The sequence below is a fragment of the Enoplosus armatus genome, chromosome 6 (genome assembly GCF_043641665.1).
Source record: "Enoplosus armatus isolate fEnoArm2 chromosome 6, fEnoArm2.hap1, whole genome shotgun sequence".
NCBI lineage: Eukaryota > Metazoa > Chordata > Actinopteri > Centrarchiformes > Enoplosidae > Enoplosus > Enoplosus armatus.
Genome location: NC_092185.1, coordinates 22,043,523 through 22,104,470, shown reverse-complemented (window position 1 = coordinate 22,104,470; position 60,948 = coordinate 22,043,523). Strand labels below are relative to the sequence as shown.

Below are 60,948 nucleotides of genomic sequence, written 5' to 3'. Positions count from 1 at the left end.
TTATAGCCGCTTTAAGGAAAAGTTTAAATGATGTAGCATGGCCATGTGTTCACGACTGTTACAATGTTAAATTATTGAATTATTATTAGTGCTGCATTAACATAAGCAGCATAACTTTAACTACTTTTAACTGCTGTTTAATCTATAAAAATGCATTCTATAAACGGATCTTATGTTTTGTGTGTGAAATATGAATCTGCCATGTAGCTAGTAACCTGTCTTAAAGCTATACTCTATACTATACTATCCTGAAAGAGTTATCATTCCTCCTGTCCATGCTGGCTGCATAGAGGTCCTCACTTCAAGTGATTTCAATTTAAGTCATAAGGGTTTAAATCCACAGTCCCTGGCCTGTGCAAAAAATGAATTCTCAAGTTTAACTGAAGCTGATATGATGCTTCGGCAGACAGAGATAGACACGTTACAGCCTTTTTAATACAGCATTCCCTTTTCGTATTGCCATTCCTCCACCACAGCCTAACAAAGGCACACGGTCTGGGGGAACACAAAGAAAGGGAATATTACATTTAGCAGAATAACTTTGGCGGATGATCTGACTAACTCAGACTGCTGAAGTCTGAAGTCCTCTGAATGGAAACGCTCAAGTTAAGCCCAAGTACTTGTTCTAAAGTGCGGTAGCCTACTTGCGTGAATGTTTCCATCGCTGAATAATAATAATAATAATAATAATAATGTGGAGAAGGCAATGGACTTTAATTGTATGACTGAGCACATTCCTTAAAATGTCAGTGGGCCTATAAAAAGATGGAAAGTGTTGTTGAGGTTTTGACTGATTTAAAACTGTCCTGTGGCAAACTACACCAGAGAGCTGTTACCTTTGCAAACAGACTATTTCTTTTTTTTCTTTCATTAAACATCTCACTGCATGTATTTCGAACAATGCCTGATAGAGTTTATTCACTCGCTTATTTTAGTTTAGGTGAAAAAAAGTAGGAGAAAAAAAAAAGACTAAACACTTTGTTGAACTTGTTCATCAGTTTTTCCTCAAATATTCACCAACATGTCTGGAAGATTTTGGGCCATTGCAGGATTTGTTTCATCAGAGAAACACAAAAGCTACCACCCGCCCCCCCCCCCCCTTTCAGTTCTCACATAAGGATCCCATAAAGTTTCTTCGGTCCAGGCCCTACGCATGCGCAGTGGCAGCCCCGAGTAGCGTGTGTTGTAGTATTATTATTGTGAATGGGGGGGTGATGGAGGTGTGTGTGTATATATGTGTGTGTGGGGAGGGGGGGGGGGGGGGGGCGGTATTTTGGGTGTACAGTCACAAGAGCGACTCGACGGAGCCAGGAAGTAGACTGTTGATGCTTTCAAGTGCTCGCGGAATTGTCGTATTTTCGACTTTTGACAGCTGAGCTAGTCCGACCCGCCAAAGACAAAAACAGATTAAAGAGCTTTGTAGATAAATCGGCAACTGACGGAAACGTGAATTGTAACAGACGTTACATGTTGATACATGTTTCTAATTATTGATTGTGCCATTTTTTCCATTTCTATTTGCTTAAGTTTCAGCTATAAGATTAACGCATGTATATATACATATATATATATACATATATATATGTATATATATATATATACTACAACACGCATCGCTTCTGTCTGTTTGTTTTGCTGAATCATGCAGAAACTTTTGACTGATACACATATAAAAATGTAAATTAGGCCGCTTGCCAGACAGACATTTCCTCCCTCTGCCACCAGAGCACAAAACTGTGCCATATGATTCATGGCTTTAATTAAAGCCGCCAAATTATGGGCTATAACTAATGACATAAGCCTTTGTGCTTTATGCTTTATTTGTGCCTCTTGAATGCACGAAGAGTCTGCAGGCCTACTGGGGAGGAGCACTTGAAAGTTGCAGGTAGGCTGGAGACGCAGGCAGAGAGCGCTCGTTTGTTTCCACTTGCTTGAGATCACACGCTCGTCAAGAGAGAGAGAGAGAGAGAGAGAGAGAGATAGATAGAGAGAGAGAGAGAGAGAGAGAGGGAGGGAGGGAGGGAGCCACACGGTCAAATTGAGCCTTATCTACCGCGGTGGGTCACTTAATAAGAGCCATTTGGAGCCAGAGGCGAGCCGGAGCGCGCAGGAGCCGCAGCCAGAGGCAGACCATCTCAACACAGAGCAGCAGAGAGCACAGCGCTCCACACAGGGAAGAAAGAAACCCTCAGACGCGGAAGAGAAGTGGCTGAGGAGAGAGGCAGAGTGAGGGACGGACGGCAAGACAAAACAGTTGAAACTTTTACTCTGCGGGATAAAGAGAGACAGAGAGGGGGGGGGAAAGAAGGAGGCTAAAAAAAAAAAGAAAAAAAAAAAGTGAAAGTCGAGAAGCCGCGAAAGTGTTGGTCGAAGATGCCGCGGGTAGTCCCGGACCAGAGGAGCAAGTTTGAGAATGAGGAGTTTTTCCGCAAGTTGAGCAGGGAGTGTGAGGTGAGTGTGCTGCGCCTCTGCACGCTGGGTCCATTCTGTTAGACGGCGGAAACACAGACAGGGAGGGGGGCTGGTGGGGGCAGAGAAGCACGCTGGCGGGGTTTATTGTTTTAAGCTTCTTCATACAGGTTACTTCATTTAACTTCATAACTCAGCGCCCCCCCCCCCCCCCCCAAAAAAAAAGCAAAATAATCTACAAAAGAAGAAGTTGTTCCACTTCTTTCTTTCTTTCTCCTTCTGAAATTGAGGAAAATAGATTTCTTACTCTAATTCATCTCCTGTAATTTGCTCTTTTATTTTTTTTTTTTGGCTTATTTGTTTAATTCTGAAGTGAATCTAAAAATCAGTTTTAACTCACTTACCCTTCCCCTGTTTGAGAAGATTTGTTTTTTTTCTGATGAAGAGCAGAGACAAAGAATGATGCCTTTCGCCTTAAATCAAAATTCCTGTGGCTTATCTTCAAATTACAGACTACTGGTGGCAATTAGCATCCATTCATTGTCAAACAGCTCTGTTTGGAGGGTTTTATATCCCAAATAAAACACATGCACTATACTCAGAGCATATTACTATACATGTGATATATATGTGTGTGTGTGTGTGTTGTTTTATGGTTTGTGTTTTCTTTTCTCTGTAGATTAAATACACTGGCTTCAGGGATCGGCCCCATGAGGAGAGACAAGCTCGCTTCCAGAACGCCTGCAGGGACGGACGGTCAGAAATAGTGAGTTCAAAACTAGATGTATTCCCTTATTCTTTTGCCTTCTCCTTGAAAAAAAACAAAAAAAAACAAGAGGGGGTGTGTGGTGCTAATTGTTGATTAATATTTGACTCAAGGAGAGAAAGAAAGACAGTGTGCATGTGTGCGTTTATGTGAAACTGAAGATGTGTATTTTGTTGAATTAAACTCAAAGAAAGAAACGTTAAAAACAACCATCTGCTGCAGCATTAGTCTTAAGGCCGTGTCCATGTTAAGAGACAAGTGGCCTCTTATTATGAGAACACTGAGATCAGTTCACTTTGTGCAGCAGTGACAGTGGAGATACACATGCGAGCACCGTGTGTGTGTGTGTGTGTGTGTGTGTGTGCTGATGTTTTGATGTGTCCCTGTACAAGGAAGTAGACGTGCTATCAGACATGCGGACCCGTCAGGCTTAGCTTCACTTCACAGGCTCATGACTTCCCTCTTTATTCATGATTGTCTCAGCACACATGAACGCATGCCATCACACGGGCACCTCATGGTCACAGCAAACACTGTCAGGGCTGTAATTTGGGGCCCAAAATTGGTCACCTAACGTAAAACATCGCCTGTCATGTCTAATTTTGGAATAAACAGTAAACATGTAGTGAAGGAAGTAGACTTGCAGCGAGTGAGCAGACAAATAGAAAACACCTGTATGGTGTCCCATAATGCAATACAGCCCTGCTATAGATACTACCATCCTCAATCAATAGTACAAAATACTACTATGGCTAGCAATGCAATTTATTTTCTGTCCAAAAATGCCAAACATTCCCTGGTTTCAGCTTCTCAATCGATTTGCTGCTTTTCTTTGTCTAATGTGACAGTATACTGAATGTCTTTGGGGCTTTGGACTGTTGGTCTAACAAAATAAGCACCATGAAGGTGTCACATCGGGTTTTTGGAAATTGTGCCGGGCATTTTTCACTTTTATTCTGACATTTTATACACCAAACAATGAGAGAAAATAATCTACAGATGAATCAATAATGAACTTGATCATTAGTCGTAGTTTTGTTCAGACTTGAGTTTGTTTTTGCGCAGATTTAGTTCCACGGCCCGACTGCATTACGCTGAAAGGTGTTTCTCCCATTTCTGCTATAGTTTGTGGCAACAGTGTCACAAGTGGAAGCGTGTCGGTGTGCTGAATTCTGCCTCCCTGCATTTCCAAAGCACACTTCTCTCTAGCCGTGTCGCAAATGCGTCTGATCAGATGTCGAACGCTGGTATGGATGCCTCTCCAAGCAAACGGGCTGATGTGAGCTCTTGATGACCTCTTTGGTCTAATGAGAAGACCACCGTGTCGCAACAGTGCAGTGTAAAACATAGCCCATCACGAGGAAAAGTCCTCCATTCAAAATTGTATTTATCATCAGCAAAATGTGCTCAAAGCATAAAAGTAAAAGTACCCACAATACAGACAAAATGGTCTCTATTATTATTTTATATTATACTACTGGATTATTAATACTCATGCACATGTAAGCAGCATTTTAATATTGTAGGTGGCAGCAAATTGTAGGTGTTGGGTGGTTTCGTTTACTGGATAACAATGCATCATATTTTATACGCTCATTAAAGGTTGGTAAACTCTCAATCAAGCAAAGTCACCAGTGAGATAAATGTCCGTCGTGAACACACGTCTGCATGTTTTACTGTCTTCACTTCTCTTCAGGGGTGAACTACGTTTGTAGTGCGACTGAACCCACGTGACCTCTTTTTTTGTTTTCTCCCAAAAAATAATAAGTGTGGCGTTTGTGATGAGCAGTTTGTAACTGTAAAGTGAGTCGGGGGAAACTTTCCCCATTCTCGTTATGTGCCCACAGTCTGTTTAAAACCTCCTACGAAACGGTGTCCTCAACAAAAGGTGAAGTCAGGCGAAAGGCCTTTAGGCTGCTGGCACAAACACACACAAACACGGGGCAACTTCTGCTGTCTTAGTCATCCTCCAGGTATTTTTCACAAACATGCTGTCATCATTGCAGGAGGGAGGAGGAGGAGGAGGAGGAGGGGGCACATCTAGTTTTACCATCTTTTAGTGGGACATGATGCGTCTGTCTGTCTGTCTGTCCTCACTGTATTTATAAGCCTCTTCTGCTGTCAGAATTGATGGCCACGGTTTTAATGGTTTGATGGCAGCTGTGACATCATGCCGCTGATTTATCTATCGGCCAGACGCCGCTAAAGACCTCCTGCTATTTTCACGGTCAGTGTGAACAACAACTATCCGACACAATGAGACTCGAACGTGCTGTCAGGGAGCGCTTTTTATAGATGAGGCAGACGAACGGAAAACAGTAAACGGTGGGCCGTTGATTAGGTTGACACTGGATTTATGTCATTTTTAAGGGACCCCTCAAGTCAAAAACGTGTTTTGTTTATTGTTGCTTCAGCTGGATGTTTGAGCTTCACTGTGCAGAGGCTGTTTTCACATCCATCTGCGAAGTGAAAGGAGAGTTTCTCTGTGCTCTCCCTACAGACATGTACGCAGTGACATCACAACTAGTTTCTATTATTTTCATAGACTGCAGATTTTTTTTCATTGACAGAGAAGGAGAATTTTCAGCATGATTCAGCATTTTTTTTTGTGGGGAAAAAAAAAAAAGACATACCAGACTCAAATTATCATTCCAAACTGTATTTTTATATGTCTTTCAACATGTCAGGAGGGGGTCTCTAGAAATCTTTATCACCTTCAACAGTACAACAGTTTTCTCTGTATAATTCCAGGCTCTAATAACATTTTCAAAACGTGTGACCTCCACATCAAAATGTTTTCATTTCACTCACTGGTAATTTCTTATATATTGTATTCATTCAGTCAGTTTACAACAGATTGTTATAGACAGAAGAAGCTGGTCAAGTAAATAAATAAAAGGCCTGTTAAAGTGGGCAGAAAATAAAACACAATCACTGTATTATATGCATATGTACAATATTAAGTTAATGTATTCCAACTGCTAAGTCAGTGCAGGAATATTGTCTAAATATTTTTCTCTTCATGGTTCTGTCTTCATAGTTTTATTCTTTTTTAGAGTAGTAGCTTTATTAACAAAATGAATGTATATGCTTTTATATTCTATATAGTTCTATATTTATATTCTATATTCTGAATGTTACCACAAAACAAACAATAAGGAAAAACAACATATAACACAAGCCAAAAAGCAGTGCATACAAACGTGTCATTTTACTTTGTATTGTATTTCTAGGAATTCCAAATCATCACACACACACACACACACACACACACACAGATGTGTATCTCGGATCACAGGACGACTCTAAAATGTTCAGGATTGATCTGATAAATGGGACAATAATTCAAAGTAAATTATCTTCAGCTCGGCTCATTAGAGATGAGTCGCTTTCTCAACTGCTATTGATTTTCATGCTGCGCTGCTCTCTCTTCCCGCTCCTCTCTCTCTGTCTCTCTGCCTGTTCACTCTCTTTTATTTCATTTCCTTTGCTCTGTTCTTCTTTGTCTTGATTCTCCTTCGTCATCTCACTTCTATTCCCTCTCTCTCTCTCCCTCTTCGTCTGACTTTCTTTTCCTTCATCGCGCCGTCTTTACCCCCGCTGTCTTGTTTCATTTCTCTTCCTCTTTCTCATTTCCTCCATTTCTCTCTGCCTCCCTCTCCTTTTCTTTCCCCCCCTTTGTCGTCTCAGTTTCCCTCCATCTCTCTCCTCTCTCTGCCCCCCCCCCCTTTCTTTTTTTTTTCTTCTCCCGCAGTAGTAGGCAGCAAATGAGTATCAGATGGTTGTAATCCAATACTTCAAATACAGCAGAAATGATGACTCGGGTGTTCTTTGAGCTCTCGTGTGTGTGTGAGGGACATGCTTTCTCTTTGTGTGTCCGTGTACACGCTTGGTCATTTTGAGCTTCCTCCTCTCTTTATTTCCCTCTCTTCTCTTCCATTCGTTTTTCCCTCCCTCGCTCTCTCACTGTCTGATGAGGGACAGATCGGACAGGGTGCATAATTCATATGCTTCCAGCTCAGTCGCAGCCCTAATGCCCTTAGTATTGATCTGTCTCAGCAAACACAACACATCACACACGCACACACAAAGACAATAGACACACACACACACACACACAGATACGCATAACAAACAGACATTTTCTAACTAGATTTTCTGCCTCTCTCTAATTCATTGCTTTCTGACTGCAACAGAGAATGCATTCTATTGATTTTCATTTGATTTGTGTTTCTGTATGTGTGTGTGTGTGTGTGTGTGTGTGTGTGTGTGTGCATAAGTGTGTGTGTGTGTGTGTGCTTCTCTTGATAGGAATGTCTCCCATTGGAGCAAGAAGCCATTTTACAGAAATCAAAAAATGAGGAGAGCTACAGTGTGATGTGATTATACGTGTGTGTGTGTGTGTGTGTGTGTGTGTGTGTGTGTGTGTGTGTGTGTGTGTGTGGAGAGTAGGCCAGTGGTTCACTTTGTTCTGAGAGGAGAGCGGTTATAGACTAAGAAGAAGCAGAGAGAGAGAGACGCCGGACGAACGGGTTAAGGAAAGGAGAAAAAGAACAACTCTGATGCAGTCTGTCAAACTTAAACTCTTCCAGGCTTCGAACCAAAAAAGACATTTAAACTTATTCCAACATTCTGCTGCTCAGCTTACTGTATGCACGAAACTGTGAGTTATATGTTTGATATAAAACAAGCGCTCCAAAAGGGTACTTTCATGCATTTGGCGGACACAGTAAGAGAAGAATTACAGCTGCAAGGATTAGTCGATTGACAGAAAATTAATTATCAACTGTTTTCATTTTGAGTCACTTTTTAAGAAAAAAAACCCTCTCTGGTTCCAGCCTATGAGGATTTGCTGCTCTTCTGGGTTTTATATCATTGTAAACTGAATATCTTTACGTTTTGGGCTGTTGGTCCATTATTACACGTCACCCTGGACTCTGTGAGGGTCATTTTCACTATTTTCTGAAGTTTATAACTTTTAACTGTTAATCGATGAACATAATTGTTAGCTGCGGCCCTAAAAGGCTCAATTGATGCTCACTTAAGCACCCTTGTCTTCCAAACTCCAGGCATCCACTTTGTAACACTTTCTGTTATGAATAAGTGTGTAAGTCAAAATAAGTGGGTGATGTCTTCTATGTTTTCTCAGATTGGTCAAAGCTCCTCCAGAACCAGAAGACATTATACAGCTGTTTCTATAGACTGTTTAATATCCCCCATAATAGTAAACTGACTTTGACACGCCTTTTTTTTTTTTATCAATAATAAACTGTAATGTGAGAGGGTCATTCAATCACACCCTTCTCTGCAGCTTCGTACGGTGCTTTTGGCCTCTTTCGGCTCATTGTTTCGGTTCTCCAACTGTTCATAGACTGTGTTTGAGTCTCACAACTCTCAGCAACAACCACACAAAACTGTGAGCGTCCCTTTCCCTGCTAACAAGCTCAGACAAGCAGCTGTAAACCACCTGCCCAGCATGAAACCACAAGAAACAAACAGGCAGCCAGTGAAGCAGCTCAAGAGACAGACATTGTTCGCAGGAGCTGGTGGAGACCAAAACAGAAGTAAAATTTTAGTGAGTTTCAGACTTGTGTAATACTCTGCATCTGCTGGATGGATGTGGTGTAGATGTTTACTAAGACATTAGCCATAACAATTTCAATATCCAATGGTTTATCAGCTTGAAGCGTGTCCTTACTGACTTTATACTCTCTCTCTCTCTCTCTCTCTCTCTCTCTCTCTCTCTCTCTCTCTCCCTCTCCAGGCCTTTGTGGCTACTGGTACCAACCTCTCTCTCCAGTTCTTTCCAGCCAACCTGCACGGAGACCAGAGGCAGGTTCCCACGAGGGAGTATGTCGACTTTGAGCGGGAGACAGGAAAGGTAGGACAAGTGCAAGATATCCACTCACACCCTCAAACACACACACATTTGTCTCTTCTGCTCTACACCTGTAGCAGGTGCAACACAGAGACTGGCAACAGTGATGAGAGATTTCCTGTTTTCTGATTAAATGTGTCGAAAACGCGTCTTAACCCCACCAAACAACAGCTGACAAAATCTCTTATTTCAACATGAGTTGGATTTGAAAACATCCTTGACATTCATCTCATGCTTTAGTCATGTGCGCTTGATTCATCCAACTTTGTTTTCACACGTGACGATGTGAAAAATAGCTTTTGGAGAAACACATGCGTGTGTGTGTGCGCTCTTTCGCTTTCTGTTCCTCTTCCTCTTTGTTTTATGAAATGAGAATGTCAGTCCAGACACACACACACAAAAGACGAAACACTTGAAATGTTGAACACATCCAAGCCAACTACCCATGGCAGGATACAGATTGATTTGTGTGTCAGGTTGTACACAGGGCCGCAAAGACAAATTAAAGTTACAGTTTGTAATCAGCTCCCTGTTGTGCAAAGCTGAGCCTTTAAACCAGTGTGTGCTGGGCATTAATCGCTCTGCGGTGCCTTTCAAACGATGCTCGCTGTCTCGTACCGTCCACCAAGCATTGTCTAAAACGTGGTGAACCTGTCGGTCCCAGACGTGAAATCACTGCTGAGCCTCTTGTCACACTACAGTAAGTTGATGAAAACTATTATTTGCTCAGTAGCGCTTGTGCTTGATAAAAGTTAAACAACTTAAAGAGCTCAGAAGATGTTAGTTTGCTGCTGTTGTCAAGGTGATATCTTCTGTACAGTGCAGTGGTGCTGCTGCTGTTCTGTTTATGTGAATGTTAATTGTCTCCCCTGGCGCTGCGCCTGGACTTTGTGTGTGTGTGTGTGTGTGTCAGAAGGCCCTCCACGGACACTGGCTAGCTGAAATGAATGCTGGCTGGCGGCTCATTAAAAATGCATTCTGGGGAATCGATGGACCTCCATGCCCCAAGGCTGACGGACTAATCTCACACTGTTAATTATTTAACACAAGTGCCCTGATGGTTGGGAACTTTGTGTGTGTGTGTGTGTGTGTTGATGGGCGTCAGGCATTCTGCAGAAGAGTTTCTGATGTGGTGTGTGTGTGTGTGTGTGTGTGTCAGACAAAGAGAAAAAAGAGACGGTATGTCTGTGTATGGCAGCAACAGAGAGTTTGGGGTTGTGTGTGTGTGTGTGTGTGTGTGTGTGTAAGACGATACCGTCTTCTTTGTCACCTCAACGGTGCTCACAGATCTATGACGTTTTAATGAGGCTAGGTGTTGTCAATGTAAAGCTGTTTCACAGTGGTTCTGTAGAACTGAAGCAGTGCACACACACACACACACACACACACACACACACACACACACACACATACACCCGTCTGAGGATCCAGATAAATGTGCTGACAGTCTACTCCTTTCATCCTTATTCATCTTTTAAACTATGAAACATAAGTCATGATACACCAGCATAGCGACTCACAATAAGTCACAGATCGCTGAAATGCTCTTTTCATGCAGCTCCAACAAAAGACACAAGTATCAGGTTTCAGTCTTTACTTTCATGTAATATTCATTTGTCTTCCACTTGTGTAAGAACAAAAGGACAGGCGAGTGCAGAAAGTGGTTTCCTGAGTGCAATGTGCAGTAAAAACAAAATATTGTTGAAAAGAAAGAGGACAACTTCACTCCGTTGTTCCAGTGCAGAGCCTTTAATTGTGTACTGAGTGTACGTTCTCTGCTGTGTTTCTCTACCACGACTCCAGCTCTCAGTTCACACACAAAAACAAACACAACGAAACACACACACACACACACACACACACATACACACCCCGCCCTCCGATCCAGCCGGACCTCCCTGTAGAATACAACTGTCAGGCCAAGGCAGAGATCTTGTGTACGTTGCAACTTCTTCTCTTAATTACTGTCACAGCTAAACCACACACACACACACACACACACACACGTCTGTTGCCTGGTGATGTTTTTTTTACATTTTTATTTATATCTCATTGTTATTGCATCCGAAATGTTTTCTGTAAAACCTGAAACTGTTCTACAAATCATCCTTTTTTAATTTTAATTGTCTACTTTTTTCAATTTTTCAATTGTTTGTTTTATGCCAGACATGTTTCTTTATAAAACACTTCAAAACGAGATTAATGGCCAGTTTCCGTACAGCGTAACACTGGACATAAATGTGAATGACGGGGCAAAAATAATAGTGACGTTTGCGGTCTTCACTCAGGGTGGGCAGTTAAAAAAGAGTCAGGTCTACCAGGTTTCTGTTTTTGCCCCTCTTTCTTTATTTTTGATTACTTTTCGCCACATATTTTCTTTCTTTCAGCCTCCCGTCTTTTCCTGTGTTTGTTATTCTTGTGGCATTTTATGTGAACATCCACACTAACCCCTCCATCCCTCCCTTCTTCACTCTTTCCGTTCCTTATGGGGTTTTTTTTTTTCATTTTTTTTATTATGCTTACATCCTCGTTCCCATCGCACATCCCCCGCTCCCTCCTTTTATTCTCCCCTCCTTCACTCGCTCCTGTCCTCCCTCCATCCGCTCTCCCCCTCCGTTCCTCTCCCTCTCTCCCGCCTTCATTTCCAAACACAGACGGTGCCAAACCAAAAGGGTAGCACAGCGAGGTTAAACTTGGCGACTGAATATAATGTGTGTGTGTGTTTGAAAGACGCAGAGAAAGAGCAGAAGTACAGGCTCTCAGTGTCGTCGCAGGCTAATGGGAGCCAGCTGTGGACAAGGTTAATTTTAGCGATAGCAGCTAACTTGCTAGCAAGCAGCATTAACCCAGCCCTAGGCATGAGTTGTAGCATCAGCAGCTGGTTTACCAGCAGCCTTTACGGCAACAGACTGATGTAGTTTGCTCAGTGTTTAAGTTTTGTAGCTGAATTTAAACACTGGATGTAACTCTTCCCACAGAGGCGGATGATGGTATGCCCTGAATTAGTTTCCCGCTGGCAAGACTCTGTGTGGCACCCGAATCCGGACTTGTCTAGGTGGGCTAACTATGAAGCATTATGCATTTAAAGTCTGGTACGGTTCTGGTGACCAGTTGAGCAGCCATTGTTTGACCAGATTTGGTTGGAAACTGGCTCCAGTAGCGACCGTTTGCTGGTGGAAAAGTCATATCTGAGGAAGTGACTTTAGATGAGGTTGAAACCACATGAATTACTCTGCAAGTTTTTCACTGTTGAGGGTTGTTTTCTTCTGTGTGTGTGTGTGTGTGTGTGCGTGTGTGTCTGCATGCTGATGAGAAGGCGGCGCCAGACTGATTTCTAAGCCTTCTTACACACACAAATCTACACACACAAACAAATAAACAGTAAACAAAACCTAAAACAGAGAAAAGAGGTAAAAGAGGCAGAAAGAGACAAACAGAGATTGGTGGTTTTAAGGATGGGGGGGGGGGGGGGGGGGGTAAATGAGAAGCAGATGAGTGTCCGTGAGCTACATGATGGAGGGGGGTGGACTGTCAGGGAGGAGCTCAAACACAAAACCCAGCACAGAAACACACACACGTGTTCTCAAACCATTTGCTGTGTATGCATGAAGACACCATCTTTTTGTTTAATTTCAGCACCTAAAAAATGTGGTTCAGACATTCATGTTCCTCTCAGAATGAATTGTAATACATCTGACAATCCCCCAACTTTCCATCCAACTCAAACATCATCATCAGCAATCCCCTCTTTGTTAGTGCTATTTAGCAAATGTTAGCGTGCTAACACGGCAAACTAATATTGTGAACACGGCGAACATTACACCTGCTGAACAGTTGTGAGCATGATGGAATGCTAATGTTAGCATTTAGCTCAAAGCAGCGCTGTACAACCTCACAGGGCCGCTAGCATGGCTGTAGAGTCTTGATTAAGAAAGAGACTGAACGTTGGCCCTTTAATGCTACAAGAGGTCACTCCCCAACTTTTATATCCTACTTCCTCTCTGTTCTTGGAACCTCCATCCCACTTTAGATACCGTTATTGTCCTAGTGGATAAAAGTTGTTTCAGATTAATGGGAGTCAATAGAACGTGTGGCAAATATGGACACAGCTGTTGGTAACTGTGTAAATATTTTATTGTAAATGTGCAGCTCCACACCTAGAACTGATCTGCAGCTTTAGCTGTACCGTGTAGGCTGGACAGGATTGGACAGAATATCCATCCGGCCATCTGAAGAAGTTCCATAATAAAACATATTCTGATGATCTTTTTACCCTTGTCTGGTAAATAAAACAGGATACACAGACGTTGTACAGTACAGCCGTTTGTTGAAGGTGAGCACTTTTAATCAATGCTGGAGCCAGACTGTGCGGCACAGTAGGTGCAAGATGTTCTGGTTTATGGACTGTAGCAGATTACGATGTGGTGAGTGTTCAGATCCTCCCACAGCTGCAGCACCAGTCCAGTCTTTGGAAAGCACCACTGTCAACATGACTGTTATCTCCTTCAACTGAATAGTTCAGCTGTGTATTCAAGTCTGTGTATTTGTCATTTTCTGTTTGGTTTTCTCAGGTTTCGGGGTAAAGAAAGAATGAAATGTAGAGATTTCCGTATTCATTCATCATGACGCTGGCATTTTTAAACTTTGTCAGATTTTGTCTTCCAGGCATGTTTTCCATTATTCTGTCTTCAGATCTGGCCACATGTACTCACAGCCTGCATCCCGAAGAAAATTACACACACACACACACACACACACACACACACACACACACACACACACACACACACACACACACACACACACACACAACCCTCTAAAATCGTTTCTTATCTGACACCTCTGTTGCCCTCTAATTTAGTCATCAGCTTTAAGCCTCCAGGATTCTCCTCTGTCACATGCATATCAACATTGAGTGTGTGTGTGTGTGTGTGTGTGTGTGTGTGTGTGTGTGTGTGTGTGTGTGTGTGTGTGTGCGCAGTGTGTGGTGTTATGTTTCCCTCAGTACGGAAGCTGTGCCACCAGTGCGTGACTTGTCAGTGACATCATCAAAGCCAGACCACTAATTGGTTCCCTCTGCTAATGCTGCTCTGCATCCGACTGTGTGTGTGTGTGTGTGTGTGTGTGTGTATGTGTTTGTGCGCGCAGTTGTGTTTCCATCTTGCACATCCTGAGTGATTGTTCAGTACATTTGAATGAAGCTTGTTGAATTTAAATCAGTATGAGTGAACTTTCGTCTGAGCTTCACAGACAGTTGGAGTCTCCCTGTTGAGAGACTTTAATGCACCACAAAACCTCTTCCCTGCCCAAACACACACACACACACACACACACACACATATAACCATCGCCGTCTCCTCCCACAGGGTTTCATGTTTCCTGCTCCAGGCCTTAGATCAATGACCACACCCACTCCCATAATGCACTGCAGCACACGCACAGACAGGGTCCTCTGTTTATATGCTCTTTGTGTGTGTTCCAGTGTTTTATGTCGGCATCTTGTCTTTGTGTTTGAGTGCAACTACGCATACAAGGTAGAGGCAGAAAAGAGCGTGTGTGTGTGTGTGTGTGTGTGTGTGTGTTTGTGTTTGAGGTTAAAAAAAACAAAAACAGATAGAGATACAAGGTTCGGATAGAAAACTGTGTGTGTAGAGAGAGAGAGAGAGAGAGAGAGAGAGGTCAGTCTGGTGTGGAATCCAGCATGTGTGTGTCAGCTTCATCTCTCTTTTCTTAGTCCTTCTCTTCCAGTAACTGGCTGCTGAGCTGGACTGAAGTATGCACTACTCACCTGGACACCTGGAGTGTTTTGGTAGCCTAAACCTCAACCTCCTTATGATGTCTGTGCAGTGTAAGAATGTCACACCTCCTGGATTTGAAAATAAAAAACATTGAATGTAATCCAGGCGTTTTCCAGCAAATTATTGCTCCATGAGCGCATTTTGTAGGAGATCGTTTTCATTTCCACAAAATATTTAAAGCTGCACTAATCAATAGTTTTATAGTAACAATAGATGATTAAATGACTGTGTAATATGAGTAGTGAGGAGCTCAGTTCCCCTCAGCTCTACAGACAGGATCTTAGGGTATTTCAGCTCATTGGTTTTGTTTTTATGGCCCTCAGCCTTACCGGGCAGCTGTTCTCAGAGAAGGAGCTTTGATAAACCCACTGTACCCTACCTGTCCAGCCCCAAACAGCCAGACAGACAATGTTAGTGACTAGCTGGTGAACATAGTGGAGGGTTTAGCCGCTAAAGAGACATAGATATTTCTCCTCAGGATTCTGACTTTAAATGAATTATAATGTTGCTTTGTGTCTGCTGGATACGGAACATTAGCCGTTGCAGCTTTATAAAGTGATGACGTGTCAGTGTTGTGTTTCCAGCTTGACCTACAAAAAAAAACAACCCATTAAGTTATGTTAACTTTTTTGTAAATTGAATTTTTATTTCAGTTCTGCCTTTTTAAAGTTGAGTTATATGATCTTTGCACAATACCCTCTAACCTCTCTCTGGTTTAGTAACTCTATCTGCAGCCTGTGTGTGGATTTGCATGATATTTCCATGCCTATGAAAGCCATAGGAACAAACAGTGGTTTTTGGCCCTCCGGTGGGCACAGAGAGGACTTTGCATAGCAATGATGCACATTATGTGTCTACAGGCAGTTAGAGACTCGGGCGGGGGCCGGGGGCCAACTCACAATGGAAATGCAAACTGCCAGTGAACCCGTGAACAATTTACTTTGCAATAGGAAACATATGACCTGACAAAGGTTTTTAATCCTGAACATGAAACAACTGATAGAGACTGAAAAAGGAGATGTGAGTCACAATGCCTCGTTGCAGCTAGTTTGCTTTCAGTTCAGGGAGAGGGCTGAGTGAATGCACTGGATGGCGTATGCAAAAACATATTTGACATCAGCCTTGATGACCGGGCTGTCATGTGGTGTGTGTGCGTGTTGCATGTTGTTTTGCAGCCTTTATAATTACAGGGTGGGAAAGCAAAAGAAGAGAGAGTGATCATGTGGTGGAGAGTACCGTACTATTATACTTCTGTTGCTTTAGCAGGGGGTGTGTGTGTGTGTGTGTGTGTGTGTGCGTGTGTGTGTGTGTGTGTGTGTGTGTGTGTGCGTGTGTGTCAGACAATTGGTCAGTAGACGTTGTATTCAGTATGGGATTAGGAACAGAAGGCCAGTAACGTGCTTTATCTCCACCTGCTGCTGTTACACCTGACACCCACACACCCACCCACACACACACCCACCCACACACACACACACACACACACACACACACACACACACACACGCACACACACACACACGCTGATTACAGCTTCACTCTCCTGTTTCATTGTCTCTTTCCCTCCCTCTCTGTCTTTAGCTATTCATCTGTGTGTTGCTCTCCCTTCTTATCACTTTCTCCATATATAGCTCGCTCTGTAACTTTCTCTCTCTCGGCTTAGTTCAGAAAAAGTCTAAGATAATCTGAATGCAGGGGTTTAAACGTAAAAAGTTTACTTTTTACTTTGCTATGTCACAACATATATCAATATGTCAATGTAAAATTACACCTGCCGCACTGGAGGATTTTATTTGTGTCACCCACCCCTCACATGAACCATATATACCATATATATATATATATATATATATATATGAGATATATCATGAGTAATACATAATTTTCATGCTTCTCGACTCTGTACTTCTCTTCTGCTGTTAATTAAAAATGCAGATACCTCTCTCTCTCTGTCTCTCTTCCCTCGCCGTCATGATCTCTTTCTCTGTTTTACCTCCTCTTTTATTCCACTTTATACTACCAGAAATGACAACATGACGTCCGTGCTGGAGTCGTGCTCGGCAGACTTATCATGTCTTTGTTGTCGGCTGTGAAAGAGCCGCTGTGTGTCAGAGTGCTGTGGTGAGGGAGCATGAATCAGGAATGATTCATGTGATGTACACTGGAGTGCCGTATTGTCCTGGCAGCTCTCCTCAGGCTGGTTTTACTTTTATTTAGTTGTTTTTGTTAATGTATGACTTCTTCAAAATCAATTTTCTTGTCTGAGATAAAAGAAGGGGATGATGATGATGATGATGAGTGATCGTATTTGGTCCGATAGAAGGACGGAAGAAAGAAGAAAGAATGAAAGGACTTTGCAGGAAGAAAGAGTGAGAGAGCATGTGTTGTCTGTGACTGGCTGCTGACTCAGACACACACACACACACACACACATACGCACACGTTTATTGTGTGAATAACACATGTACACACAGATTTCCAGACAGTCACTGGAGCTCATCTTTAATCTAAATGATCCACACACACACACACACACACACACACTGATGTTGACTGTTTGAATGTAACACGCAGCCTCCCAGACGCTCTGACAGTCATTGATGTAACATTCTTCTGGATAATAACATAATTACTGCATTAAATCAGCTGGTGCCTCCAGCTTAGACACTACGCGCACACACACACACACACACACACACACACACACACACACACAATGCAGAAGAGAGGTGAAATGTATGTTTAATAAAAAAAAATTTTGAGACAGAAATAGTGGTGGTGACGGAGGATTTAAAACAGGCATGTTTAAGTCTTTGTGTTGTTTATTTCAATGTGTGTGTGTGTGTGTGTGTGTGTGTGTGTGTGTGTGTGGGAGACAGAGTGCCACAACTCACGAGACTGAAAACACAGATGCCCATTGTGTTCACACACCTCGTGGGCACTGTGTGTGTGTGTATGTGTGTGTGTGTGTGTGTGTGTGTGTGTGTGTGTGTGTGTGTGTGTGTGTGCGTGCGTGTGTGTGTGTGTGTGCAGCAGTGGGCAGTTGTGCTGACTAGATGGTTGGCACCAGGCTGAATGAGAGGCACCATGCCAGCACATCCCTCTACATCTGCGTCACACACTGTCTGCCAACACACTCTCTCACTCTCTCTCTCTCTCTCTCTCTCTCTCTCACGCACACACACACACACACACAATGAAAGAAGCACTTACAGTAGCTCGGAGAGCCGGCTGTATTAGCGTGTGTTCATGTCTTTGCTCAGCGGTGGTGTTTGGTTAAAATGGAAGATCGTAGGGGAGGCAGTTTCAAAGAAAATTGTGCTCATAATTCTCAGAAATCCAAACATTCACCAATGAATGAATGAATGACAAGGCTGCAGCTGGCAGCTGCTGTCAGGTAAAATCCAAAAGTCAACTTTTCAGAAACATGAACAACTGTTCTGCATTTAGAATTCATCCACAGACTTTACACAGGACTTTGTGAGCCAATGGGTAGCTGAATTATCTTGAACAACATCCTTCAGTTGAAGTTAACTCACTAAAATCACCTACTTTTAAGCTGTGATGTTTGGCAATGTGCTCATCACGTCTGTCAGACAGAAACATGTGATGCAGAGGACTGACCACAGTCCACAATGTTCCGAGCCAGAATCACAGGACAGATAGACTCTACATTGCGTGCCTGACGGTACAGACGGGGGACTTCTGTGCTCTTTCTCGTAGATTCTACAACTCTACTTGAGGGATGAACACATTCGTCCAGAAGATATTCCCTCATCGGGGTGTTTTGATGACGGTGGTGGTGGTGGAGGAGAGCACTGACTGACACGTCTGACAATCTCCAAATTGATTATCAAAAAGGCGCATGATTCACGTCATTTCATGCTCATCAAACCGTTCAGTGACCCCTCGTGCCCTGCATGAAAATATTCATAATGTTTCTCCGCTCATTTATTCTTGAATTTGTGAATGCAGTAACACAAAACACAACCAGACTAGAACAGGGAGCTCACACAAGGTGCAGCCATGATTATATATAATCATATATTGTATTATATATAATGTTACTGTTCGGCTGACATTTATATCTATTAACATAGGAACATTTGAGATGAAGTAACATGCAGGCACATGTGGCTTTTGAGCATTTCAGGGTTCCCTGTATAGGTTCTGACCTCCAGTAGCTCTCTTTTGTCGAGGCCACGCACGTGACGCGGTACTCCTTCCTGCCGATGGTTTCACACTATTCCTCTGATCAACAGGTGGCTGTAACAAGCCCAGGTGTACAGCAATGTGCCTCAAGGATTTAAAATACTCTGTAAACACTGTACACTGAATTTAAACATTACTTTTGTTTGTTAATAAGAAAACTCCACAGGGCCCCTTTAACACGTGGAAATATGAATTTCACAGATACTATTTGTGTAAGGAGGTTTGGCAGTGCATCATAATATTATATGATACCTTATATAAGATTTACCATATGTTTTGTATGCACAATGGTTCCAGTGTAAAGTCTTAATCTGCAAAGTAACTACCAGCTGTTTCTAACTTCTTTAGGAATCGTTAGACAGAATGAGACAAATAGACAGAATGACGACCAATCACAGAGCAGTCATCCCTCGTAGCGCAGGCAGGTAAATGCAAATCAGTACAACAACACAAATCCTCCCACATGGTCTCTGAGACCAAAAGTAACACGCTGCTTTACTAAACTTGCACTCGGTTTTAGAGCGAGTCTGAATTTCCACTGCATTTCACCCTGCTTCCTTTTCTTATTCACAGTCCGCTGCAGTGTGTGAGAGTCCTCCTGTCTTCACGTGTGTGTGTGTGTGTGTTAGTAAATGGATGTGGGGGTTGACATGGTTCTCTCTCAGAGGAAGTCTGTGGTTGGGCCGTTTCTACATATTTTCCCCTCACACACACACACACACACACACACACACACATTTTCTCTGTCAAGCCAAATGAAGCTTTCTTTTAAAAACGGCATGCAGCCCCACAGATGTGGAAGCCATCTCTCTCTCTCTCTCTCTCTCTCTCTCTCTCTCTCTCTCTCTCTCTCTCTCTCTCTCTCTCTCTCTCTCTCTCTCTCTCACACACACACACACACACGTCTCCCCCTGTAGCACACACACGCAGAAAAACATTCACTCGAATAAACACAAAAACCCACAGTCTCTTGGAGTGCGGTCTCCCCTGCAACCCCGGTGCAGTGTGGGTAGCTGTGGTAAAAGAGGTCCCTGTGAGAGGCTGTCCAAAAATAGCCGGAGTAAAAATGCAGGAACGTGGAGCTCGCCCAGTGTCACACAGAAAAATCCAGTCATCTGTCTGTTTGTGTGTGTGTTGTGTTTGATTTTGTTAATTTATTCCTAAATACTTGTTTGCTCTGATAAAAATACCACCTAAAAACTTTCTACCCTGAGAAAAACAGACTGTCCGTGTTTCACTGCCCCTCGCTGTCAGTGTCGTGGGAAAGAGGAAGACAATGAGACAAAGAGAAGAAATAGAAAGAGAAGAAGTTAGATCTCCACATTTTACCGTATCATGCTTCTTCTTTTTTTTAATCACATCTTTGGCTGAAAGGCTGAAAGTCCATACAGCTCTGTCTGAAAGCGTTCTTTAGGACTATGACTATGTGTATATGCTGACCATGTTTAGAAAAGGTCTGTCCAGAATTATTTCATAGTCCTGAGGAAATCTAAGGAAGCTAAAGAAACCAAACCAAACTGAAAATTCAATCATTATTATGTCCAAATGATCAAAGAGACTCACCTCAGCCTTTTTTTCCGAAAGTATTAAACCTGCATTAAGTGTTTTTTTTGGCCACTTGGAGGCAGCAGAAACAAGCTGTAAACAACACTGACATATTATCACTTCCACTTACCTATTTATACACTCTGAGCAACATTAGAGTCATCTATGTTGTCCTTCTAGCTCTGCTTTATGTCTCCACCAATGTTTAGCAGCTAGTTGTTGATATTTTGCTGATAGCAGCTGCCTTCTGCAGTCAGAACAACCCAATAAGAGCAGTGAGAGTTACCCAAACAGTAAAACTGCGAGCCGTAAAACCAAAACAATGAGCTGAAACATGCTAAAAAGCTGAAAAAAGAACTGAACTAAAAATATTGATTATAGCCACTTTAAAATTAATAAAGTCCTGTTTGGTGGCAAAATGGCATACAAGTTCATAGCACACCGTTAGATAGTCAGGGAGGAATATCTAGGAGATAAGGCCACAGGACAAAAGTACAAAAGTAATATGCTGCCACAAGCTGTTTGGCAGTCATTTGATGGATATTTTGTCAGGAAAAGGTCATCTTTTCCCTGAACACAACATTGCCAAATGTTGGGAAACAGTTGAGTTCATCCCACATTGCAGCAGCTTGGATTCAGACAGACCGCCGAATCTAAACAGAGAAACGGTTCTGTGATCCTACACATGTACACATTCCCTCACCTCATGCAAATACACACAGACACACACTCACATATTTGGTGGTTGCATTGCTGCCCTCCTGGCACAGAGCCATAGCCGTGTAATATAACCAGGAGTTGAGAAAGAGACTAAGTCTGACCCTCCTCTGTCTGTCTGGCAGTCTGACGCTGCAGACTGGATTACTTTGCTGCTCGTTGTGCATGAGGAAGAGAAAGGGGTTCATAGAATATAAGTTAGCAGTCTCCTTATTATCACTGCTCTTTCTCCCACTCTCCTGCTCTCCTTTTCACAGACAGACAAAATAGACATGACACACAAGGTCAAACAAGACAGACACAATGTGGACAGCCTACTTGATGATTGGCTAATGTTGTGTACTTTTTTTTGTTGTTATTATCAGGCCCGACTGAGGACTCATGAGTGAAGGAATATGACATTTATTTTCAATAAATAAACAAAGCAGGAGCTGAGAGCTGTACAGGCTGACATCATTAGCCCAGGACTGAAAACCACAGAGTCATATTTTAGCTGTCAGTGTGAGACTAAAGCCATTGAGTAAGTCGCAGGCCCCCGGCCACACACGCATACAAAATGACGAAAATACGAAAATGGTTTAAGGCATGCAATGTTCACTTTGGATCACTTTGTCTCCACTCAGTCCAATACCAACGCTTACTTCTCCACTAACTACAGGACTGACATCCTGCAGCAGCAAACACACACACACACACACACACACACATAAACACGCATAGATTGGTACACATGTATGCTCATGTAAACACAGAAAACTGATTGCGCGCATGCACACATGTAAATGCACGTCAATGTGTGTGTGTGTGTGTGATTTACTAATCCAACACTCAATTGTACTGCAGAGGTTTTGACGTAGTTGGTGGTTTTTTCTCTTTGACAGCAGTAATAGCGGGGGGGGGCCCTCCATCTCCCAAACACAGGGCTTTTTATTATTCTGGAGAAACAGCTGACGGCTTCTGATTTAAGAATTACAATTTCGTACGTAACTCCCGGTCACATTAAGGCGCTGCTCCTTCCTAAGGCTAATGTACAATTGGCCAATATTTTCTCCAAAGTCATGAGAAACACGAGAATCGATCTCGTATGGTTCTGGAAAAGCATCAGATCTCAGCCTTTTTGTCTCGTAGATCACTTATTTTCCATGTAGCTTCCTGCCATATTATTCACTGAAGAAGAGTGCACAGAGTTTTTTTCCGACGTCAGAGGGGTTATAAACATGACCAGCAGAGGAACTTAACAGAACAAAGTCTCACGCAGGACACACGTTCAATGAAATACCAAAGTACTGAACTAATGCTAAGTTTCAAATCTGTTGCAGTGCTGAAGGTACAGCACAGCGCCGGAGTGATGTTGTACAAATGAAATGCTGGCATTAATCTCTCTCTCTTTCTCTTTCTTTCTCTCTGTCCCCAGGTCCATTTAAAGGCTCCCATGATCTTGAACGGGGTGTGTGTGATCTGGAGAGGCTGGATCGACCTACAGAGGCTGGATGGGATGGGGTGCCTGGAGTATGATGACGAGAGGGCGCAGGTAAGACGACACATCTGGGGGTGTGCAGAGTTAGAAAGAAGTGAGCTCAGTAGCCCGGCCCTCAGACTGGACTGTCGGCGGTCAAGTAGCATTGTGGGTAATGTAGGCGAAGAAGAACGCATGCAATGAAAACACTCTTTTAAACTAAAGGCATAAGTGCTTTACAATGTGTACCCTGTCTCTTTTGTGTGTGTGTGTGTGTGTGTGTGTGTGTGTGTGTGTGTGTGTGTGTGTGTGTGTGTGCGCAGCAAGAGGACGCGTTGGCCCAGGCAGCCTTTGAAGAGGCACGACGCAGAACCAGAGACTTTGAAGACAGAGACCGATCACACAGAGAGGATCTAGAGGTGAGAGGGTCCTGTAAAGGCGTCTCGAAGACAAGCTGACTGTTACTGCTCTGTGTTGCTCCAACTGTAACAGGACTGCTTCCCCTTTAGACCTGTCTCAGCCTCTCAAAGCCAGCCTGGATGTCTTTTAGTGTTCAGGAAATTCTGATCTCGCTATGAGTTCTACCTGTATACTGTGGTTTACAGGTAATACAATATTGTGACTTCCCAACCCCCCTGACTCTCGTCATCAACCACTACTTTAAGAGTAACTGAAATGCTTTGTTTCACTTCAAGTCTGTTGCACCTCTGACCACAACCATCACCGTTGTTGGGTGTGGTTAGCCGTGTGCTCCGTTGTACCTGGAAGCACACCCAACAGTGATGACTCAGTGGCCACACCCTGAGCACACTTCTGCATCACTGGAGGTCAGCAGAAACAAGATTTTCAGCTGCTATTAAGTTACTTGGTAAAGTAAATAAATAGTAAAGCATGATACAGAAACTGCGTGACTTTTTTTGGCCTCAGATTTATTCAGGAACTAATTTCATCGAATAATTTATGAGAGGGAAGTTTCAAGTTTGTGGGCTGGCTTTGCAAGGCTAGACTTAACCAACTGGAAATTTGCAAGAAGTATTTTCAGGTTTTACTAATTCATAGATCGAAACCAACATCATCAGAACAGCTTGCTTGTAGTAGCTGCAGTTTGCATTGGTACTCTTTAATAATCTGGTAAAAATAAGAGTAACAGTAAACTTGTAGATACTTTGTTACAGAGATTAACGGTTCATCTTTTATCTTATTTGTAAGTCTATATTGATTGACTTAGAGAAGACTAAACACCATGTTATTAAAGCCACTGGGTCAAATTTCCAGTAGGACTTTCTCTGCTTAGCGCTTGGGGTGGCTTAGGGTTGTGTGATGTGTGGTTGTGAGCTCTAATTATTTTTTTATTAAAATAGCATTTGTTCGAATCATAGGTTTAGTGCATGATCAGTTTGACGATAAATCTAATCTGATTATTGATTTGATTTGATATTACTGAGCTATTGAATGACTGATTCAGTTCTGTCAGGTGTCCCGAAAGCCTCAGAAGGGAAAGTAGTTTATTTGCTATGTGCTGCCGATCACAGAACAATCACTTTAAATGAATAAAAATTGTAAAAATTCGAACTCCAGAGATGTAAATTGTCGATACATTACAATCTGTTCTGTCTATCTCTCATTGTGTACATGTTTGGGCTGTCTAGATTTCTTACATGTACACAAATTCAGATTCACAAATATGATATGATATGCTGTCGGTTTGAATTTTAGAAATTGTCCCAAATGCATTGAACTACTTGAGACAAACTCACTTTCCCAGCAAGGCTTTGGGGAGATCGATGGCATCCTTCCTAAGTTGACGCCCTACCAATGAACCCCAAATTGTTTATTTTTTAGGACCCTGTGGTTTCTAAAATCTGGGACTGATGACACACAGACAGACAGCCAGCAGAAAAGAACAGGGTCTGTGTCCTTCGTTTCTCACCATCTATCACACTGTCATGCACTAAACCACCCTGTGTGTGTGTGTGTGTGTTTGTGTGTGTGTGTGTGTGTGTGTGTGTGTGTGTGTGTCAACCTGTTTAATATATGTATGTGTATTCTTGTGTTTGTCCACCATTTTCTGTGTGTGTGTCTGTGACCACAGGCAGCTGTTTGTGTGATTTTATTTTACGTATATGTGTGTTAGTTAGTGTGTGTGTGTGTGTGTGTGTGTGTGTGTGTGTTCATGAATATGCATGCACCTCTAATGAATTGTATGACTATAATGTCTGCTCCTGTCAAGATGTGACCATTTCAAAGCTAGTTTGCACAATGACACACTCCCTCACACGCACTCACTGACACACACACACACACACACACACACACACTCACCAAGACCTACCACAGCTTTGCAGCACATGGTCCTGCCGAAATTAGAGAGAAAGGAAAGGCAGGAACTCAGCACATGAAGGGAACGGGGGCGGGGGGGGGGGGGGGGGGGGGCAGAAAGACAGAAAAGACAAAAAAAAGAAAGAGAGGCATTTATTGAAGGTCGTTTTTCATCTGACTGATCTCATGTTTCTTCCCTGAGGCTCTGGGAGAAAAAGAAAACCTTGTGTCTCCTGCTGAATCAATATCCGTACCATCACTGTCCCCTAAAAAACCCATACAGTCTGTAAAAAGGCATTATGGCACTTATTTCTATTCAGATGAATCTGTACTCAAGCAGAAATGTAAAAACTACATGTTGTAATGTTACAACTGGGCAGAGCCAAGCTAGCTGTTTCCGCCTGTTTCCAGTTTTTGTGCTAAGCTAAGCTAAGTGGCACACTCAACGTAATAATACGAGAGTGATACCAATCTTCTCATCCAGCCCTTTGCAAGAAAGCGAATGAGGGTATTTCCAAAAACGTCAAACGAACCTTGAAGGGTACAAATATATGTGGTGGTGCTAAAAGAGGAAATAGGAACAAGCAGAAAAGCAGAGATAATGTTTTGGTGTGTGTTGCTTTTAACACAAGTACCTTTTTTTTGTTGCTTTACCTGCAAGATCGTTTCTCTGTGGCCCTTTAAAGGATTCTCTCTGCCACCTCTAGCTCTTTTTATCAAACACATTTCTTTGCATCCCCCTCACTCCCTGACCTCTTTAATTGTATTTGTCCATTCCTACTATAATTTGCTGGGAGCTCTGCAGCTCTCCCTAGACGTCATTTCAAAGGCTAAGAAAGCTATTGAAAGGCTTTTACTCCCACGCCTAACAACAGGACCAAATATCACTTTCAGAATTTTAGGTGGCTTACGACTAATTTCCTCCTTTGACATCATGAGTTGAATTGAACAGTTTAAAATCCCACACTGTACAGATTCCATATATTGTAAAATATCTCAATAGATATGTGCACAGCAAATTACATAATCCATAACTTTTTAATCTCGTCCTCTTTGGGCTGTTTATTGTGTATTGAGTGTAGAAAAACGGCTTGAGTTAGTTTTAGTACTTGTTCGTTATCTTGTGTCCATGTAGAGTGTGGGTAGGGAACAGAGGAAGAGTAGTGGGTAAATAGCCGAATGATGCATGTGGGAGAATTTAGAGCCAATACAAAATTAGTTTCATAACAGAATGTCTATATGAGCCAAATGTTCGAGTCAAGCTCGTGAGAAACTGCAGTGGCAGTGGGATCCTGCAGATCTGCTCCGAGCTGTTTCTTTGGGTGTGACTGACGAGCGTTGCTGAATAGCTGCACAGATTCAGCCTCTGCATTTCTGTGGTCTGAACTCCACCTCTCCTCCTGCCTCTCTTTCTCTCCGACTCTCTCGAGTTAGCTGGTGAACTGGTTATCTCTCCGTCCTGTCAAAGGCGCAGTGAACTTCTTCTTCTGCCTGTCAGACAGAAAAAGAAGGACTGAAGTGTTTTTGTATTTGTAGCATGAAGGTAAATGAATTTGTTCCGCCTGTATCTACAGCCTACATTTGTAAAACATACATTTAGATTTCTTCTGTTGTAAATCAATAATAGATGATGAGGCAGTGAGGCAGAAAAGCACCAAACAGTGGGTGAGAGAGAGAGAGAGAGAGAGAGAGAGAGAAAGATGTGAAATATGAAGGAGTTTATCCAAGGCATGGTATAAAGGGGGTGGCATACAGTTATACTGAAGTGTACCGAACAACATTTCAGTGTAAATTCCACATCTGGAGCGTAGTCAAGGCCTTGACTGATATACAGCGAATGATATTTAGACTCAAGTCGCGGCACTCACCATCTTTTCAAGCCAAAGTCTCAATCTGAGAAAACATTCTGTGAAACATGATTGAAACCATAAACATCCCACTCAAACCCAGATTACGGAAGACTTTAAAGGTTATCAGTAGCTTTAGATGAAACCCTCACATTTACATTTACTGCTGTGATCACTTTCTGTACGATCGATGAAGATTTGTTGTTGTTTTTTTTTAATGCTGTCAGTCACATATTGGGTTGAGCAGGTTTCATCACAGTAAAGCTCAGCCAAGAAAAACACTGGTGTCTCCTCGGGGTGCTCACTGAATATAAAGATGTTTCCCCCTCAGTTCCTGAAGCCTTGTCATTTTGGCAGATACAACATTTTTCATCCAAAAGCAGTGATATTCCAGTCATTCAAGGTCAGAAGGCGCCCGTCAGGATGATGGATGGAGAAGCAATAGATTGGGAAGAAATGTGCCTTTTAACGACACACACATACACACACCTTCTCCAAGTGCTCAGCAGAAAGAGATTTGGTGGTGAATGATGAGCTGGCACTGAAAGCATTAATATATCATTAGTATTGATCGCCATCAGACCCCCTGCTTTGACTCACACACACACACACACACACATTCAGAGACACATTCAGATACTGTACAGGCACATGTGCACAAACTCGCAAATACAGCAAATCTGCTCCAACTTCGTCACCACACACACACACACACACACACACACCTCTCCAGTATTGAGTTGTGGTTAAGCAGCCTATAGTGGCCCAGCAGGCTTCCATCTGTGTGTGGATCAATACAGAAAGCTCTCCTGCCTTTATCATTAGCAAAGACCACTCCCTTCCACAAAGACAAACACTTCACGGCTGACGGCCGTGATGCAGCAGCAGCGGAGCGAGTGTGAGTGAAAACTGTGGGTATTTTGGTCGCAGCTATGAGCAGCTTGTTTTTTTACCTCATACGCTCAGAGCCCTCCGAGTTCACGTTCACATTTCGACGGACTGGCTTTTATAGAATTTGTTGTGGATTGTATTTCAGTCTTGTCCATGTCCATCATCTGGATGTATTTTAAATCATTCCAACCTCAAAATAGCATGTAACTGATATTGTAAATTGTCAACAGATAACTGAGCGTTTGCTAAAAGGAATACATGTAATGAGCAAGAAATCCTCTGGTTTTCATTTGTCTCTGATTTTGATTTATACAGTACGTCACACTATAGTTTCCGCCGAGGAAAATATGTGAAGTGAAGCTTCAGTTGAACAGGCCTTTCTCACTGCCGACATTTTGACCTGTCAAACTGGTGTACTTTATCACATCATTAGCTGCTGCATGCCATTGCCGTAACTGCTGGAGAGAACTGTTAATGTTATTAGTTCAACCTGTGCTTTTCCTGCAAACACAAGCCAAAATGTCTGCTGTCAAGGAATCAGATTCGATTTGGCAACGATTTAAAAAAGAAGAGTGCTCTGATCCTTGCAAGGTTGTCAAGACACAGATTAGAAAAATGCATTCAGAAAGGGACACAACATGGAAAGTACAAGATGGGCAGATTTGACAGGAAAGAAAAGAAAAACTGGAGATGCTCATTAAGCGAACGTGTCATTCAAATCTAAATCTATTTTTCCCCCCAGCTACCAAATTAGAGCGTGGCAGAAGAGGTTTGGGAGCCACTGTATCATACCTGATACCTGTAAATCATTTTGTAAAAAGTGTAGGTTAGTTTTAAAAAAAAAAAAAACCTCCACACATAGAATCCAGAACATTGATATTAATTTGCAGATGACCAAAACATGCCAGAAAGCTCGGTAGAGCTGAGAGGAACTGCAGATTTGTGTTATAATTCTCTGGGGGTTCGTCACTACAAGCGACCCGTTTCGCATACAAGTAGTCGTGTGATCCATTGTCGATATAAAAATGCTGATATAGTAGCTTTGGCTCAGGTTTGGCAACTAAAACACTTGGTTAAGGTTGGGGGAAGATTGCCACCGTAATGATTGAGAAAGGGTTAGTGTTTGACCTGAACACATCACACACCCATCGATCTCCATATTCATTCTTTTGGCCTCACTACATTAACGCCACGCTACTTCTGCTGCAGAATTGTTAAGTTCAACGGGACTCAGTCTAATTGAGCCACACATACAGAATGTATTTGAGAGCAGCAGTTTAGTTAAAGCAGCAGAAAGCTTCCCAGAGGGGACAGACAGAAAGTGGAGTCAGTCTGGCTGTGAGGAGTCAAAATGGTAGTATGACATACTGTATGTGCGTGTGCATGTGACTGTGTGTATGTTGCTATTATGGTGAGTCATTGAGATGACACAAACTACATTCCAGTTGAACTAAGCAACCCCTTTACTATCTCTGTCTGCATTTCTGTCTGCGCTGCTCTCGGCCTCACCTCTCCCCACACGTTGTCACCTCTCTCTCCTTTCTCCCCCTCTCTCCCCCCTTCCTCCCAATTTCCCTCAGCTATCACTTAAATGTAAACATGTAACCGCAAGTATGTTTTTTTTTACAGCAGGAGCAGGTCACACACACTCACACTACACCCAGTCATTAAATACATTTAAAAGTCTTGATGTCCTAATGATCCACTAATGTGTGTGTGTGTGTGTGTGTGTGTTTATCCGTATCAGACAGCCTGCATGTCTGCCAGTTTGTCTGTCTGTCTGTCTGTCTGTCTGTCTGTCTGCTGTCTGTCTGTCTGCCAGCTACCTTGACTAAAATATCAACATCAGTAAAGTGTATAAACAGCAGCACTGAGCCGTGTTGTAATGGAGCTCTGTGGCTCCCTCTAGTGGCCATCTGTGGAACTGCAACTACTTTTTAGTCTCACGTCAGCCTGCAGGAACCAAACTAAGTAACGTTGTTCCCACATTTGAGTCCTTGTTAGTTACCTCCCAAGTAAACATTTTATTTTAACTCTCCTATAGCATGTATGGCCAGTTAGTAAACAATAAACAAATGGTGGTCCCTTTAAACCCAATTCAGAACATAATATACAACTTAAACTGTAACCTACAATGATTTGTATGTGTGTTATGTGCACATAATAAATGTTTATTACTCACTATAAAATAGCAGTTCAAACACATTCAAGCATGTCTATCCTGCATGTCTATGGGTTTCAAAGGGGTTCTTATACATTCATGAATAACCAGTTATAAGAGTTATTTAGATGCATTCATTGTTTTTACGCGTGGAGGAACATTGCTGTTTATACACGAGCTATGGATGCTTCGTCGATGTTAACAATGACATTGATTGACACTTAAAAATTGTTACTTGAAAAACTGTACTTAATTTATTGTCTCTTTCTCTCTGATCCCTTTCTTCTCTTCCCTATCTTTCACATGTCCTTCATCCTGTCTTCTCTTCTCTTCTCTTCTCTTCTCTTCATCACCCCCTCTCCGCTCCCCCCCTCTTTCCTTCCCTCTCTTTCATCCTTCCGTCCCTCTCTCTCCCCAGTCCAGACGACAGCAGGACCCCAGCCCTGGCTCAAACATGGCCAACGCTGACGTAGAACACAAGATGCGCTGAGGAGGACGAGGATGAGGAAGTAGTGGAGGGAGGAAGAGGAGAAACCCAGGGCCGGCTGTCCATTCACTTTCAATACAATCAACTGAAGAAAGAAAAAAAAGTCAACTGAAACTGCAATTGTAGACCAATTGTTCACCATTATTTCCTAACAGGTTTGATATGATCATTTTCACGCGCCAAACATTTTTGAGACATTTAAAGGTAGAAGACAATAAACGTCCTGAATTGATTGAATTGAAAGTGAAGCGAGCCCTGGAAAAGAAGGATTTAAAGGACTCAACGGACCTGGGCAAAAACTGGTTGAATATATTTAAATACAGAGGAAGGAAAATGAGCAGTTGATTTAGCATTATATTGCCAATGTGACAAATCCAGAGTTGAAGTTGTTTATTGAGTCAAATGAGTGTTTCAGATATATAACATAGAGATCAAGACATTCAAAAACCTTGATGTCTTTTGTCCAGGTCTTAAAGGATTTGATGGGATGGGGTAGATTCAAATACCAAAAGTATATTTTCTATTAATACAAGATGTTGAACATAGAGGGAGAGGGGGTTGTAAGGGGCTACAGATGTCATTAAAGAGGGGAGGAGACAGAAGAGAGATTCGTTGGGCTCAGGGTCACGTCAGGGCTTATTGGTCAGGATTAGAGCATGCATCAAAAGTGAGGTGTTGAGAGAAATGACTCTGCATTGTTCAGTGTTGTGCAACACTTCACATTTGTGAACATGCCCCTGTTAACCCCCACTATACCTAGCTCACTTCCTGAAACCTGCTGTTTTCTTAGACCAAAGTTCACTTTGCTGGAGAGGGTGGGAGGGAGGGAGGGAGGGAGGGAGGGAGGGAATAAAAGAAGGGGAAACTGAGTCACATTTTAAACAAATATGGGCAGGTGGGGGGAGAGCATCCAGAGAGAATGATGCCAGGTTGTAGGGTTAAGAAGTGTTTGCTGTACTATTCGTGATCTCTTTGGCGAGACGCCTGTGACGATAGAATCACAGGTTATGTAGCAACAACCTCGAGGCAGGACGGTTAACAAAAAGGCAACTGCTACAAACTCTGCTATCTTTGGCTCTGGAAGTGGGTGGGGTGGGGGGGTCAATTCAAACGTCCTTTGTCTTCTGAGGGGGTTTTGCACTATGTGATACAATCAATCTTGTCCTCCACATGGATTTTTCTTTATATGCATGAAACCAAACACAGGCCTACCTATGTTCTTTACTGTCCCCTATGCAGCCTATTTATCGTGAGAGCACTCTCTTTACAGCGCTTCGATGAGGAATAACTGGGTGATTCAAGGCTTTGTTCATTGTCAAGCCAAATTTAGGTGTGCTCGTGCCGTGGACCCAAACAGCTCGAATGCTCGACACAGCACAAAAGCATCGTTTTTGTCTAACCGGGATATATTTGTGTCCTAATGAGACACTTGAGCAGACAAAATGCCTCTTTTGTTGGCCAGTGTGTCACCCAGGTGCACTTGTGATCCACTCGATTGCCACTTCGGAGCGACTGTCAGGCAAAAATGAACCCGGACGCGGCGCATGAAGGAGGTGAGCCTTCATTTTGGCCCCTGTCCTTCAGAATTTGCGCACACCTCAGAGCTGAAAATGCAGCGCATTTCTTTTTCAGAGCCACAAGGTCATCATGACATAGCATCGCTGTTCAGTGAAAACCATGTATCCCCAAATTTGAGTGATTTCAGTGCTGCTTCATGGGTTGAGAAGAATGTCCTACTTCCTGAGCTAAATAAACACTTAAAAAGCCATTGGGTTTCCTGGAATATACATTTTTGCAAAGCTGAAAACAGGGCTTTTATCTCAGCTCATGAAAAGTTGACGCTTTGGAGATACGTGGTATTCACCGGACAGCGATGATAGGCAACAAACTGCTATACCATGCTACTATTCAAATGGATATCAGCCAAAACACAAGCTCACAACCTCTTCAAAAAACACACCAGTTGCACGTGTCACTTCTGCTGTATAAAAATTGTAATGCAGTCATTATTAATCATTTATCGGCTCAGACCCCTGACTGTACCGTCTATGGTACCAGTTCAGTTTAGTTACAATCCATCTATCGATCGATCACCCAGATATTCCTCATCACTAAAGGACTGTAAACGCCTACATGCAGTCTAAATACTATTCCCTGTCCTGTTACAGCACTAGTGTAATGAAATGGTATGTTTTTGTTATCTTATGGTTTTGTTTGTGTGAAAGTCATGATGTTTACTTTTTATATTACTGCTCACCTCTGTGTATGTACTCATTTTTTGTTCATCTTTCAGCTTAGTTAGGAACTAGTAGTAGCAGCAGTAGGCTATTTTATGTCAAGTTGAGTTGAAAAATTACGAAATGTCTCCAGAAAATGTTGGGAGTTTGGAGGACTTTTGACGCTCTTCTTTTTCATTGTTTCATGCATTCATTTTATTAATGTTATTTTTATTGTTTGTTTATTTTTTTAAGGAAATCCACTTCCTGGGTTAAATACATTGAATGTGGATTTACTCAAGCCCTGTTATTAGGCGGTATAAATGTTTTTATATTGTGCAACTAGAAGCTCATTTTATTTTCCAGTGTGTTTTACATTTAGTGCACTCAACGGTTTTATTCTAATTATTATAACCAAGGAAAATCTTTTGTTTATTCATGCTTTTCTTTTTTTTCTCAGTCTGACTTATTAAGAATTTTAATAAGCTACGAAAACTGGTGATTTTCTATCCGATGACAGCCATGTGTTTGTAACATTTTAGAAGAAGTTTTGGAGTAAAGAAATGTTGTTGCTAAAAATAAGAGTTGAAATTAAAATAAAAACGTGAATTGAAAGCTCAAACAAGATGAAAAACTTGGTGATAGTAACCCCAGCCGGACTACAGAGAGGTTATGTCATTGGTCGACGTGCAAAATGAACGGTTTAAGCTACAATGGTGTCAAAGTTGTCAACTTTTCTACTGCCTCAAAAACTCACAAGGCCAAATCATCAAGCTCAGGGTGCAATTTCATCCTGACATTTGGATACTACATGGGAGGACTTAATTGGGGTAAACTAAGGTCAGAAAATGTACTTTCTCATTGGCTGCCTTGGTTCATTTTGTTCCCCACAGAGATTTGGGAGACTGGGGAGAAACGCTTAAATGTTTCCATTTTCCTTAGAGCATACTGATCCTGCAGAGTCAGCTGGCCTCGGTGCGTAATTAGTTCCAGAACGTGACACACTTTCTGTCCGAGGACCCCGTCAGAGTGATTAAGTGTCGGATTTTTGTGACAGAGTTTGATATTGTTATGTTGAAAAGTGCAGCAGGCGAGACAGAAGTGAAGTGGCATTAAACGACTTTGAGTGAGGAGGTGAGGTGAGGTGGAGGGACAGAGGAAGGCATTAGAAGCATAAAATGGGTTGTGGCCCAAGACGAGGCTCAGGTCATGTGGGTGAAAGCTGTCATAGATTTACATGTACAGTGGCTGTTATGTTTCCGTGAAGATGAGTAATTCCTCACTTGCATCCAGTGTAGACGACGTCGAAGAACCCCAGCAGCACTGCTCAGGAAGTTGTAGGCATACATGCTCAAACTAAGATCAGTGGAAACAGACATTGGCTATGAACCAGGACAGTGAGAGGTGAGGTCTAGGTGGACAATCAGGGGCAGTAGGGTTCTGGATGACATTCTGTAGGTTTGTGGAAATCTGTAAGTTATGAATTCATTAATTATGTCTGTACTACAGCAAGAGAATGGCCAAACAAGCTGTTTCCTGGATAAATCTTAGAAAAAACACCACCCTCATGAAGTCCGCCATATCTGTAGAAACTGGCGCAGCTCTTGGTCGACCCTGAAAACACATATATATTTAAACAGTGCTCAGGTTAAGAAACATTAGTGAGGGATTGTTTGTGACAGACAAACTAAGTCAAATGTCTAGGATGTAGTAGGAAGTGACCACAGTGTATCACCCTGTCCCCACTACACCCACCCAGTGTATCATTACCATTATTCAGATGGTTACACCTTAGTTGATACTCCATCCCTCTGTTTTCTTAATGCAGGCATTAAGGCAAAAGATAAACCACAAACATTTTCTTTCTTATTTTTTTAATCTTCTTATTTGTTTAAGTTATTTATACTTTGGTTTTATTTAGTGATCCAAAGAAGAACTCTGTGATATTTAGTGGCTTGTACACACTTCCCCCGAGTTTCTCCTTCTTGTGTGTGTGGTCTGTCTTTCCACTCTGTTTCAGGGTCGAGCTTGTCCTCTCGGAGGAATCTGAGATATGAGATATTCAATTGAAAATGTTGGATGTTTTTCATAATAAACATGTATGAATTCTTGTATTTGTGTCTGTTCTTTACACTGAAATCACATAGCATAGCTCTGCCCTTCTTCAACGAGAGCAGTCTAATCAGCCATATGAGTATACAGGGCCTTAAATGGGCATTTTTCATAGCAGACATTTTGACTTGTCAAAGAAGAAATTACTAATAGCATTAACGGTGGCTCCCAGTAAGCAGTAGTGCAACAGTGAGCCAGCATACCAGGACCCTCAAACTGAAGCAGCTAATTGGGCTTTTCCTACTGTCACATGTCAAAATGTCCTTTGTGAAGAAGACATTAATTTGAAATTAACTTAACGTTTTATGATAGGCTTATATGCTCTGATTAAATTTGAACTACATTACACTGAAGAAATAAACCCCAGTAAAACTGTTTCTGCTCTGTGGATTATCCATGGGGGGCATTGTGTCTAGAAAGAGATGTTGCCATTGCTGTTTTTAAAGGACATGTTTTTAATGCATTGAGCTCCATTGTATTGGGGTGGTGGCATAAATCTCAGAGACAGATATGTCAAAGCCTGGAGGAATTAAATCAAAACTATCTGCATGGCTAGATAGGCATACCGCTGGGTGAACTGACCTGTAGCACAGTAGAATCAAAGATTCAACAGAAAAGGCTCGACATGACGTCAATCATTTGGACACAAAGCACAGAAGGACAGAGAGAAAGAAGGACAGATCTCCCATCAGGACAGGATGCACAGAATGACTGGCCCGAAGACAAGGTGAAAGAGAAAGAACAGTTCATCCTCCCAAGACAGGCTAGTCTTCAGGCTGCGAGGGAGGAGATTAAAACCATCACTGGGAAAAGGTCAACGAGCTGCAGGAAATAAATGAGAGGTGGCAAAAGGAGAGCTAGCCGGAGAAGCAGCTGAAAGAAAAAGAAAAGGTGCTGGGGGGGGGGGGGGGTAACGTCACAAAAATAATGGAAGCCAGCATCACAAATTGGCTCTTCTGAGTAAGAAGGGGGAAGCTCTGAACCAGAGTGAGAAGAAATGATTCTTTAAATCTTCCAAAAGGGGCTAGCTGCTGAGGACAAGGCTTACAGAAAGAAGGCCCTTTGAGAAGGAGGGGAATGAGGTGTGTGTGTGTGTGTGTGTGTTAACAATATATATTCCAAGCTCAAAGAGCATGTGTTTTGATGTTGCTTTTTGTTTGTGTTTGTTTGTTTTATCACCAAAATTACATTTACATTTCTTCTAGAAAACATATCAGAGAAGGATAAAATCGTGCAACATCTGAAACATCGATAAACCATCTATGTACGTCTACATATAGACATAGGAGCACTGTAAAATAAAGAAAATTAGTTAAATACAAATAATTTAGGCTAAATACATAAAGAAGAGTTTTGTTCTTTTTATTTTGCTTTAAACTGGTTTCAGATACCTCACATATAACATAAGCACATTTAGAAATGCTATCAAATTCGGGGAAAATTCAGGGCTCTTTGCACCCGCCTCTTGGTCGACTGTGTCAGCTGACCATGACGTCATCGCGTCAACGAGAACGTGCGTCGAACACAGGAAGTTGAATTATCAGCTGATCCTGCTGGCTGTTGTTGATGCCTGAAGTTGCTGTTGTTTGGACACTGTGTTGCTCTTATCTTCTCCTGACATTGAAGACACATTAAACCCGCGACAGGGACACGGTGGGCATTTAGCGGCGGACGAGCCGAGGAGCAACAAGGGAAGCGTCTCACGGCGAGGACTTTGAATTTGCGCACTAACGGGGCAGGAGAGCTAGCTCCAAAGCTTGAACCTTCGGCGAAGAGAAGAAAGGCAGCAAAGACAGCCGAAGGCTTGGCGTGCTTTCTTTGTTTATGTCGTGTCAGTCGGAACCGCGATATTCATTTTCTTTGTCTTTAATTTAGACATTTTTTTGCACGTACGTTATTTATATTTATACTTTACGCGGAGGGCAGCTAGCTCGCCAGCTAACGTTAGCCCATAGCGCAAAAGAAACAGTCTTGTCGTCAAGCGTTGATGCTTTCGTAACCGCCCCGACAGTTACAGATAACGTTAGCTAACAGTGACAATAGTCGGGTTTGGAGAAATTATTTTCGTGCCTCTGTGTTTTTGTAGCTGTTTGTCACTGGATCAGGTGCTCTGTTGCTCTGTTCGAGACACTGTAGCCGAACAAGTTGATGTTCACACGTTAAACTGAAGCCTGTTGGAGACGTTTGAGGCTGTTGAACAAGTTTGACTTATCTGTGTGTTCATCCCCGACTTTGAATCGTGTGAGTTCAGGTTATTTTTTCTTTTCTTTTCTTTTTTTTTTTAACCGTATCGATTTTTAAACCACACAAACAAGCAATAGGTTGACTGACAGCTGGCCTTGTACGTTTTAGGTTGGCTGGCAGGTTGCGTAATTTGTTTGTGTGCAAGCTGTCAGCCTTTGCTTTGTGACTTGTGAAACTGTTATTTAAAACTTATGTATCTCCGTAAGCCTTAGGTGTTCGGCCTTAGGTGGGGTTGTCGTTTTGATTACATTTGGCACATTTTATCATTCTACTGTGGTACCGTTTCAATGTCAGTAACACATGACATGTGATAAAGTGGCCACGGTTTTCTGTAACCCATAGATCGAGTAGCTGCTTGATGGTCACACTCATGAATTTGGTAGATTTATAAAAAATAAGATATGAATTAAAATAGCCACAAACTATTGTGAGAGTGCTGCGATCAGGGAGAGACAGGTGAAGAGAAAGGGTCCCTCAGAGGGTCCCACTGTGTCTTGAGGTGAGCTGCCCCCCACTACTTGCCAATGCTGGATCTGGAGGTGGTGCCTGAGAGATCACTAGGAAATGAGCAATGGGAATTCGCCTTAGGTGGGTTTTACGACAACTTTATGAAAACATAACTCACACAGATGGAGTAAGAGAATGAGACTGCAAGCCATTCATTAATATTTGAAGCCACATTTAAAATGATTTTTTTCTTGCACGTTCATGTTATGGTTAACTGTTAATGGCTAAGGCTCGATAAGAAACACGGCTCCTTCACTTCATTTGCGTTTGTCTGTTTGCAGGGATGCCATTGGCCCAGGCCATCTCTATTCTGCAGAAACACTGCCGCATCATCAAAAATGTCCAGGTGCTATACAGTGAACAGGTAATATGGCCAAATGTCTGTTTTTATTAAATACTCTCTCTCCCACACAAAAAACATTCAAGAATCCACTTTTAGGCATCAGTGCAAGTTTTTTTAGGCTTTCCTGAGTGGCAGCAAGTTTTACAACCCCAATGATTTGTGTTTTTCTAACATTCGTAGTTAAATTTCTGGACATTGCCTCATCACATATATATTTGTCTTGCAGTGTATGTAGGCTGAGAATTGCCATTACATTGTTTGTCCACCAGAGAGCACTGAAAGGTTTATCTTTCAGTGTATAAGGTGTCCCGCTCAGCATCCTGTTCACAATCATCTAAAAGAAAAAAAGAATTGTCTATGTGTGTATGTAAAAGAAAAATGATGTAGGTGGATGTATCATTATCTGATTCTTTTTTCTTTTCTTTTTTTTTTAAACTAAACTATCAGCCTCAAAAATCCAATATCAGTCAGGCTATATTTAATTCTTTCCCCAGGTTCAACAGCTATAAATAACGCCTGTAAGGGAGACTGTTTTTAAAATGCCATGAATCTTAGATTAAAGATCCATTCAAGAGTAACTGAAAGCAGGTGTTCATTTTAACATGAATGGCACAAAATAAAACCGTCACATGAAACGGTCCATTTTTTTGCCTCGTTTTAAAATATATGTGCAGTCATAGTCGTCTCCCCCCCTGCCTCTCTGTTAATGAAATAGTTTGTGTATCTCCCCTCCAGACGCCACTCGGCCATGACCTCATACTGAACCTGACTCAGGATGGGATTAAACTGCTGTTTGATGCCACAAATCAGAGACTCAAGGTGAGAATTGTTGCTTTTAAAAAAGGGGGGAGTGAGGTTAACGGGTGGGTGATGTGAAAGAAAAACTGTCAGGGAGTTGCAGCGTGTGGGCTCTGACACTCAAAGAGAGAGATCCTCAGTTTCCAGTGCTGTCCATGGTCGGATATGACAAGTGTATATTTGTTAATATTAGACAGGCAGTTTAACAGAGATTGAATTAAACTTGGACTTGCACACCAGATATTAAAAGGGGGGGTCTGTGATATTTCTCCACAGTTATTTAGCATATGCATTTGTTTTTGCCATTGTAAACTAACTTTTTTTCATCTTTCTGAGTGACAGGTGATTGAAGTGTATGACCTGAGCAAAGTCAAGTTGAAATACTGGTGAGTAGAAATCTAATGAAGTCGAAGGCGTTTACAAACCTGTTGAATAATAACGGATGAAAACCATCCTAGACTCTCAGCCGTTATATGGATCTACAGACACAGATCTATATAATGGTCATTGAATATATACACTGTCCATTTTATGTTGCCACAGAGACCGATTTTCACTACAAGTCATTGCTCCCCACAGATGGGCAGCTACTTGGTGAATGACATCACAGTAATGGAGCTCCTCAGCTAATGCAGTACTGCTTGTATGGATGTAAATAGATGTAACACCGGCTGTGTGTGTGTATTGTGTTTCAGTGGAGTCCATTTCAACTCTCAGGCCATTGCCCCCACAATAGAGCAAATAGACCAGTCATTTGGAGCCACGCACCCTGGAGGTAAGCATAAACACACACTCACAAATGAACCAACACGATCTCCCTCATCTTTCATTCAACTCTTTTCCTCTTCACCCCTTCCCCGTCCAGTTTACAATGCTGCAGAGCAGCTGTTCCATCTCAACTTTCGAGGCCTGTCCTTCTCCTTCCAACTGGACTCATGGAACGAAGCTCCAAAATATGAGGTGAGAACGTCTCCATCGATTCGCTTGTCAGCAATTTAAAGAAGGGCTGAGTGGTCGTTTCTGCTCACCCCCGGGGAATCAGGGCAGCCTTGCAATCGAAAGTGATTACTCTTCATATGGACAGCGTGAGGTCAAGCACTATGTGTCCCTGAACCCCTGTCAGCTTGATGTTGTTATGTCGTGGTAATAAATAATGTGGGACTGAAACCACATGTTAATCTTAGGCACACACAATGTTTTTTCTTGGATGTCTATGACAGATCTCAAAATGCACCAAGTACGAATTCCAGTGTTGTACCGTTGAGATGTCAAAGACTTGTTGCAGTGTTATGTAAGCAGAAAAAATCTGACTGCAGTAGGGAGTTGAGGGACTTGGGTTGGCTCAGGCAGCACGATTTCATAATTAAATTTCTCCAAGACAACGCAGACACCCAGCAGTTTACACCTCAGATATTCAAGACAATCTGACAGAGTCAAATGTTCCCACAAACAAGCCGCAAACTGCATGAATATATAAAGCGTCCGTTTTCTGCCTTTGTGGGTTCATTTTTGGACTGAGGTTTGTGTTATTAGTCTGAAGCTTTTTGTAGATGTGTTGCTGCCTGTACCGTACAGCTGTGGGTGATGCATGTCATGAACCAGCTGTTCTGCCGTCTGCTCCACTCTGCAGCCTGCTACTGTGAAAGCTTGCATCATGTCGTGATGTTTTTACTGCTCCCTCAGCTGACTTCATATTCCCTCAACAGGGCTTTTTGGAGCCTAACGCATTAATATTATTATTATTATTATTATTATTCCTTTATACCCTCCAGTCCGCCTTCATTTGCATGTTGAGTTGCATGAATGGTTTTGTTTGACTTACTGGAACAACAGCTCGTGCTTGCCTTGCCATCTGTAGTTGTGTGCAGGTACAAACCAGTGCTTTCAGCTTCTACTTTGAGTTCTAATATTTGCATTCCTTTGTCTAAAGCTCAACACTCAGCTGTAGTTTCTTTCCTGTTTGACACAAGTGTGTTAGATGGCAGATGGATGTGTCTGAGATTCTTTGTGAACTGAGTGTTTTTCAGATAAAACTGATACAGTGCACTGAGACGCTTAAGGGTTACAGTATATGACATTATGTCCAGAACATATTCATACTCTTTGCCTTCTTTTCTTTTTTTCTATCAATCAACCCAGTACCCTGTAATGACAAATGGAAAAATCCTGTGAACTTGTCAGCTGAAATTGTCACAATCTTTGTAATTTATAGTCTCTTAAATGGTGGTCACTGTTTGTATCTGTTTTTTGAAAAATACTGTTGACTAAAAGCAAACCTGATCTCCTTTCCATTTAACTTATTGCTAAATGTTAATTCTCAGGGTAAATAGGCCTATAGTATTAATAATAATGTTTTGCACATTTCTTAAAACTTACAAGCTTATGCTTTTATTTTAATATCAAAATGATTCATCTTCAGCCATTTTGCATCTCTGTCGCTTGGTGGTGCTGAATGCAACTTGGAAATACACAAAAAGCAGTCAGCACGGAAATGAAGTAACCCCTGCTGAGTCGCAATGAATTTTGGTAGGATACTGGACCTCTCTCAGATTAAAAGTTGCTACCTGACAGAGATCCACGTTGGATTAAAATGTAGCGTCACCAATCAGTGGAAACATTGTGTTTTTTCCCTGTGTGCGTATTTAGGTCAGTCAGTGTTCAGTTATGACACGTTTTACTCCACAGTGCTTCATCATAAATGATCTCACCCTTCTGCACTTGGAAAAAAAAAATGTATTTCTGTAAAACATCTGTTTGTTGTTCTTAACGTGCACACTGAAAACACAGAATACACCAGTCCTGTACTACTTCCAGTTGTTTTGCCTTGGCAGCCTAACTTTGCCATGGGTTTGGCCTCCCTGCAGATTCCACACGGGGCCATGGTCAAGAGGATGCACATCTACACTGGCAACAACCTGCAGGAAACAAGGTAACATATACACACACACATGCAGAAACACAAAGTAGACATCACTTTGAGTGGACATGCCTCTACCAAAGGTGCACAATGCTCTAGCTCTGTTACTGTTTTAATAATTAATAGAAATGGAGGAGTTTAATATCTGTGGAATTGTTATTATTATCATATAATTATCTGAAATCTGTTAACATGTTTTTTGGATTTGAATCATAATGGCCAAAGGAAACAACATTGCTGAGTTTCCACAGTTTAACATGTAACAAACAAATGTGTGGAGACAACGACAACAAAAATACAAAACCTCAGGAACAAGGGACACACACACACACACACACACTGTTGTCTCTGTCCTCAGAGCTCCTGCGATGCCGTTGGCTTGTTTCCTTGGTAACATCTATGCAGAGTGCGTGGATGTCCTGAGAGACCAGGCAGGGCCTCTGGGGCTCAAACTCCACCTTCTCACTGCAGGTAACACATGTCTCTGCGTCTGGAAACATGTTGATTATAATCAGACACACAAAGTGTCTAACATTGTCTACATTTGATTCACATGATGTTTTTTTTTTCTCTTATCCCCAGACTTCCCATGACATTTCTACCATATAATGTAAAACTGCTGCAAAGTTGGAGCTAAAAATCCAACCCAAACATTTTTAGATTGGCAATGAACAAAAGTTTTAACACTTTTGCATTTTTGTTTATTTATTTATTTATTTTGTTTTACAATTAGACACTTTTGTTCAACAGTCCACACTCACCGAGACAATCATCGTCACAGTTGTTCTTACTAGAGATTGAGTAATTTCCTCTCCTGTTCTGTTGTAACGTGGGAGTGCAGGTTGTGGTCCGGGTGTGATGGCAGATGCTAAAGTGAGATCCCTGGAAAGGAGCATCTACTTTGGAGATTCCTGTCAGGATGTACTCGGTGCTCTGGGCTCTCCACATAAAGTCTTCTACAAGTCTGAGGACAAGGTAAGAAAGATCTGTTCCTTCCAGAATCAGAAATACTTTATTGATCCCCGGGGGGGGGGGATTACACAAGTGTCCAGTGTTTACATATCATAAATAGGCAATCTAATGATAACACTGACGGTTTTACAAATGACTTAAAGCTTCACTAATAACTGTTCTTTATATTGACAGTGGATTAAGTGTGATCTGAAAGTGGTCGACCGTGACAAACTGAAAGAGCGCTATGACCCAACAACAAGCTTCTTATTGTCTTTCAGCTCGTTGTTCTGGTTTTACGATCACAGATGTCCTTTGTGGTTAATTCTCACCACTTTCATCAAACCCTTTTTCCAACAGCAACAGGCAGAAAGACTCTGATAAACCCACTGTGCACTGCCTGCACAGCACCAAACAGGCAGACATATTAACTAGCTGGTTAAGAAAGTCGACAGATCGACAGATTCTCAGGAGTTGATTGACAGAGCTAAAAGGAGAGTGAATATCGTACTTACGTTCATCAGGTGGTCCGAAACACAAATAACTGCAAAATGGTCAGTTGTAGCAGTTAATAGGGAAGGCATACTGTATATTGTAATTTGTCCTCTGTATCTTTATGTATTCTTGTTTGTTTTAGATGAAGATCCACTCTCCATCACCTCACAAGCAGGTTCCTTCTAAATGTAACGACTACTTCTTCAACTACTTCACCCTCGGAGTGGTACGTAAACTCAGCCTAGGCTCATTTGTGTGTATAAGTTTCTATACTTTTGTGATTGTGTGGGTGTGTGTGGGTTTTTTTTTTTATGTAGTTGTATTCATACAGTTATTCTTTTAAGGAGACTTCAATCTCTTTGTGTTGAGAGTTATTGTGCTTGTAGCTGTGTCTGTTTTGTAGCCACAGACCAACTTGGGAAGTCTGGATGAGGCAAAGAAAAAGGCTCACTTGACTGATGATATTTAGAGTTACAGTTACAATGCTGGACACCCAGATTGTTCACGGTTATCCACTTTCAGGGGAGAACTGATAGCAAACACGGTTGTGGTGAAACATAGCATGTGCTGCTGATGATATTGGTGGTGACAAGCTCATACCAGTTACATCACACACTTCAGGCTAATGGGAAACATATTTCATATTTTCCAAAATGTCTACAGGAATTGGGATTTTTTTTTAATTTAGCCAAAGTAGGTTTCGTGGAAGTATTTATTACACGACTGTTTTGCACAGTGTGCAAGAGTTTCTATATTTCTGGTCACATCTGTGAAGTCGTATCACACAGAAATATCCTTTCAGTGTGTGTTTTATGTGTGGACCAGATCTTTTTAGTCAGCCACTGTTCAGATCCTCTGACCAAGAAGCTCAGTGGCCAGCTGGTAATAATGAATGGCTGCGGAGGCGTAGTCCTGCCTCTGTCTGTATCTACTGTTTGCAGTAGATTAGACTGTATTGAGCTGGTCTGGCCAGACATATGGCACTAAAGCAATCTTAAAGATTGTGTTTTGTTATTTTTCAGGACATCCTGTTTGACTCTACAACTCACCTGGTTAAGAAGTTTGTCCTCCATACCAACTACCCCGGACATTACAACTTCAATATGTAAATACCTTGCTGTCTAGTTACTCGTTTCTTGTGTGTCTTTATTATTCCTTTACCCAGTTTTTCTCCACTTTTCTGTCTTTCTCCATCATAGTTGACAATTCTGCATCATCTGTGTGTGATTATCCACATCCACAGCTGATAACTTAGCTCTTATACTGTAGCATTTCTGTCCTTAGTTAAATTTTCTGTGCTTTTGATTATGTTTCCTCTCTCATCACAGATATCATCGATGTGACTTTAAGATTCCACTAGTCATTAAGAAAGGTGAGGCAGTTTTCAGTCATGAATGACCCCTGTGTGTCTCAGCGTAAATGGTATGATGTTGATTTTTAATCTGCCTTCCGTCTCATGTCTGTTTCTCTGGTTTAGAAGGAGCTGATTCTCAGACGGAGGACTGCATCTTAACCACCTACAACAAGGTCAGTTATACAGAGAATTTATATATCTAAAAAGATGGCGGTATGGTCGGGCTGTAATGATCTGACATGGTCTCAGCTTTCTAATTGAGGCATCTCTGGCGGGGATGTACTTCTAAAAACTAGTAAACCCACTGTTTCATGTGGTTTCACAGTGGTCTGTCTGAATGTATTCGGCAGTACTATTACCTGGAAGCTGATACAACCACAGCCCTGTTGTTATTCCCTTAATCAACATTTGTATACAGGTCTCGTGACCTTGTGATACAAATCAGTGTTGGCAGTGGAGAAACAAACCTTTTTATTTACCTCTAACTGTTTGTTCCTCTGTCAGTGGGATCAGATCCAGGAACTGCTTGGTCACCCGATGGAAAAACCTGTAGTGCTCCACAGGTACGTACACATGCTCTTGGACACACACAGACAAAATTGATGACATTGTTTCATTGCTATTTTAATGTTGTCTATAAATATAACATTCAAGCTTATATAGCAGACTTGACATTTTGGACATTATCCAAGTGAGTGTCCTCTCTGACATAATCATGTTTGTATTTAACAGGTCCTCATCAGCCAATAACACCAACCCCTTCGGCTCTACCTTCTGCTTTGGACTGCAGAGGATGATCTTTGAGGTCAGAACACGTATCTGTAGCTTTAGCTAGCATCAGGGTGTGTTCAATATGTGTAAAACTATAGTTAACATGCAGTACATTGGTTGTCTGAGGGGCTAAAAAATACAGATTTATTTTTTCATTGCCAGCATGTCAAAAATATACCATGCATGAAATGGAAATTCTGCAGCCGACATTGGCATTTTTATAATATTAACAGTAGTGTAAACTCACAGGGAACAAGTGGACCAGTTTGAGATAAATGCTGCAAGAATGTAAAGTGACCCTTTCTCAAAGGAAATGATTTTCATTGACATTGTAAAAGTAAAAGAAGTAAAAGAGATGAATGTTTTACAACATGATTAATACTGGCGTGCCAGATTCAGACGGAATTCATTTTATATTTTAATTCCTGCCTGAATGGAGGTTTTGGCTGCTTTGTCTCAGTTTTTTAAAAGAAAAGCCTTGAGAGTGGACATTGTGTTTGAACACACACTATCTGTCTCCCTCTTCCTCAGGTGATGCAGAATAACCACATAGCATCAGTGACCCTCTATGGTGCTCCACGGACCGCCAGTCAAGCCCGACCTGAGTCCAGTAGTAGTTCCCACTGAACAAGTAACCAGAACCACATCCCATTCTGGCCTGTCCTGAATCTAGTACCTCTACTGACTGAACCTCTAACCCAGAGCCAGATTCTTAACCAAGCAGACCTAACCCAGAACAACAAAGTTATTCTTGCCCAGCTCAGATGCTTCTCATTGAACACAGAATAACCAAGTCAGCTTTTCCTGGTGGGTCCTAAGACTTACTCTTCCAATCAGACGCACCCAGTCGACACAGTCAACCCAACCCACGCTATCCCTGGACCCAGTGCTGGAGCACTGACGCATTTGAAATGAAACCAATGAAGTGATTTCTTGGTTGTGTGGGAATACCACGGTGGAGCTGCAAACTGACATGGTGAAGAAATCTGTGCTCTAGTAGAGCTCAACTGTTTCCTGTTTCCGTCCAGTGACTGCATTCGCCCAGGACCACAGAAGAAGAGTTAGTCCAGACTGTATTTTGGATGGCATGGTTCCACCAGTAAGATGTAACAGCAGCTTGTATATGTCAGTAACTTCCATAACATTGTGGTGGTGAGATGATCGGCATTTAAATATCATCTGCAACAAATCGTGTGTGTTTTACATCAAACATAGAGCTGTGGAGTTAATATGGCCGCCAATGGAAACTGCTGCAGCTTGAAACAAACTCCACCTTGGGACACTGACTACACATCAACCAACCTCACTGCCAGCCCAAACCAGTACCGCCTGTCTTCCTGCCACAACTTCGGAAACCAGACCCCGACCGGCTCGATCAAAACCCGGACAAATCTAAACCCGCAAGAACCAAACCAGCCCAACCAAGAGCCATCCGAGTCAAACACAATGGAAGCTGCAGAGGACTGTAACCAAAAACAGAAAAAAAAAACCCATGAGTCGTTCAAGAGAAGAACCAAACACACCCGGGGTTTGGAGAGACACGTGGCCCAGAACACGCCCAGCAACAGCCGGGTGACCAGATATGAAGCCTCTCAAAGCAGACTGATCCAAACATCCAACATCAGCTCCCTCGATTATCAGCGCCCTCTTCCACCTTCCTACCCCACCCCCACCCCCACCCGACTTTCTTCAGTGGTGCCCACACACACACACAGCTGGAAACACTCCCTTACCCCACAGCTGTTGTCATTTGCAGCTCTGGACGTTGGTGTGTCTGTCTCCTTGCTTACACACACACACACACACACACACACACACACACACATACACACACACACACACACACACACACACACACACACACACACACACACACACACACACACACACACCAACACACACTGGCATCTGCATGTGTTAGGCTGCTGATTTTTAAACTGACATTTCAACAGACTTTTAATTCAAGCACACACACACACACACACACCGCTTCAATCCCTTCACATCTATACTCGCATGTATTTCTAATACATGAAAGCTGGTTTATCTTTTTAGCGCGACACAAACACTGAGACATGCGGGCATGACACAAGGATTTGCATGAACTGAGAGGAGACTTATTACAAGCACAAACTGGCAGCCTGATTTGTTTATTTGATACTGCATGTTGTGAGGGGCACAGACTTGGTACACAGTTGTATTATTTCTCTCGGCCCAGCTTCACTCATCCACACCATCGTCTCATTGTGTTCTTCTGTTTTTAAAAAACAAAGCGTTTTTACATTTGCACTAATACACACCTTTTTACTTGATTGGTTGATTGTGCCCTATCCCCAGAGATGGATTTGTGGAGACATTTGGAGAGATAGTGGTGTATGCGCGCATGTGTGTGTATGTGTGTGTGAATGTGTGCGTTTGGATAGAGGGGAGGTCCTCTGTGTTACACTCGTCTCCCTCTTTCCTCCTGCGCTCTCTCCGTCTCTACATCTGATCGAAGCATTGCAATTCATCCCTCCGCAATGTCTGCTTTTATTTCTTTGTCGAATTGCCAAACGCTACAGCCAAAGACGTTTCGGGATGCTTTCATTTGATCTGCTGACATTATCACTGTAATCTCTTGTCTAAACCTGCCCCGTGGAGAGAGCCCGCGTGTTGCCGTCTCCTTCCTCCTGTATCTTTTGGTTTCAAAACTGCACATCGACGTCGTTGCTGTGGTAAAGCCTCTAAATTCAGCCCCTGGTTTCTGTAACTGCTGACAGTAATTACACAAGACGTGAATAGCTGACTTGTGTGAGTGTTTTGAGACCAATCAGCTTGTCTTTCGTCTGGATTCGGTTACAGCCGGAGACGCATTAAGAACAGTAACTACTAGTGCCGTCCCTCTTGTGGTCGTTTCTTGTACAGTGATTATTGTTGTCAGAGAGCTGTAATTTAAAGAATTACCATGATTTCTCTGTGGATTCAGTACATTTGAGCCCATTTAGGAAATGGGGAAGAACATCTGTCATTCCTTCATCATAACATTTGTTTGCATCTCCCTCCCAATGTATGAATTTATCTTTTTAATCATAAGCATTTGAATAAACTGTGTATTAATTTTAATACACATATTCTCTTTTATTGTTCCTTGATACAAATGCCATTTGTTTTTGGTTTTTTTGTCACTTTTGCTGAATTTATGAATATTATGTATCAACATGTGTGAAGGCATCAGGGCTGAAGTCAGGGCCCGTACACACGATGAGATGTTGAAAAGTGCTGACCGGAGAATTAAGAGCATAAAATGCCAAGTGGGCTGCTGATAGGTGGTTTACGTGGAGTGGAGTTTTGATGTTCGACCTGACTTCACTGTGGTGTTTTATTTTGTATGGTTTCATTACTACTTGATTGATTGATTTTATGAAACCAAATGGTGTCACAATGTGAGTTAGTGCGAGACCAGCAGCATCCACAGGAAACAGCCAACCAGCTGTACTTCAAAGCAGTAAAAAAAAAAAGAAAAGAGTGTGAGCTTTTTCATCATATTATCAGAAGAAAACAAACGCTCACTCGTGTCTAAATGATTTATTCAATACAATCATCCTAATCAAGGGTAAACAATAGTATCTTTTATTTACAGTACCTTGTTTTGGGGGCTCAGCATGGCTCTGAACAGATTTCCTGTGGTTTCTCACAGTTGAAATCCAGCTAGTTGGCCACTTCTGAGAAATAACTGGTTGTTTTTTTTATGTATTTGGGCCCTGGTGCTTGGAGTTGATGCTGATGTACAAATGCTGTAAATAGTCGCTCTTACTCTGGTGTCCTCTTATTTACATAACCTTAAAGGCTTGGCGCAGACACGGTGACTCAGGCTCACTGGCTGAGTATCTCGAGATTTCCTCCCTGACTCTGATTAGACTTCAAACTCAGGAGGAGGCATCTGCTCACAACTGACCCATTAACAATCACTGGAAGATTTTTTTTTTTTTTCCTTTTTTTGAAAATTCCAGACCACTCAGTATTGAAACTTTTTCTCGTGCAATGCTAAGGCTGCAAGCACACAGACGTGTGGGCTGTCAGTAGATAGCCCTGCTTCGGCTCTGCTTGAACTGCAACTGCAGGGTTGTTCATGTTTGATCCACAGAAATGGCATAATAATTAATAGCTCCATTTACGCAGGCAGGGAAAACAAAAGTCCTCCTTCACAGTCCTTCGGACTAGTTGAGATGTTTTTGTAGAGTGGACTGAATCTGATTTGGAGTCTAGCATTGGCGTGTTGCTAGATTTTACGTCAACTTGTTTACACTAGAAAAAATATCTCTTTGGCTGCAAGTTCACTGTAGTCAGACTCCCTCCGAGGTGAGGTGATGTGGTTTTCTGGAAGTGGGAGAGGTGAATGTTTCACAGTCTGGTTTCTTAAACTTGGATGCCAAAAGCTAAAGTTATGTTTCAAGATGAATTCCAACAAATAAATGTTCTCGTTGGGCTCCCAGGTTTAAGATGTTTAAGAGCGATGGCTGTCCAGCAAAATCTGATGAACTTGGAAACACAAACTCCTGTTCTGGTTTGTCCACATCCTGAGCTGAAAATGTAACATAACTGTCATGAAAGCTATATTCAAACATTTTACTACAACTTGCTTTTGCGCAAGAAAATCAAGAAAAAGAAAAACACAAACCTGTTGAACATTGTGCCTCATCTCCCACCGAGCCTGTCTTTGACTTCTGTCTCTATCTCCTCTGTACAAAAGGAATCTCCTTGTACATACGATTTTGAGAATGCATTTGAACTGCGTCATTGTACGTATGTGTGTGTGTCACTGAGCATTAGCAACAAGCTAACATGGTATTATGGCCGTCTCAGTCCTTTTTTAGTTTTCCTGTTACCTGCAGAGAATGGCAGTTTGGGTTGGGTTTCCCAAAGCAAAGATGGGTTTTTCAGGGTTGTTGTTGTTTTTTCACCAACATTATGTTTTGTACTTCATGTTTTATGTGGTGTGTGTGTGTTTAGAACTACAGCAAACACCCAGAACAACGTGCAAATGCTCACAACCCTTAAAAGCTCATCATAGTGGTGATGATGGACTTCATGATTTTAGCAATGCAGTTCTGCCAGAAAAACAAAACAACCTAGTTATCCAGAAGATGGTATCTGAACAAAAACCAGAATGCATGCCGACAGAGGATTTTCATTAAAACCTGAAGGGAAACCATTCTTCTCCACGCTCTGCCGAATTTAAATAAATTGGTCGTCGCCCAAAAGATCTCAGAGCTAACTTGAGCGTTGCTCCATTGGAAGCAGATGGGCCAAAGACGACGTGGAAACTGCAGAAACAGCAGAGGCAGCGGTGAGTGAAGCAAATCGAGATAAAACTTACATAAATGCTCGTTTATTTTGGGGAAACTGACCCCCGTGCAATACACACATTAGATGCTGACAGGAAGGAGAAGAAAAAAAGATTCTACTCCTATAACCCAGTTTTGGTAAGCCCAGCCCAGCCCAGCCCAGCGCCACAGGCGGTCAGAGCTGTGATGCTGCATTGTTACTAAGACGGAGAGAGGAGCTTTAGGGTGCTGGGTAGTTAATCTCACCCAAACTCAGGTGGACATATCACATCCTTGTTTTTCTTGTTTTTCTTGTTTTGCTAGAAAAACAAGTGAAAACTTTAATCTGGAGGTCTGTGTTGCTTTTAAATTTCACTTCTATCATTTTTTATTATTGAATGCAGGAATGAATGATTGTCATAACCAGATAGTTGTAATTTATAATATGACAGCTTCAGTTCAGTGTAATGATAATCTCATATTAAAGCGTTGTATTGTCTGTTCTTGGTATCATATGTTCCGTTGCTCATCTCGCTTATTCTCCTCAGAATATTTTCTTGTGGACATTTAAAGCCCATTTCTGGAAATGGGGCCTTTATACTTAATTAAAACTTGTGAAATTCATTGGAATGTGGCGTTTTATATTTTGAATACTATAACTTTGTGTATGAAGAAATAAGATTTATTCAGCATGTCCACTGAAAAGGCAATAACAATACCATGTAGTGCAAAGAGAAGGATTAGGTCGACTGAAAGCTTTGCTCCAGCAAATTACTTTTGACTGTGTTTCGATGATTCTTGTTGAGATGAGCTACTGCGGTGCAATCTCTAACAACCCCGATGCAACATTTGGACTTTTATGACATCAAATGCTCTCTGTTCATTGACATCAAAAGTTCATTTTCTGTGTGTGCAACCAGGATATGAAAAAAACAATAAAAATGTGGATGTGAAAAAGATTGGGAGGTTTTTATGTCTTAGTTTACACAACCTTGAAACTGTTTTGTATCTAAGCCTGGCAGAACTATATTATTGACATTAGTCACAAAGACAAGACAGTTTTATTCTGATAAGGTCGGGAATCTTTCTCTATGGGATCTCTTCTAAAAAAATTGAATACATTTGTTTGTTTTTGGGGTTTTTTTCTCCATCAACTGACTTGGCTCATTGTAGCTTTCACTATCAGGACACACAGAACTGTTTTATTGAGTTCTCTTTTAAATACCTAAAAAAAAAAAATAGGCAAAACACAACATCACAGCTTATTTGTCTGCTAACATGTATGTATATCAGCAATGGGACATGCATACAGTGGTCACATCATATTAAAGAATTTCTGCTTTGACAAATGTAGTCACACACATAATCCCAAAAAGATGTATAATTGTTTTAATGAATTAACAGTCCAGTGCCCCAGAGCTGAACAGACTGCTTAATAACAGACATGACAATAAAGACCTTTGCCGTTTGTTAAATTCAGTGTCTTAGTTCACATTCAATACACAGGGTTGTGTGGTACATGCAAAATATTTATGGAGGTTTTTACATTTCACTTTAACATTTAGAACCAAATTAGCTGTTAAAAACCTTTGGACCTACGAGCAAAGTCATTAGTATAAACCCTCTCAGCACCATGAATGCCCGTGTCAAATTTCATGGCAATCGCTCCTGTAATTGTTGAGATATTTCAGTCTGGACCAAAGTGGTGGACAGACCGACATTGCATAGAGCCTTGCTAGCTTGGCAAAACAAAACAGCAGCTGAAGCCCAGAGCACGCGAGTTTGTTGAACAATCACATTAATAGACACACAAACGTGATCCATTTAGATCCTGTTTGTATCTGTGAACATGTGTTGCTGTTGGAAGGCAGTAGAATATGTTTATCTGCATAAATCTAGCATTTTTAACACTGAACATTTTGAAAACAGACGAGGGCAAAGACGCCAGGAGTTTTACAGAAAAACACAATTTTAGAAAGCAAATCGAATCAATGTAATTATAGTAAAAACGTAAGTGTAGTCTACACATGAAAGTACACATGTCTGACTCTTAAAACTTCAGTCTTTCCACAAACATTCAGCAGAGGTTTTGTGTGTTTGTGTGTCTGTGCTATGGTCCCAGCTGGTTCCCACTGTGCAGCTGGTTTCCATTTGGGCTTCATTTGTTGTTCCTCCAGGGAACAGATAACGCGACTGTCCATTTGTGCTTCTATCCAGCATAAGGAAGTGAGGTACATCTCTGCTAGTGATTCACGTTGAGGACAAAAAAAATCTACAGTCTTTCCACTCACCCAGTGCACACAGCCATTACCAGTCCTGTCTGCACAGTCCAATGAAAGTCAGAATATTAACAATGTTGTGGTCTCAGACTCACAGATGCATTTATGCTCGGATGGGGTTAAACCAGCTAACCGCATTTCGTCATCCCGTCCTTGTGGATCTTACTGTGTCTCTGTGTGAACAATTTTAACACAATACATTCTGAAGATTACACATTCAAAAGTCCAGACATTTCAAGTCATCACACAATCTTCTTCGCAAACCAAGGTCTTGCTGCGTCGTTGCTCACAAACACACAGATGGGCTCGGGTGGCGAAAGCTCTAAATTCTCTCTGGGCTTCGTTCCTGAAAACTCTGAAGCACATTTGGCCATTGCCAATTCATTTCCCCAAAGATGATCTGCCAGCTTGGATAAAATCTCATATGACTCAACAGTGTTTTTGAACACATCACAAGCCTTTCAAGTTGGCCACAGATCCTGCCTTATAACCATTTTGTACTCGCTAGGGCTCTCGCAGATCCCACTCGGCCCTGCAGAAAGCCACTAATGCGTGACGAACACCTGCTTCTCACCGTAATCCGCCTCTTCACTCGCCGTTTCTTCCATCCTCTCCTTCCACTTAAAGGGCGAGGATGTCGGGCTGGTCCTGTTGTGGCAGCTTAGTTTGGGGTCGTGCAGGAGGTTCCACATAAGCCAGATCTGAGGAACACTGAGGCTGTGAACAACCATGAGTTCCCTGTAAAAACAGGGGTCGAACGTCTGAAGGTGGGGCGCTGCAGACGGCCTGGGAATTCCGAAGGTCCGAAAGCCCTGGTGGCGCAATGGTTTGACGCTGATCAGCTGGAGACACATTCCCAGAAAGACATCATCAATGGGAAACAACTCCACCTGGAAGTGAAAAAAAAAACATTGTAGATCAAAGAATTCTAAAAACAGACATACTAAAATATTAAAACTGTCCAACTTTGACGAACCTGTTGACAGGCAGAGCTAAGTCTCCGAGCCGTATGTCCCGACATGACAAATCCTCCTCCCCCAGCGTAATTCGGGTACAAACCCCCTCCATAAACAAACTCTGGCACATAGTACTTGGAACTGCGCCGGCGAATGGGTTTAGCATGGATAATAATATCCCCAACAAACAGATCCTCGTCTGGCTTTTGACCTTGTAGCATCTCTAGTATATTCTCCACGTTAACATACACGTCTGCGTCGCCCTTGAAGATGAACCTGCATGAGAAAAGATAATAGGAAAAGCATCAGACGTGTGTCCCATAAGACTAAGAATCAGATCAGCTCCTGATTCAGCTTTATGAACACTGACTTGACATGAGGACAGCTGCTGTTAACCCATTTCAGGAAATGCGTTTCCTTCAGTGTCAGGTTGAAGAAGGTGTCATCAAAGTCCCAGAGCAGGATATCCCTAAAGGTTTGACTCTCATAGGTCAAGAGCTGATCCCACAGAGGCAGAGCAGTACGATTCCTGGGAACCCCCAGCAGGAAAACAGTACGGATGGACGCCCCATGTTGGAAAAGTCCCTCTTTACCCCAGGTCCGACGTACCACCTAAACATAATTAGGTGCAGAGAGAAAGAGATGCTTTTGTTGACCAAGAAACTGTCTGATGAATAAAATGTTAGGCTAAACCCGTGTTAAGTGATTGGTCTCCACCAAGTCCTGAAGGAAATATCTGTCTTTTTAGCTGCTAAATGCTCCGCTAGTTCAGTTCTGTTCAGTGCTGTGCAGGTAGTGTACAGTGGGTTTTATCAGAACGTCTTCACTGAAACAGCTGCTGGTTGCGGCTGGAAACAACACCGCAGTGAGAGTAACAGTAAAGCCTGGGAAACAAAAACAGCGCGCTTTAAGACGCTAAATAGCTCAGGTGATAATTCTCTGGGAGCTACAAGTCACTCCTTTCACATTACATGTAGTCATTTGATCCATTATTAACATAAAAATATTGATTATAGAAGCTTTAAACTTTAAAATGTATTTTCCAAAAAATAAATACAGCCGAATTTCTAATTATTTACTAATTCACAGCACATTTGTGACACATCACGGCCTACATACAACATGGCATATTTTACCTGACGTTTATCAAAATCTGCAGCGATAGATTTCACTGCAATGAGCATGTAGGGAGCACTTGTAGACCCTTTGCTTCCTCCTCCTTCCTCCTCTGCTCCTCCAATGTGACATTTCTCTGGCTGGTCTATGAGCAGCTGAAAGTCTCTGTTGTCCTTTTCTCTCAGGTAGCCTTCAAAGTCAAATGGCGGCATCGTGGGCAGGGGCTTGACAGCGGGCTTAGTGGGCACAGCGTTTTTCCGTCGCGACTTGGATTTCCCCTTCGATTTGGCCTGAGGTTTGGACTTGGGCAGAGGAGGTTTAGACTTGGCCTGGGGCTTGCAGGGAGGCAGCTGTGGCTCTGGAGCGCTGGATGGGAACTGCTGATCAGGGGAAATGATGTGAAGAAGACAGAAGACAGAGACATCTCAGTGAGCATGTGATAAATGTATCAATTTATGTGCAAAAATGCTTCACAGACCTTCAAAGGGAAGAACAGAAATATGAAAGCTAAAAAGATAACATGACATTAAAAAATAGCATCATAATTATCTCTTCCTGGTTTGTTATAAAACGTGGTGGACCATCTGTGAATCGGCACAGATGGACATTCTCGCAAACATAAACACAAACACACCTTGTGTACATACACTGATGCACTCTACATATGCATGTTCATACTGCACATACTGTGCAGGGCTCGGTTACTGCTTGTGGATTTCAGCTCAGCAGTAGACAGTATGTGAAAACGTCTCCACACTCAATGCTGTCTCTCTGTGAGCACAAAGCGCATCATATCCTTATATATATATATATATATATATATGCACCAGTGAGTCACAACAATGCTGACCTTAAGGCTGCATTAAACAGACACGGAGTAACATTAGCATTAGCATTTGCAGCTGCAGGCAACAAATGTAATATTCACTCTCCTTTTAGCTCCTTTTGGTCTCCACCAACAAAAACCAAAACAATGAGCTGTAAGATGCTCTGAAGAGCTGAAAGGAACTGCAGAGTTGGTGATTATTCTCTGTGAGTTCGACACATAGTCTTTTGATCCATCGCTAGTATAAAATATTGTTAAGTGCAACTTTCACTTTTCGCACTTTGATTCTGATACCTGCATACAAACATGCACAGACATTCATAACTTGAATCAGGTCAGGTCATACCGCTGGAGACTCCTGGCCTACTTTGGCCCCCCTGGCGCCCAGCAGGGTCCTGCTGGAGCTGGTTGAGCCATGGACTTCTAGCTTCCACACAGGTCTGTCCCACCCAGAGGAGAGGACGACCTGGAGACATGGGGGGTGGGGGGGTTTGATGGGACATGGGAAGTAGACAGGTTATTTTAAAGACTTTTCGAGAAGCAGAGGGTTGTATCGTCTAGAAAAGAATTCTTCCTGTGCTGTGATTGGTTCCATCCTTACCTGGCGGGCGTAGAGCAGCAGACAGAATAGCATCAGGAGCAGTATCGTGCAAATCACATCTCCCTTCACATGGAGGATCCTCCTTATGGTCACCATCTTCCTCAGCATCTTCTGAGGACACTGACTTCAGTTAAGCACTGAACAGGAATGTACTGAAAAGGGGCCACTGCAGTTCATACTGCCTTTTAGACAGCAGTCGAGACCTTTACACAGCTCGGAGACGTTTACCAGATTTAGGTTTGCAGGCTACTCTGCAAAAGAGATGTGGTGATTTTCCTTCCTCCTCTCTGCTGCATTGCTAAATATCACCACAAAATTGTATAGTTTGTCTGTAAAAACACATCCCAGCTGTGTTTTTCTCTTAGTGATCAGGCATGTACTGGGAGAAAAGCAGCAAAGCGTGATCCTGTATATATCCCTCATGTCACTGGATAAAATCGTCCATCGTGTCTGTCTCCATCCTCCCCTCCTCCTCAGGCACTAGTGGGTGGAGGCATCCTGCAACAATCAGGGATCGATCTGGGACAACACAAAAGGCAAGAAACAACAGAGAAAGAGATTTGAAAGTGAGTGTGATTAAACGAAATGTGCATCAACTTTGATGCTCTCTTTTTGTTACTTGTCCTTTCCTCAAGTCTTTTGCTTCACTAAGGAGGATAAACTGTCCTGGAAGTCTACGCTCTGACTGCGAAACCCTCTCTCATCTTGTCCAAAGCAATAAAAGACTCTTCCTTTGTGGCATGAGACAATTCAGCAGATTCTTCTTGAAATGTGCCCCCCCCCCCCCCCCTCCTTTTTTTTTTTTTTTTGTATCACAGCGCTTATTAACTTCTCAGCATCATGGATTGTTACAACTGGCTGAGTTTTGGACACAGTTAGAATCTGCTTCGCGTCACCTCACAGTGGTAACTCTATGAGGACGAACAACATCACTGTGTTACGTGCTGATGTGACTGTTTGCTTCTTGATTCCCATCGACTCCTAACTGCGTTCAGGAGGGGGGGGGCGGGTCTTATGTAAGTGAACGTGAGCGTACCAACTATTTCAAAGAACACTGTGTCCCAGCATTCATATAACGGGCAGACGCCTCTGAATAAAGCTGACAGAGAAAAGTTGCATGTGTGACAAGTCTAGCCGCAGCAGCTTGTCTCCGTCACAGCGCACAGACTCCAGACAGGCGTGACCAACGCGCGCCGCAAACTTCTCGCGCAATTCACGCAGAAAGTGCCACTTTTCGCCAAATATAATTCCGCATATTCTACTGCGTCGACAGCGAGCCTGCCCGCCTGCCTCTATAACACACAGTACGTGTGAAATGTTCCCTCAGTAATACAAGTCATTCAAACTCACCAGACGGGGGTCAAACTGAAAACATCTGTGCCGCGGGTGTCTGAAAGCGCAACACGGGCTGCACTGCGCACGCAGAAGAAACGGGTCCACAAAGTCTGCGAGGACCACGACCCAGAGAGGAGGAAGAAGAGGAGAGGAAGAAGAGGAGAGGGCAGCCCCCGGTGCTGGACGCTGTGTTCGTGAGATATGTGTCGGCGAGGAAGGACGGCGGAGTGTACCGGGCGCTCAGCCAGTCTGCACGAGCTGCTGCGCTCGCTGCCGCCTTAAAGTGCTGTGGGAAACATGCGCACTGTCAACGACACAACTGCGAGTGTACAAAATGCATTTTTGTAAACAGTCAAATGAGTTTGTTTGTTTGTTTTTTTGTCTTCATGAAGGCTCAGTTTTAGGTTTAACGTCTCTGCAACAAAAAGGTGAGAAAATAATTGTCACAAACAACCAACACTGTGCACGTATGAGCATGTCTATACAAGGGAGTAGTCAGTCCCATCATGTCACCTGAATGCACAGCATAGCATAGCGGAAAATGACAACAAAAATGACAAATCACAGGAATACAGACCATCATTTTGATACAAATAATAAAAGTGTTGTGTAGTATTCAACAAGTATTTCGCCGAAAAAGTCACTGAAATACTCATTGCTCATTTTCTTCTCATAAGTCTGTCAATTCAAAGTAGTGTGCAAGAATATATGAGACGTTAGGACTCAGAAGAAGGAGCTAACCGGGAGCGCCTGAACGCAGCATCTTCATCCTTGAGCCTGACCACGTGAGGTAAACTGGAGCGGAGCAACTTCAAGCCAGATGCCAGCACAGCAACTGAAGGAGGGTGGTGAAGAGGAGGGTGAGAGTGTTTTGATAATGAGCCCTGTATGCTGGTTGTTTGTCTCTACAGGAGAGTCAGAGATCAGACTCCCCGGGGGTGACACAGATTCTGGGTATATCTCATAGACTGTGTACGGCCTGTGGCATTGCTCTATCAGACTTCAGCAGGGGCAGTGCTTTCCAACAGAGGAGCTTTAAGCCCTCCAGCTGAATCCGAGTCTGTTTGGTTTCCAGGCCTGCCACTCCAGGAACAGGAGACAGGGAGAGAGGAGGGGGGAGAGGCAAGAGGAGGATGAGATTGGAAAAGTGAACATGGGATGAAGATGGGGGCGAGCTTGGGAAATAAAGGCTGCGCCTAAAATGGAAATAAGACAAGTGAAGAACATGCAGCTTAACATTTAAAGGCTCAGCCTGCTTTTAAAGTAGCTCCCTCCTTGGCTGTATCTGGCAACACATTGAAGCGTAATCAAATATTTTCAGTATTCAACCTCAGTCAAATGAGCCTCTATATATTTAAATAGGCCTCACTAACTTAAACAACACAGCCACACTGGAGAACACACGTCCAGACACACACACAGCATGAGCAGTAACAGTAATTTATGACAGCAGACGGGGGTCTTTACTGAACGACACGCAGCACCTACAGAGTGCAAGCTTGTGAGTGAACGTGTATGTTTCCAATCAGAACGATACAGAAAGTAGGGGGTTTGTGTCCTTCCAACCAGCAGGAGGTAGGCTATAGCACAGCTAAACTGACGGAATAGAAAATTAAACCACCCTCCAAAATAATATTCAGCGCAGCCTACATTATTTCGAGCTCATGCTGCGCGGCCAAACTTTGTTCAAACCTGCAGAACGTTACCTGAAAATCTAGTAGAGATCCCAAAGTTCCCAAGAGTACCTAAATATGTCAGCCTGAAGTTAGGAGAAATGTGTGTAAAACAAAGCACAGTGAAAAAGCTGATGGGGAATATATACAGTGTGATATTGCCAGGCAGTGAGGAGTAAGATGGTTTTTACCTACCTCAAAGTTGTAACAGATAATTAATTAAAAAAAAAAACATTTAATACAAATTTGAATGTCTTTTCATTATGATGTGATGTGACTCTTATAACACCAGATACTTTTCAAATACTAGTGAGAGGAAACAAAATGTATCCAGGAGAAAAAAGTGTCGTTTGCCTCACTGTTTTTATACATAAATCCAACCAGAGGAATAAAACAGCTGAGTGAGCCGACTTGTCTGAGAAGGACATCACTCCCTTGTGAAACTGCAACGCCTACACAGACTTTTAAAACACAAGTTAATTTAATAATAGCTTCTGCCACAAACACAAAAGTACAATTACAAATCTCTGTGTACAACCTACAAAAGGTAAACAAGTTCAACACACAGCACTGGTCCTCTGTGACACTGACTGATTTAAAATGGTTTTCTTTGGCTACAAACAGCACACAAACACACACCAGCAGCTGGGAGCAGAGACCCGAGCTGGGGTCGCCAGTGGCTTCGATGGCTCGGCTCTCTGTCTGAGAGGAGGCTGCCCTCTGTCTCTGTCTCGCTCCGGCAGTGCTCTCTCTAAACATCAGCGTGTCAGCTGCATCAAACGGTCAGATTCAGCAGAGAGTCACGTTCTCCAAGCCCTCGTGTCTGTGTGGAAACAGACAGTTCGCATGACTTTTTCTGAAGTTTAAACATTTCCCAGACAAATGTACAACGTCACCTGGAACACCTCTAGTACATTCAATGGACATCTTTGTGTCTTAACTCTTAACTACTGATGCTATCATACAGTATATGTGAGCGTATTGCCGAAGAAAAAGGCTAACTTTTGTTTGTGACAACAGCAATATGTGGAACCTTCCAGATTAATGAATTAAAGTGAATTTCCCACTGTACTCCGGCAATGTCTTTTGAGAAACCCTCCACTCCCTTTTGTGGTTCAGCTGAACTCTCTGAACAGTTGTGTCACTCCTGCCTGCTGACTCCTACATTCATTTTGACAATGATCTATCTATCTAAGCTGTAGGAGCACTAAATCAAGCTCTGCTGAACAGCCACAGAGCTTGACTGAGATGGACGACTATTTTACCAGAGCACTAAGTCTGGGGTCGGCATTTTATTTCTGCGAGCTAGCAGAATTTCAAGCTTCAAGTGTAGTCAAAGTATCATGGAGCTGGTGCCAAATGTTGCTGCCAGGCTGTTGTTTATTCCTAAATCATGGAGAAAGATTAAGATTAAGGCTACGACAGCGTCCCCATTCCACAGTCCAAGTGTCTACTGCTTTTTGCGTCCATGTGTGTAGGTCTCGTCCCAGGCTCATCATTCTGGTGAAACATCCTCGAAATAGATGAAGTTCATTCAACATCGGTTGTGCTTGTGACCCATCCTCCTTCTCCTCTCAGTCCGTTAATCCGTTCCCGCATTCCCCCCTTTCCCTCCACCCTCAGGAGGATGCAGTGCCAGCTCTCATGATCCTGAAGAGTGCGTTG

The 60,948-nt window shown here is 42.4% G+C and overlaps 4 protein-coding genes across 10 annotated transcripts in view; 2 read left to right on the top strand and 2 right to left on the bottom strand.

Moving 5' to 3' along the window:
- The first annotated feature begins 2,058 nt into the window (after positions 1-2,058).
- cbfb (core-binding factor subunit beta) lies at positions 2,059-31,269 on the top strand. Of its 6 annotated transcripts, XM_070907448.1 has the most exons (8): positions 2,059-2,451; positions 3,089-3,175; positions 8,940-9,056; positions 22,740-22,856; positions 23,105-23,200; positions 26,331-26,350; positions 29,477-29,501; positions 30,418-31,269. In XM_070907448.1, exons 1-8 carry the CDS (start codon positions 2,374-2,376, stop codon positions 30,487-30,489), a joined length of 612 nt encoding a protein of 203 aa, XP_070763549.1. In that variant the 5' UTR covers positions 2,059-2,373; the 3' UTR covers positions 30,490-31,269. The 6 variants fall into 6 exon arrangements, with proteins under 6 accessions (XP_070763549.1, XP_070763551.1, XP_070763550.1 ...); XM_070907450.1 differs by lacking the exons at positions 26,331-26,350; positions 29,477-29,501 and adding an exon at positions 24,624-24,689 and having other exon boundaries at positions 30,418-30,500; XM_070907449.1 differs by lacking the exons at positions 26,331-26,350; positions 29,477-29,501 and having other exon boundaries at positions 30,423-31,269.
- A 6,313-nt stretch (positions 31,270-37,582) lies between these two features.
- Positions 37,583-45,893, top strand: phaf1 (phagosome assembly factor 1). 2 transcript variants are annotated; one of them, XM_070907815.1, is made up of 16 exons: positions 37,583-37,646; positions 37,847-37,929; positions 38,644-38,727; positions 39,049-39,092; positions 39,402-39,481; positions 39,572-39,666; positions 41,538-41,635; positions 41,982-42,094; positions 42,465-42,598; positions 43,212-43,295; positions 44,092-44,174; positions 44,398-44,441; positions 44,547-44,596; positions 44,928-44,986; positions 45,156-45,228; positions 45,726-45,893. In XM_070907815.1, the coding sequence occupies exons 1-16, from the start codon at positions 37,583-37,585 to the stop codon at positions 45,819-45,821; spliced, it is 1,284 nt and encodes a 427-aa protein (XP_070763916.1). In that variant the 3' UTR covers positions 45,822-45,893. The 2 variants fall into 2 exon arrangements, with proteins under 2 accessions (XP_070763916.1, XP_070763917.1); XM_070907816.1 differs by lacking the exon at positions 38,644-38,727.
- A 7,428-nt stretch (positions 45,894-53,321) lies between these two features.
- b3gnt9 (UDP-GlcNAc:betaGal beta-1,3-N-acetylglucosaminyltransferase 9) lies at positions 53,322-56,383 on the bottom strand. The gene is made up of 6 exons (XM_070907831.1): positions 56,276-56,383; positions 56,021-56,140; positions 54,869-55,228; positions 54,103-54,344; positions 53,753-54,008; positions 53,322-53,666 (listed from the first exon to the last, which is right to left on the bottom strand). Exons 1-6 carry the CDS (start codon positions 56,381-56,383, stop codon positions 53,322-53,324), a joined length of 1,431 nt encoding a protein of 476 aa, XP_070763932.1.
- Positions 56,384-60,902: 4,519 nt separating this feature from the next.
- Positions 60,903-60,948, bottom strand: part of bbs2 (Bardet-Biedl syndrome 2) — an 8,394-nt gene continuing 8,348 nt past the window's right edge. Inside the window, exon 18 of the mRNA XM_070907753.1 lies at positions 60,903-60,948. This exon is cut by the window's right edge and continues 61 nt beyond it. Coding sequence (XP_070763854.1) covers positions 60,903-60,948 — 46 coding nt within the window.

What these genes read in the sequence shown, in the direction of transcription:
- cbfb (XM_070907448.1), top strand. Translation starts at nt 2,374, where the DNA reads ATGCCGCGGGTAGTCCCGGACCAGAGGAGCAAGTTTGAGAATGAGGAG. An exon ending in TTGAGCGGGAGACAGGAAAG is followed by an intron (nt 9,057 to 22,739) that starts GTAGGACAAGTG and finishes CTCTGTCCCCAG; the next exon opens with GTCCATTTAAAGGCTCCCAT. An exon ending in ACACACTCACACTACACCCA is followed by an intron (nt 29,502 to 30,417) that starts GTCATTAAATAC and finishes CTCTCTCCCCAG; the next exon opens with TCCAGACGACAGCAGGACCC.
- b3gnt9 (XM_070907831.1), bottom strand. Translation starts at nt 56,383, where the DNA reads ATGCTGAGGAAGATGGTGACCATAAGGAGGATCCTCCATGTGAAGGGA. An exon ending in AGCAGCTGTCCTCATGTCAA is followed by an intron (nt 54,009 to 54,102) that starts GTCAGTGTTCAT and finishes TTTCTCATGCAG; the next exon opens with GTTCATCTTCAAGGGCGACG. An exon ending in TTAGCTCTGCCTGTCAACAG is followed by an intron (nt 53,667 to 53,752) that starts GTTCGTCAAAGT and finishes TTTCACTTCCAG; the next exon opens with GTGGAGTTGTTTCCCATTGA.
- phaf1 (XM_070907815.1), top strand. Translation starts at nt 37,583, where the DNA reads ATGCTGGATCTGGAGGTGGTGCCTGAGAGATCACTAGGAAATGAGCAA. An exon ending in TGGAGCCACGCACCCTGGAG is followed by an intron (nt 39,482 to 39,571) that starts GTAAGCATAAAC and finishes TTCCCCGTCCAG; the next exon opens with TTTACAATGCTGCAGAGCAG. An exon ending in TGCAGAGGATGATCTTTGAG is followed by an intron (nt 45,229 to 45,725) that starts GTCAGAACACGT and finishes CCTCTTCCTCAG; the next exon opens with GTGATGCAGAATAACCACAT.